The sequence below is a fragment of the Amborella trichopoda genome, chromosome 3 (assembly GCF_054954075.1).
Source record: "Amborella trichopoda isolate Santa Cruz 75 chromosome 3, AtrichopodaSantaCruz75HAP2 v2.0, whole genome shotgun sequence".
NCBI classification, from domain to species: domain Eukaryota; kingdom Viridiplantae; phylum Streptophyta; class Magnoliopsida; order Amborellales; family Amborellaceae; genus Amborella; species Amborella trichopoda.
In genome coordinates, this window is record NC_142338.1 from 22,550,805 (window position 1) to 22,614,513 (window position 63,709).

Sequence of the window (63,709 nt, forward strand, 5' to 3'; positions counted from 1 at the left end):
TCATACAAATTGGCATGACAAACTAAGAAAAGAGTTCCAACCTAAATCCCGGTAGATCCCATATCGTCCAACAATCTTTTTTATAATAACCAGATTCCATTATGACATTGGAAGACCCCATATTTTAACACATACTGATTCCAATTGTTTAAAAGAGGCATGATCCGAGGCCTTCCACAAATCTAACGAGAGGAGGCTACCTCGAACTCTGTAAAATCTATTAGCCAAAGCCTTATTTACTTCCTCCTTCGACCGTAGCTTAAAAACAAATTTATTGGGACTAATGATCTTAACATCAGGACGAAAAGACAAGTTTCATCCTCTCTGTGCCTAATCAGCCAATCCAAAAAAGTCCTTTACTAGAGGTGAAAACGAACCATACACGAAAAACTCCATTTTGATGTCAAGCTGCTCCCAAGCCTTTCAATCAAGTACTACCACATAAGAAAAACGATCTGAAGAATCAACCCCATCAACCCTGCCATTATCCGCTCTCCCTACCAAAACTTTCTTCCAATCCATCTTGCTTGTCTAATTCGCCATCAAAAGGCCATCCAATTTTATTTTTTTTAGGGCTTGATATCCTACTTTATTTTCACAACCATAATAGTCAAGGCTAGGATGATTGGTTTGAAAGTTTTTCAACACCAAATCTTCAAGGAGTTTTGAGGTGATGCTTTACTTATTGTGAGATGGTTTAATAATAGAAAGTTCATAACAATATGACCCAACCTCACAAATACATATACTTCACATACCTTTTTTTTTTTTTTAAGGATGAGATTTCTACGAGGCCTAAGCTTTATGAAAACAAATTCCTCACTGCCAATCCTCATTTGTAAAGCACTTTAAGCAACGGAAATCTCCACAATGACTCAAATCAATTTTCAGTACCGATAATGAAATTCGAAACTCATAAAATATATGAACACTTATTTTTAGGGTGAAATGGATAATCTAGATAATATGTTGCAATATAAACTATTTTCAGAGCTTGACCTCCTATTTTTTTTTCACAACTATAATGTTCAAGACAAGATGTTTTATAATACTTGAATTGCAATTTTCAATGAGTTGTAAGGTGAGGCTTTACTTGGTTTGATAGGATACAATCCTATCAAATCTTGTTTCCTTTTTTCAAAAGATGTATGCTCTTGCGGAAGATTTTACATGCACCCTTCTTTCTCTGTTAATGGTTGTGGTGTTGTGTTCATTTTTTTTCTCCTCTCTTTTGATCAGTGACTTGTGATTCGTTTGTTCATACACTGGAGAATTACATCAGAATAAAAAAAATTTGTACAATCACAATGTATGCACAGGAAGTGACCCGATGGAAAAATTAGTGACGAGTGGTTCTCAAATGTCCTTTATCCAATCAAATATAGGGGTGACCGTCTATGGAATTTATTTCATCTTCCTTGGCCTAGACAATCACATTTGCAAAATATCTTTCTATAATTAAGTCTTCAATCCCTTGACTGAGCAGATGAACCCCTTGGATCATAACTTTCGTGTCTGCCTCGTTAGATGAACACTTTAGCTAGAGCACAATGCAACATGATGGTTCCATTAGAATCCTTAAACCACCCCTCCATAGCAAGAAGCCCTTGGTTACTTATGGAGCTTCTGTTCAAGTTGAGTTTAATCATTCCCCTCTAGTTCGAAAGGTCGTGGTTCGCAGTCCATTGGCAACTTTGGATATTGATTCTCGGGCTTAGTTGAAACACCTCTTTTGTATTGAGAACAATGTTAGTTATTGAAATGCCAAAGCAATATTTGGTAACTAAGGCCCATTTAGTTGTTTTGACCCTGATAAGGACCATTACTTTTTATTGAGAGAATGACTGAGACAAAAAATAAGCCAAAAAATTAAAATATAAAAATAAAAGGCTGCAGATTATACCCTCTTGGGGGTACGTTTGTTTTTCTAAAAGATATCTTCTGGAAAGTTGAATGTTTTATTCTTGACGGTCTATATATGTTTTGGGTATTGTGTTTGATAACATGCAAGAATGTTAAAAAAGTTTTGGTACTGTGTTTTATAATATGTTTGGGTATTGTGTTTGATAACATGCTGGAATGTTAAGAAAGTTTTAGGTACTGTGTTTCATAATATATACATATATATATGAAAAATTCTTCACAATGGCTATAGGCGAAAATGAACAGTGATTTTGCCTATCCTCATTACAATCCAAAGTTCATCGCACAGTCCCGATTGTCTGATAGTGTTTCATTTTTCATTTTTTTTTAAAAATCGAAATGATCTGAAATTTAGAGCATGCGTATATCTTAGTGAGACACACTTAATAAAATAATAAAAAAAATAATTCGTGAAAATAAAATTAATCAAAATACCCCTAAAACTTTTCGAGACTATTTTGGTCAATTTATTTCATGTAAAATATTTTTTTGATATTTTTCGTTGATTCATCTATTTCAATATATATGGAAGATACCACAAAACACCTATAAGCGAAAATGAACAATGATTTCACCTATGAGACAATTTAGGATCTTAAAAGAAAACAAACTATAATACTGGAGCACCCCTTGCTTAGATTTAGTAGACTAAGTCATTTTTTTCGGATTGACTCAACAAGGCATATGCCCCACCCACATACTCTAGCAGGGGGCCCATGGTTGGCTCAACAAAACCAACTCGATAGATAGCTAGATCATGGATTTGTAGTGGATTGCAAAGACAACCCCAAGAACATGCACTCTATCAGATGCAAGGGCCCTCTTTCTTAGACTCTTATCGCATGTGCATAATCACTCAAGAAGATCTTGCCTTGAGAGAGTGGCCTCCCATTTACAACTGTTAGGTGGCTTGAGCTAAGGGACTTTAGCTTGTGTCCTCTCAAAGCGCAGCCTTCTCATACATGGTTCACAGAAATAGTAAAAAATATTCAAGCTCACAATTATACTCATAAATAAACAAAAATACTTTTCCCTGATTCACACGATATTGAACTTGACTAGAAGAAACCCATACGTGACCACAAACCAACACAACGTGCTAGAACCAAGACCTTGAATGGCTATAACTTCAATATGTTCATTCTTCATTAGGGAATTAAATTATGGACTTGAAATCAAGGCAGCCCTCTTCATTGAGGTTTTGAGGATCCCCAACCACAGGGAATTGGGTGAGAACATCTCAAATTGATTTCCATTTAATGGGTTTTGGCCCAATTTCTTCCTACGCCCCAAGATCATGTTGGGTGATCTTCCAGCATGGTTAGGAAGAAGACTCCTCGCATATGGACGATATGAAATATATGCAAATGTGCAGCAGATGAATGACAGTGAGGGAGTGTTCCTACGGAAAGTCCAGAGGAGAGGGGAGGGGATGCCGGTTATCACAAGCTGTGAGCTCGCACACAAAACGTAAGTGGTCAAATGGACACAGACACCAAGGGGAACAACCTACACCAACTTAAAAACATATTTTCTCAGAAAAAAAAAAAAAAACACACATTTATTTTTTCTCGAAACAACTTGAATGACCTTTTTTGTTGTTCATTTTGCCCAAGAGTATTCCAACGTTCACCATGAACCTTGAGCAAAGTTGAGATCATTGGAGATTAAGAACCTTGTTTCATGAAATTAAGGATAAGGTCTCGCTGGTTAATGCTGATCTTCGTTATGTTAATGAAGAAGTGGATTGTCCAGCCAAACGGGAAGTTTGAAGTTCCTCATTGGTCGCTAATCTTTATTTATTTTATGCTCTTATTGTACATCACATCTTGTAATTTGTTTTTCTGTTTAATGGAAAGCTTGGGTTAATGCTAAATAAATAAATAAGTAACTTGACCAAGGTTCTATATCCCCGGTCTACCAAATTTAAGGATTTGGCGTTTCACTACATCTCACCAACTAAAATCCAACCCAAATTTTGAGAAATTACCGAACCCAACAGAAGGCATCCAATAGAGAAATGCGCTCAAGGCTAGGTGATTAAAGTGGAATTGTAGCGTCTTATGTTCTATTCCCATCACTTATAGGAGACCTCTTTCCCAAACAAAACAATCCCCCCACACCACCCCACCCCACCCCACCCCACACCACACCACACCACACGCGAACAATGAAGAGAGCTTTTTTTGAGAGCTTTTTTTTCTTGATCATTTTTCAATAATCTAGGGGATTCAGAGATTTTTTTTCTTGATTTGATTTCAGTCATGCATTATAGGACCAAAAGAAGTTACATTTATACAATATAAACATTTTTACTAGATAGATACACATTCACACATATACACCGAGCATAACCATACCACATTATAAAGGCGACCTTGTCCGCGGGAAAGAAGATATGTACAGGAAGGTCTATACATAGAATCACTGTAACAAAAAGTAGAATGTCAGAGAAAAATGCACAAGGAATATATTAAAAGTTTGTATAAGGTTAGAGGAAAGGTGCATGCATCTCAAAAAATCCAACAGTGGAGAATGTTCCCACATAGGAAAATCAACTGATCATCTCAACCTTGAGATCAATGGACATGAACAAAAAAAAATTCCAAGTTCAAAAAATAACACATCTTGTAAAAAGTTATCTAGACCGTCTATTTTCAAGTGTTTATTGATCTACTCGATCTGTATCATTTTTAAAATTTTAAATTTTCTAACTGAAGATAAAAAGAGATTTTGAAGCCATCATAAGATTTTTCACGCCAAAACGATATCTCTAAGTAAATTTTATAAGTGCAACTGACCTCTACAATATAAAGAGCCAATCTTTTATATATATATATATATATATATATATATATATATATATATATATATATATATATATATATATATATATATATATATAGAAAAAATTCATATACGCCCATGTGCTTATCACTGCAGTAAACTCCTAATGGCCCAGATCGAATCTGGGCTGATCTGACAGTCATAGTTGTTTGAAAGTGTTTGAATTTTAATTTTTTTTTTCTACAAATCGGAATGATCTGAAATTTTGAGTGTGTGTACATCTTAGTGAAACGTACTTAATAAAAATATAAAAAAAAATAACTCGTAAAAAAATTGACCAAAATACCCCTGAAACTTTCCGAGGTATTTGATCAATTTAATTCATGTAAAATTATTTTTTTGACATTTTTCGAAGATTCGTCTATTTTTTATGAATACACACTCCAAATTTCAGATCATTCCGATTTGTAGAAAAAAAAAAAAAAAAAAACACTATCAAACATCCATGATCGTCAGATCGGTCTAGATTCGATCTGAGCCGTTAAGCGTTTATTGTAGCGGTATACGAATCATATAAGTTCACCTGACTTCTATAGTATAATGACGTAACCTTATACAAACCTCACCCATATATATATATATATATATATATATATATATATATATATATATATATATATATATATATATATATATCAGAGCTCGATAGGATTAAAAGAAGACTTAAACCACGTTCATTTCTTTCCAAAAATACCTTTAGAAGTGTTTCAGAATAAAAAGAAACACTCCAATCTACTTTAAAAGATCTGTAATTAATAAACCTGTAGAAAACCAAAACCGCAGACAATCCACCCACTTCTCTCTCCAGATAGCCCCCGGGATGTTTATACAAAACATCCCCCTCATACAATGTTGTACAACCCTCCCCTTCAATTAAAACACGCTATCAAATTTATAAAACCATCCACCCCTCCGAAACACATGAAGCTAATAGAGTGCACATTCTCAAAGGACAAATAAGGGGGTTTCGCAACCTCCATGTTTTTCCGGATGTTTGTGAGTTTTAATTGCTATTTCCTACTCTCATAAATAAATAAATTGGCAACTTCTCTATTTTCCAGGGAGAGTTGAGAGTTTGAATATATTATTGGGTACATTTATCCTCCATAGCTTCACTTGCTGGACGAAACGGAACTCCAACAACTGCCTGTACCTCCCCATGGCTTCACAAAATATCTAGAGCTGAACAGGCTAAAGTAATCATTTTACCCATAAAGTTTCGTAGCATCCCTTCTGGTAATTTCGGAGGCCATCTGATTTTAAATATATACCCAACTACATGCTAGAATATGGGCATTTACATGCTCACACTATAAAAATGGAAAAATAAATAAACGAGTATGATTTGTAAATTTAGATTAAAGCTACTGACAATTTTGAGAGAGAATTACCTGTAACTATATCCAATTCCTTTTCATGGACCTCAGTTGGGTCAGCTTGTCCCTCCATTGAGCTGAAAAATTAAACAAGAAAAATGTCATGAACTTTTTTTTTCCCCTTTTCCCATAGGAAAGTACAATATTTCACTACATAAAATTCAGTCATTAGGATTATTCAACAAAGAAGAAGTGAGGCCTGCTGGAACATGAGACATGTTGCCCATGGTGAAGCCCACTCCACCATTAAATCGTCGATTAGATGGCAATGACTCATGATTATGTATTTCCATGGTAATAACAATTATGTTCTTTTGATAATTAAAATTGTGAAGCATGAGTGACATCAATTAAAGTTAGAGCTGGTAGGTTCAACATGGTTCAGTTATAGCAAGCATGGGTGTACAAAGTATCAGGTTGCAAACAGTCTTCTTGCCACTATGATCTTGATTTTGAGAATCTCAGATTTTAGTGCCATGAGAAACCTAGAATTTTCATCCAAATAATCATGGGTATCTGCGATAGTTGGAAGCTAAGGGTTCACCGTTTATATCTCAAACCAGCATTCAATTGGATAACAAGAACAATAAGATATGCATTATCTACATATTGAATGTATATACAGCAAATTACCCAAAAAAGAATGTATATACAACAGCGCAAAAGCATCCATTCACCATACATACAGTTTAAGGCTTTCGCGAATACCAGTATGTAGCCGTGGGTAAACTATTCTTTTAAAAATCCATGATAATCCTATGAAAATTCAACTCACTTTTGCCTGTTAAAATAGAATAAGGAAAAGAGAAGCACGTGCGGTGTATATGTTTACACAGATGCATGCATACAAAAATAGATCTGCATATATACAAAGCAAGGCTGCATGAGTTCCCGCAAAACTGGCAAGCATACACAAATGAAACTGACACTATACATGGTCTTGGATGTACACATCCAACCCTGGACACCACATCCACAGATTCTTTTTTCGAATATGCACATCCACAGACTCTCACATGCATACTGATAACAATACATGCAGAAACCCAGTATCTATTAATGAATCCATGAACATACACACTTGTGAATACGTGAATAGACGCAAATGCATATGAACATAACGCCATATATGCATCAATGTACAAACATCCATCAAAGGCAAAGGATACCTGCATCTCTGTAGCGTTCTTCTACAGCAGCAATCAACATATTTCGCACCAAATTGAACTCTTTGGTCTCAACACAAGCCTTGCCATCCGGCCTGCCAAGTTCAGTGACGAAAATATCAGTTTTGTGGTCACTGAACAGAAATGGAAGACAAGACAACAAAATGAAAGAAATTTACAGGAGGTGACCTCTGTGCGTTTGTGTGTGTGTGTGTGAGAGAGAGAGGGTTGGTTAACAAGATGCTAAAGACAGGCCTCAACTATCTCACACACACACATATACGCACACATACACATACACACACGCACAAACACACGCACATACATGGGTTTGGGTTACTCAAAGGCCTGTGGGAGAGAAGTTACCTATCAAGTTCAGTGAATAGCAAGCCATCAGAAAGAGGGACCTCAACAGCTACCTTTGGTGGTTCGATAACCCTCATTCCATCGCTGTATGCAAGATGCTTGTTAACTTGTATGGGGACCTGCAAAAGAAAAAGATTCACATTCAAAGCATAGATAATCAACAGAAACACCATATGCATATTAACTTGGGCACTCAATGAATAATGACATATATTGGGTCCCTACAACTCAATTCACCCCCCCCCCAAAAAAAAAACAAAATGAGCCCCTTTTTGCTCCTCTTCTTCTTCCCCTCTAATCAAGCTACTTATGATATGGTATGGCAAGATAGCATGGAGCAATCTGCCTAACAAGTGCCCAATCTTAATTCTAAATGCAGCTGCTTGGTTGGCCAGTAGGCATGAGAAGAAATATGAGAAACACAATTGATGTGGTGAACAAGGATTGGGAATGCAGAATCTACTTAGGTGGACAATACAGCTCTTTCTCACTAGGTTTAGAAAATTTGCAAGTTTTATGAATGAGCCCTTTGCTAATTGAGACTCACTGAATTCCACTGGATCATCAAAAAATGTCAAAATGTTACGCTTAGAACACCAAAAGGCTCTATATTTAATAGGAAAACTACAAGTCCAGTAAATGGACAATTAGATATTACTCAGTCCAATAAATTTCATATCTCAATTCAAGGATTACAGCAAATTAAAAATGGGTCTCTTGGTGAATGGCGAAGTGGGCAGGATTTCTCTACTTGTAGAGATAGGGTAGAAACGCGCTTTAGTTTGGAAGTCTTTGGCTTGATTACTCTAAGCCAAGTGGAAAACGATACAATGATTTTTTCCAATCAGGCAGCAAATATTTCTCCTGCACATCTTGTTTTCTAACGTACTAGCCGCATGCAACAGAGGCACACATCCCAGGGTTGAAACCCACTGCCTACCCAACCCGACAAAAACCATTCCCATTGAGGCACTGCTGTCAGATGTTAGACTTTTATAAATAAGGTTGCCAACAGAGTAATTTCTATTATTCTATGTTAATACAGGGACTTCAAGACGAAGGCTCCAGGGTACAGGTAGACAAACACACCCACGTGCTTCATGCATCCCCAGAACCAAACAAACAAATCACACTAATCCCACATATATGCAGCAGTAAGTATGAAATGCACAATTCAATTAACGCATTACCATATTAATGTAATAATTCCCCATCACAAACATCTTCAATGATGATGCATATAAGGGTTATGAGAAAACATGTCTACATAAGGAGCATAAAACATACATACACCAACACATGATAGAATAGAGAGAAAGTCCCTAGCACAGGCATTTGCATCAGAGCAAAGCAAATTTGTATTGACCATCACAGAGAACATTGCCAAGTAACATGTGTGACATTTAAAAACACCGACCACGATACCCATTAGCCATACTTCTTGCATGGAACGTATTTAAGCTACAAATATCTAAAATGCACACAAAGTTACATTAAAAGTAAAAGAATACTAATCATCATCTCATAAAGGTAGGACAATGCAGCAATTCATGGCATATACTCCCAAGTTGTCAGCCTGAGTGAAACTGAAAATACCTGGCATCTCACTGCAATGTTGATAGCATCTGAAGGCCTAAGATCAAAGCTGAATTTCTCAGACTCATCACCAACCTGTACGTATACCAAAAAAACTTTTCAGCCAGAAGTTCATTGAATAGGGGCACCCCATTGCTGGCAGGTTTAGAGTTGCCCAGAAAGACAACACTTGTCATGACTCTACCTTAGTAAGGTATAACTGTGCAAAATATGCTTCGTGCACTCTTTTTGTAACACGAACAAGTTTCACCTGCAAATGTTGCGCGACATCAATAATATCATCATTATGATATTATGAGATTCAATTTCTACAACCAGACGCACCCTTCTTGAAATGAATAGACACATGCATGTCCACAAATGTACAAAGCAACTTGGTTTTTCATCCACATAAGCAGAAAAATCCTTCTTTATGGAAGAAAAGAATACTCAATTCATTTTATCTCCTAACTGCACTTCATGTCAATGCAATGTAAGATGATTTGTATTCACCAAGAAACCGATGGAAAACATCATATAGAAATATAACCATTTTCAGAAAAGTTTCCCTGAAACCATTCACATTTCCAATTAAGAACTCCATGGCAATTCAATAAATCCATTCTAGGGTTGGAAGGAGAAACATCATCTGTTTATCTTCTCCTTTTATGTGTGAGAAGCTATACAGACAATTTCGAGTCCTTTGGTCATTTGCCCATCAAGCTCATTCTTCAGTAGATTTCATTAGCAAGAGATGTCATCTCTCTCCCTCCCTCCCTCCCTCTGTGTGTGTGTGTGTGGGGGGTGGGGGGGGAAGGGGGGGGGCTTGGGGGTTGGGTGTGTGTGAGAGAGAGAGAGAGTGTAGCATTCTGTTAGGAAAAAAAACTCACGGCATATCCCATCATCTCAATCATTTCCTTCAATATCTGATACAATGAGAGTCCTACAAATTTAAAGTGTAGCATTCTGATGGGAAAAAAAAACTTACAGCATATCCCATCTTCTCAATCATTTCCTTCAATATCTGATACAATGTTGGCCGAGCCTGCACACAAGTCCCCAATTAACTTTTCACTCAGGAAAATCACTCAAGAATAATCCACATGGTGAAATTTTAAAGTGAATGGTGTTTTGGGGGGAGGTGGAGAGCGAGGGAGGGAGGGAGGGAGAGAGAGAGAGAGAGAGAGAGAGAGAGAGAGAGAGAGACGGGCATACAATTTGCACATTGCGAACTGCAGCCATTAGCAGCACACTTGGCATCTCCACTGCAACCAAAATTGGATATTCCCATACAAGAAACATGAGAGTTTTTAGAGAAACATACCTGATGGGATCTCAAGATAATTGATTGGATAGGAGTGTCCAAAATTTACCAAATTTAAGTCCAAAAGAACAACTAAGAATAAGCCTTGCTTTGTACTTACAAACAATAATGGGAAGCAAAAGATCACTTCCATCTTCCATTTTTAGTACAATAGCAGGATGAGGAGCATAATCGGGCAGATGACCTCCTTGAGGGTTGTTGTGCACACATCTTAAATGCCTCCCATCTCTCATTTTGATCATAAATCCCTCTGAACCACTTTTCACCTCAACTGCAAAAGAAAAATCATTTATTAGAGACCACATTTTCTTGGTTCAATAGAATTTAGAAAGGGAAGAAATAATACCAACAATGTGCACTAGAAAATCCAAACAACAGATAATCATCTAATGAATGCAGAATGGTCACCACCTCTCGTGTCTAGTTAAAAAATAAAGAAAAAACCAAACATATTCGCATAAAACAATTGCCACTGGAAAGAAACCCCATCTTGAACAAGGAGGTCATATTGATATGGAACGATATCAATAACAGCTTCTTTTTGCTGATAATCATCAGAATGACTAAGATTAAAAATTAAATTGTTGCACCTCCCGTGACAACAATCACGATGTATACAAGCTTATAGTGGGGCCTCTTTTTAATAATTGATATTTCTACTTTTTCAGTAAAAGTTCAGATTACAACATAAAATCATCCTTCCAACATAATACAAAACCATCTTCCATTGATTTCACAAAGACCTGACAAAAAATTAACATGCATGTTTTTAGATGGTTGACATAATTAACATGTATTTTATAAAATCCTCATATACAAGAAATTAGGAATGAAACCAGGGATAGTTATATGAGAGTCTAGGGAGACCCATTATAACAAATGGAAGTCATCTCCATATGCGAGATTATGCTGCCAAAGATTCCAAGCTTAAGAAAGAAATCACTGTGTGTGAATCCTGAAAATTTTCCTTACTACAAACAACAGCTAAAACAGAATCCACAACATATGCCACATCACATTTGGATTAAATACTCAATTCAAAACTCGAGCAAGTGAAATAAGTATTAGGTTGCTTCTTTTCCTTTTTCAAAATCAAGCAAAATATTTCGATTTCCCTACTTGAGACGAATAAGTGCACACAGAAAGATCAGGGTTTCTGAGACAGAAGCCCATAATAATGCGAACGCCAGAATACAACACAACTTTCTACAGTGATACTCTAAACCATAATGAAAGGAGGATCAGAATCTATCAATAAAAGAAGTAGGGCAAGGAGACAAGGCAAGCCATTAGCAGATGGGAAAATGAAATAATTATGTTACCAGCTTCAAGAACACTGGAGTTGACGTAATCTTCATCATTCTCATTGAAATTCTCAGCCATGCTTCCATTACCACGTGAGGATGAACTGGAAGTGCATTTAACGGTCATGCCCTCTCCATGAAATGGCCTCGTGACCAGCTTTATTCTACCTCTAAAGCTCCCTTTTTGTCCCCAAAACCCACCTTTCAAAACCTTAGATTTTATGAAAGGTCCAGTGGCTGTCAGTGTAGCAGCTCTTTCATGTTTTACACGAATGGCAGGGCAAATAACAGGTCCCTGCAATGCTCCCATATCTACCTCTTATCCTCTATACCTCCTTGCTAAAACCAAAACATTATATTAAAATTACATGAGTATACGGACACTAAATAAAAGTTTCAAAAGACCATAAACTTTCATGCACAGATGGGTAAACAACAATACTTGATAAAGATAGGACATTCAGACAATGTGATAATCTGGAACCACGCATCATCGTAACAGATATACACATGATTAATTCCATTTAATTTTCTAAACTAAAGGGATTCTCTAAAGCATAGGTTTTCTATGTCAACCTGAAAGGAAACCTCCAAGGATCAGAAATTATTTTATACACAATGATAACAAATAATTCAAAGATACCAGAAATGATGATGCCACAAGCTTCAAGATAATTTTCAATCACGAAGGAATAACTCAATCTAATTATATTGCAGATAAATATAATGTCATAATAAGTAGAACCTCTGAAATATGTTTTTGTAGTATTCATAGAAAAGCATTACAGAGAAGTACATTGCATCACCTGAGCTCAGAGATGCTAAATCTCATGCAACAATACTAAAAATTACCCAGAGCTACATAACCCATGTATGGCTCACTCTCTAGTAAACGTTGGTCTTCAGTAAGTTAGATTAAAAATTCAAAATTCCATAATTAAATGAGATTTGCAAGCACCATAACATAAACAGGCAAAGATAACATGGAAGCAACCGTACCAGAAGTCTTTCGCAAGCCCAGGCTCAGCTTATTACTCGATCTTTCAAACTGCAGTGAATCAGCAGATCATCAGGTTAAAAAAAACAGGCAAACAACCGATCCAATGGGCTGCTTTTCAATTTTACAAACAAAAATTAAAGGATTAATAGGTAATACAGTAGCACATTACCGGTAAAAATATTTTCTGGAGGACCATATCTGATGATCTTTCAAACTCCAGTAAAATTTTTAGTTTCCAAAAAGAAAAATAACATACTTTTTTTAAAAGAAAAAAAAAATTGGGCAATTCTATTCACAGAAATATTGCAGTAAACACCGACATCATTATCTGTCCCTTTTCTTTAACAATAACCTACATCTAAATTCTGCCAAATGTTTAATGCAACCAAGCATATAGTAGAAAATAGAAGAAAAAAAAACGAATCAATCCATGATCTTCAAAAACAAGAAACTCTAAAAACTTAGAAAATATCGAGAATTTTTAATAATGCCTAGAATTTAAATAGAAAGGTGTCAGAGCTCATGCTTTCGAAAGTTTTGAGCGTTAATAGCTAAACCCCACTTAATTGCTAAACCCCAATTAACTCAAAATTTTTCTGGATGTGGAAAGTGAAGCATCATACAAGCATATTCAAGGTGACTTCCCCAAAAAGAAAAAGAGGATCAATAAATAAAAGAAAATAAACAATAGCAAGCAGATTAGAACTTGAAATACCAGAGATAAGATACAGAATCATCATGTTACAATAATGTTGGAAAGGAATTACGGAAGATGTCAAATGAAAAGATTAAATAACTGAAAAGAACCAATAACCTAACAAAAAATGATGATGGCTCCCAAACCCATCAAATTTTCAAGGATATTTTGCAATGTTTTAGTCTGTATCAGGAGCAACTAATGAGTTGAGATTCAAGAAAAGACATTAATCCCTACTTCTTTCATTTTCACCGGACTTTGGCAGAAATTTTGAAATCTTAAACATATATTGCCACATATAGAAGCAAAAAAGAAACAGAGATACACCTAACCAAATATAATTAAAGAGGGTTCTAAGACATATATCCAAAGTTACCTTGAACAAGGGAAATTATCATAAATCAGTTCAAATGTATAGCCGACCCCAAATAGTTGGGACAAGGGTCGGATGGTGATGATGATGATCATCATAAATAAGTTCAAAAGAGGAAAATATGTGAAGAAATATCTGAAGCCAAGCTGTTTATTGATCAAAAAACAGATGTGGACCACATAGTACACATTTCTTCCTGGACATTTTAGCAAATATAAAGTATTGCAAAAGGAAGTCTAAAACTAAGCAATTTTAAGCTTTAGACACCAAATATAAAGAATATTTCTTAATGCTACAATTTTTTGTTAATGACTGCGATGATAACAATAACTGGAGATTTGTGTAACAGAACTTAAGAAAGACGAGGAATGAGATACAACACAATGGTGCATGTAGAGAAACACAATACAGCACAGCAAATTGCTTGCATATTGCAGCAGCACCTAAAGATCTTTTATAACCTGAAACTCCAGGAATCAATGTATTTATTGGAAATTCGCTGATCGTTGAATGCAGATATAGCATAACAAATAGCTAAAAACTGACTTAGCACAAAATATTGAGAGAGAGAGAGAGAGAGGAAGTTGATTTAACATAATAATTAAGGGAAATAAACAGTACTTCAAATTTTGGAGCGTGTAACACAAGGATAGAACAGAATCCTTTGATAATCGCCAGAAATTAGCAGAAGGTATTAAATTTCATCAAACCCTACAAAAAAAATGTACATAAGAGTAGATATGTGAAGTTAATCTGGCAAAAGATTCATGTTCATCATATTAATTCCTATTCAACCGAAATAAAATCCAAGCCAGGAAAGTGTCTAATACAACATAGGAAAGAGCAATAACTCTTTCCTATCTTGTAATACACACTTTCCTATTTTGGATTAAAGAATTCTTTCATATTACCAGTAGATATTAAGCTGAAACTGCAAGTGATCAACACAGTCCTCAGTGCTTCAATGGAGTGAAAAGGATTCAAAGTTTTAGAAAAGAGAGAAAGAGGCCACAAAATACACAAACAGCTGACAAACAGGGCGAGAGAAGCACCCAGCATAAAGAAAAGAGAGAATCAAATGCACCTTAGAGCACGGAAAATGCATATAAAGAATTAAAAAAAGAAACATATGTAAGATTAGAGAGAGACGGCATTAATATACTATTTTTACCTCAAAATCACTGCACCAATAATTTACAGAAGCCTAATGCTTAGATCTTCAGAAGAATTTGAAGATAATAATATTACAGAAGAATGTAAGAAGAGAGAGATATTGGTGCCGTATAATTATAGCAGGGAGAAGTGAAGATGAGGGTGCGAAGAAAAAAACCTCTTCTCGATGGACAAAAGAACCCTTTTATAGCTCCTAAAATATCCTTGACGACCCTTCAATTGGGGCAGTACCCGTAAGGCCCCTGACTTCATCCTAAATGACATATTATACCTTTAAGATTCTGTTTTTATCTTTTCTTCTTTTTTTAATTTTACGCCACCTCCAAACAAACGCACAAATATCGTAGGGATGGTATAGAATGTGATTATTTATTTTTAGAGTAGGGAAGTTACAGTTACTTACAACTATTCCGCTAAGAGAACTAGTTGATCTTATGGATCAATTAGAAGTTGGAATCATGTTGTGATGTATTGATTACTTTTAAACAATTCGAACATTGGAAGGGGTTGAGGTTGTGGTGGTAGCATTTCATACGTCAGTTTCATGTTGTAGTTTTCATTTTCACTGATACGTTGAAAAACTCACTAATTATTTAAAAAATGGGTTTATTTTCCACTGAATTACCTAAAAAAAAAAACATATTGGATAATGGATAATTAAGGAGACATCAAATAGATTAATTCAAATCAATCCCACTTCAAACCAAAATTAGGTAATGGGTCATTTTTCACTTATTGAAAAAATTTTATGCAAGATATCAAATTTATATTATTGAAGTAATTGTGCACTTCAAAAATATTGATCACTTCAAACTCGCAATGCATAAATATGAAAATAAAAAATAAAATAAAATAAAAAAGAATTTCTATGCTACATAGCCCGCACATGTAGAAATGTGGCCCTATTAGTAAATTTATTTTTCATATAGATTTTTTTACTTAATTTTTAAGTACATGGAGATCATGAATATGAAAAAATAAGTAAATTTTAAAAACTATAAATAATAATTCTAATAAACAAATATTTGGACAGTTGGTTTCATTATTTTTAGATGGAACACCTATTTGCATCTATCTTTAAAATGGATGATTTATACTTTTTGGATCACATATGTAGTCACGAGGCCCAACACACATGAAACATATGTTTTTTTTAAATTATAAGTTGGACCGCATATGTAATCATGCGGTCCAACCAACATGAAACAATTTTTTTAAAAAATTATAAATTGGACCGCATATGTAATCATGCGGCCCAACCTACATGAAACAACTTATTTTTTTTAATTATAAATTTCTTAACTAGTGATGAAAATAGATTTTTAACGATCGTGAACACCAGAATTACGAACTCTTGAAACGCGTTTGGAAGAAGGTACGATAGCCTTCCAATTTCCCAAAAGAATGGTGTGGTCACTTTACAATAGTTAAGGCCTTTATAGTCATTTTGAAGGAATTTTCAGCCTGCTTACCCCTACTAACCGTGGTCAATGAAATTGATGACGCCATCTTTTTCATTATCTGCCGATAGATGATGCCGCTGTCCTCATTGAACGGTTCGTAAAATTCCACGTGAACGCCGGAACGTAATCGTGAAGTGCCCCTTCTTTTCTTTACAATTCAACTACTCTAACCAATTCAAAATGTCCCCTATATTAAAAAATCACAAGAAGATACTTATTTATTATTTAAATAAATTATGTTTTGTTTAGTTATAGGGAGAGGGTAATGATGATATTAGACCCTCCCACGCGTACGTGTATAGGACCTTAAAGGATCACTATTGAATTTGGTATTGATCTCTATAAAAGTAATCATATGGGTGTATGACTTGATTTTTCTAGAGATCTGTGTCAAATTTAATGGTGATCTTCTAGAATCCAATACACATAAGTGTGGAAAGGTCTCATAGGATTATTACTCTTTCCCTATAATCAAACAAAATATAATTTATTTAAATAACAAATAAAGTATCTTTTCGTGATTTTTTAATATAAGGGACATTTTGCATTTGTTTTATATATAAAAATATGGATGAAGTTTTCTATAACGCCTGTGATTTATGAAAACCAAATAAATCTTCACCACAAATCCTCACTGAGAAGCACTTTCGGCAACGAGAATTTCCAAGACGGCTGCAAAATCAATTTTGAACACAAACAATAAAATTTTAAATTAAAAAAAATGTACAAATCTTAAGAATCTTTGAATATGCATTTTTAGGATGAAATGAAGGGTTTAGATAATTTGCTAATACACATTCTTTAAGAGCTTGAAATCCTAATTGTTTTTACAACTATAGTACTCAAGTCTAGATGATCGAAGTAAAGGTTTTTCAATGCTTGTATTATAATTTTCGATGAGTTATTAGGTGAGGCTTACTTATTTTCACCCCCATCAAACCATTCTCGATAGAAACTTGGGAAGAGAGACGATTAATGTTAAACTTCATGGACAAATGGGAGTAAAAGTAAATGAGAAGTGAATGAGAAACAATTTCTTTCTATTGTCAAATAAAAGAAGCAAATTGTTGGAAATAATGTTTTGAAACCAAGAATATGGCGTTGATGGCCCTCCACTGAATCAGTTTTCATTGTGAAGGCCGATTCTTTCTAAGGTCAAATACTAAGAGAATATTTAAAAATCAATAAAATTTGAATTAAGTGAGAATCACCTTATTCTTGGGTTGAATCGCCGATTCGATTTTATTGACGTAATTACCTAATTCCTTGGCAGGACTGTCAATTGCCTCCAAGTCAGAGAGACAATTGGTTCCATAAATGAATTCACTTATTGAATCCAATTTAGATCGTCGATTCTGATTCCGATAAACAATTTCTCACACACGAGTTTAAAATCGATTGCATCTCCAAAGGAAAGTCTAAATCTAAGAGTGGCTAATACATGGTGAATGCTCACATTAGCGTGTGAATCTCTATATAGATATATCTCTAGCATATATCTCGGCACAGTTTTTGAGGTGCGCCTTACTTTGATTATCTAAGGTTGATGCTTTATACAAACTAGATGCTAGATACATTAGCGTGTGAATCTCTATGTGAAGTTTGTATAAAGCATCAACCTTAGATAATCAAAGTAAGGCGCACCTCAAAAACTGTGCCGAGATACAATTTAAGTACTAGAAAGCCTTGTAATGACATAAAAATATATTATTGTTTTTAGTTATGAAATTTAAAGCTCCAAATATAGTGCAGTTGGAGTAGATCTATAAATAAAAAAAAATTGAAAATAGTCGGCCTAAGTAATATATTACAAGATGCACTATTTTCTTTTTGGAATCCTTTGCATCAAATAATCTTTTTCAATTTTTGATTTGTACATTACTTCAATAGCATAAAGTTCACACTTTATTTAAACTGTGTATCTAGTTATTTCTTCCATTTTTCTACTTTGAAGCAATGCCATCTAACCTAGCCCCACGTACCAAATGGGAGGCACTTTAATAAAACTAGGGCTAAAAAAGCGCCTTGTGGTCAACCCGATTAGCCTGACCCAAAATAACTAAGGTTTGGGCCACAAAATATACACCACATGCTTGGGCATGGCCACGATAGGACCGGCTTGGGCCAGCCCATTCTTTTCCCTTTCTTTTTTTTCTCTTTTTTTCTTTTATTGGGTCTATTAGGCATGGCCCAACACAGTCCAGATAGCTCCTGGACCTCCTCTCCCCCAGTTCGAGCTGGGCTAGGCTCGAGGCCCAGGATTGAGATAGTGAGAGGCTGGACCGGCCTAGATCTAGCCCACTACCATCCCTGAACAAATCGCACAAGGTTTACTAAGAAAGAAGATAGAGTTCATGAGAGGGGGAACCTTCACTTTCGATTGTTAGGTAGGGACACGTTGATAAATTAATGTTAGTGAGGTGTATTTCAGGAAACCGGAAAATCTACCGAGCATTATCTACAAGGAGAGGCCTAGAAACCACCCAATTCCATTAATTCCACCAAAAAATAAAATTCTTTTAATTTCCGTTTTTATTCTGAGGGTGCCACGTAGGCCAAGCCATGTGGGTGGAGCCGCAATCGGCCGGATAAGCCCTTTGAGTTCCTTGTTTTATACTTAAAATATCTCCATAAATATTCAAGGAAAAAGAAATAGCTACTTTTTTGGATGAACAAAAAAAGCATCTATCCGTATTCACCTTAGAATCCCAAAGGCGACGAAATGGTGAAACCACACAAGTGGATCAACATAATAGCTACTCTTCTAGGTGAAATAAAATAGCTATTTTCATTCAAAGTATCATCCCAACCCAAATCTTCAAGTACTTGTGTCATTCAAATTTGTACTTTTCAAAAAGCGTAAGTTTTTTTCTTTTTTCTTTTGATAATTTAGGGTCAAATAAGTGGTGTAATCTCAGGGGTAAAATACTTTTTCAAAAATATTTGCATGTGTAAATTGTTTTTCATATGATTGTTTAGCGTGCAATGCATATACAAATAAGCCCCATGATAAAAAAATTTACCATGAAATGGCCAATTTTGTGGTAAAACAAAACATCATCTCTTGAAGTTAGGGGTGGCAACGGGTTAGATCGGGTCCGGACCTGGACCTGAATACTATTGGGGTAGAGGTTTTGGACCCAAACCCGACCTTTTCAGGTAAAAAGTTTGACCCATACCTGGACTTGAAGTAAAGTCTACTCGTCAGGTCCTTGGTCTGATTAGGTACATTGCCACCCTAATGTTCATGTGAGACACATGAGCTTTGACTATGAGCTTCTTTTTTTTTTTTTTACTATTTTTTATATCATCTTATACCCATATTATTGGCAACATTTACAGTATTGCACAACATTTATATATACCCACATACACAAATATTATTCTGGTCACGTCCAGGTTGGGTCCACCTAGACGCGAACGCGAGTTCGGGTCTACCCATCAGGTCCTAGGTATGGTTGGGTCCATTGCCACCCTTACTTGAGGTGGGGAAATATTTCTCATGCTTTTATTTTCACACACTGACCCACTATTCATTATTTACAATACACTAAATATAATATTTTATTTATATATGAAATAAATTATATATTCATATATAAATTATATGTTAATAATATTTAATATATAATATATACATAACATTTTATATAAATAATCTATTAGTACTATTGTTATTATTATATTATATTATATTGTATTATATTATATTATATTGTATTATATTATATTGTATTATATTATATTATATTATATTATATGTATATTATTAATATATACATATATGTTTATTATATTATATGTAACATTTATATTATAATACAATATAATATATTGATGTAATATATAATTATATTTATATTATTAAAATATAAATATAACATATTTTGTTATATAATATATTTTATTTATGTAATAGATATTTACAATACAATATATATCATATAATATTTTATATTTACTATAAAAATAATTTTTAATATAAAATATTTTAATACTGTTTAAAAACTATATATTTATACTAATTATAGTGGATAATATATATTTATATAATATAATCATAATATATATTTTATTGTATAATATATAATATATTTTATTTATGTAATAGATATTTACAATACAATATATAATATATGATATTCTATATTTAATATAAAAATAATATTTCATATATAATATTTAAATAGTATTTAAATAAATATTACTATATATTTTAATTACAATATTTAAATAATGCATGTATAGATTTAATATATTTAGAAAATATATTTAAATACCAAACAAGTTACCAAGCAAAGTGTTTACATATGTAAATATTTTTTGTATGAAAATATTTACATACAAACCAAACGTGCCCTAAAATACAGTAGTTACCTTTGCTCGTTTGGCATTCCAAACACAAATACAGTTTCATGAAAAAACTAGGGGAATTTATCAAGGGTAAATGTAGTAAATATCATTAAAGTGCTAGAAGCATTTTATAAAATTATGGCTCAAAAAAGTCTATTTTCCATTGTAGGGTTTACAAGTTTCATTTCATAAAAGTTCATCTTCAAAAATTATCAAAATTTTACAAATTTATCTTTGTTCTGAGTTGGAATCCTGGACAATTAGAGGTATTTAGGTAATTGATCCACTCAATTAATTATTCAAGGTTTGGAAAATGAAACTATCAAATGAGCAAATATAGTAATGTACAACCAGGGTTATCTTCATCATTGAGTTCAAACTTTGATCAACAAAGCAATATTGATAATTACTTTTGAGCAACTCAGTAGGCTGACTTACCACAATATTCAAGGTTGTTCCCACCCTGGAAGGGGTAATTTGGGAGGAAAATTTTCTTTTGTACACAAAAAAAAAGGGCAAAACACGGAAAGGTCCATGTTTTCCCAGATATTATGTGCAGGTCCCATCCCCTCGCTTTTTTTTTTTTTTTTGTCCAATTTGCCCATCGGTTCAATGTTACTAACATAGGATCAATTTAAATTCTTTTTTCTTTTTTTTTTTGAATGAAGGGTTGTAACCTGTGTTTTAGGTCACTTTGTGACCAGTCAGATGTCTAGAATATCAGACTGCCTTAAAGTGGGTCGTCCAATGTTGGAGACATCGGAGAGGCTGAAACTTAATCTCGGTCCATTGTATCTGATATCGGATAGGTTTCTAATTTATCTTAACCTCCCAGTCCAATATTTCCTGACATTGGACTGGTCTGAATAATTTTTTTCAGTACTGGCATAGAACATTCCAAACATTGGATTGGTCTGAATAATTTTTTTTAGTACTGGCATAGAACATTCCAAACATTGGACTAATTGAAGGAGCCCCTAAACTTTGGGATAGTCTGATACATGCCCTACAAGGAAAACATAAATTTAATCTAGTCCTATTTCAGTAATATCGTATAGAGGGGTAAACTAGAAAAAATAAAAAAGCAAACAGAACGATCTACACGTAATATTTGGAAAAATATGAGCCTTATTGTATTCCCCCTTTGTTTTTATGTATAGATGTACAATTTCCAATTTTAAATGTAAATTTTTAGGGAGGTACCTTTGTGTAATGAAACTTAAAAATTAATCCCAAAAAATGATATTTTTTTAGCCCTTTATTTATTTTATAAGATAGTTCACGCTCACTTAGATAAAAGCTTATATAGAGCCGAGGCTCTAAACAATCAAATTTGAGCCTACCTCAAATATTTCACTAGAAGTAGTTGTTTTGATGCCCAAATATCTTCAAATTGATCATCTTGATATCAAGAAGCATGGACATGAGAAAAAAAATGGATTTCAAGTTTTGGAAATAGTGTATTTTGTAATGCATTTTTGGACTGTCAATTTTCAAGATTTTCAAGTTTTCATAGATCTGTAGATCTACATAATTTTTAAAGCTTTAAACTTTATAAATAAATATAAAAATATATTTTAAGGCTATCACAAATATTTTCAATAATAAAACCGCATTTCTCGACACTATTTGAAGGTTTTAGAGCCTTGGCTCCATACAAACTGCACCCTTATGATATTTCCTCTGTCTTTCTAGATTAAATAACTTAAACAAGCGAGGTATTTGTGCCATTTGGCACATTTTATAGCCCAGGCGACATCGTGATACTAACCCCGCTTGTTCTACGTTTCAAACTTGAAATATGCATCTTTTCACTAGAATGTCTTATCCCGTTTGTTCCATGTTTCAAGCTTGGAATAAGCAATTTTTTAAATTAGAATACAAGTTTGAATCCCTACAATAAGTAGCACAATTAGATAATGAGCTCGATTGTCAAAGCAATCCTGATCGTTCAAAACTCCAAACAAAAAGTAGAGGCATCATGGGTATTTCTAAGAATGTGATTGAGGAAACACCTATATGAAACCATAGTTTAGACTAACGGCATTTTAGTTATATTGATTGATTTACTCACGATTTTTCGAGATGGCTCGACTATTTTAACATAATATGTTCCTTGTTTATAAGGAATCAATAAGGCGACCAAGTTGCCCATCCAAAAATGGTGAATGGTGAGGAAGTGAGTGCTTTGATAAAACAAAATGATAAATGCTAAACAACTCTGTTGTCACATGCAAGGTTTGGCATCTAACTGAAAATCATCAATTTAAGCACGTATTAACTATTCTCAACATCATGATGGAGTCTCATGCCTGCCTTTCTCTCTAAGAGACAGGACAAAGGGAAAAGAGGTGAGAGGCCTCAGTGCTTCAATGCTTGTCTCTCAAGTTAGTTAAATTTCCCAAGGCCAAGAAAAGAAGCGTGGTCCCTAAGGTCAAATAAGCAAAAGGTAAAGCTAAGTACGGCATCGAAAGAGGGGTGAGGTTTGTACAAGGTGTCAACCTTGTAGCTTTAAAACTACGTCGAAAATGCAATTTCGGTACCACAAAGCCCTGCTATAATATGAAAATCTATTATATCCTCCCAGCTATGAAATTTAAAGTTCGAGAAATGGTGACAATCAAGCAAATCTATAAACACTTCAAAATCTTGAAAAATAGACGGTTCAGATAATATATTAGAAGATGAACTATTTTAGTACTAGAAATCCCCTTGTTTTTCATTTCTACAAATCTCAAGGTCGAGATGATCGATTTAAGGATTTTCTAGTATAAGAACAATCTTCACTAGTGGGTTTTTTAGGTGTACCTTACCATATAGTATAAGGTTGAGACCTTATATAAAATTTTCCTCAAAAGAAAAGCTATTAATAATTCATTTTCTCAAAGTAATTAGTTTTTTAATTCATTTAATTCGAATAAAATATTTCACTCTAGAACGCAAGGAACAGGGAGAGGAAATTTGAAATTTTACAAATTGCGTTGGAAGAAATGGGCAACTTAATGGCGTGGATTTTGTGCTTTTCAAAGAGCATGCTATCCATTTACTCCCTTGGTCAGCAAACCCACTTGGGAGGATATATTTTTTTTTTTCTGATATAAAAGTTTGGAAATTACCTAAGAATTACTAGACGATTCTTTTCAAAAGAGGAAAATCTGAATTTTGAGTTTTATAAACCTGATTCTCACCCTCAAAAAATTGAACATTTTCAGTTCAATCTTGGAATATTATAATTTTCCTAGTGCATTAAGAGTGAAATTTTCTTTTTGAGGTTAGCATACAACGCAAAAACTGGGATCCTAAAATTCCTCAAATATTAAGTGTTACCTGCGGGAGTAAATGCTCCATAAGAGTATACAGTCTTTTGGCCATTGAAATATGATTGTTTGCTGTAAGAGCTAGTCTAATTTTAGCCTCGCACACTAATCAGAGCACAAAGCCTTTCAAAACTCTCTCTCTCTCTCTCTCTTATTTGGTATTGAACCATGCCGAAAAGTTATTGAGGGACCGCTCGGATTTTTACCTATCACCTGTCTAGAAAACCAGGGCTTTACATTTAAATGGAAAAGGAAAACCACGGCTTCACATTCTAACTACGGCCTCAACTTAACAATCAAATGGAAAAGGAAAATCTTCATCACCAGGTAGCGGTAGCCCAAGACCTCTCTATTGAATTTGTTTGCATGAGAGGGAGCGTGCAAGAGAGAAAGAGAGAGCGAGCGTTTAAAAATAAAATGCTCTGAAATTTGAAATAATTCACTCCGAGAATGTGAATCCAACCCATCAAACTCAATCGAAAGTATACTATAATCCTCTTAACCAAATAGGATGTGGGTATGAAACGCCTCAATGAGGCCATAGTGGAGACCGTTGCGTCGAGGCTTTCACCCTTTTCACTGCCATCAAATCCATTGTGAGAACGGGACTGAGCCTCATGAGCACACACATGAAAGACATGACCACATATGAACCCCCAGTGCCGGGTGTGAGAAATAAAAAAAAACAATAAAAAATCCCCTCCCTATATGAAAACAAAGCAAAAAACAAAAAACAAAAAAATAGATTCATCTTAATCCTGGCATTAGGGGCAAATTTCCTACTTAAGAACTGATTTTCTTTTTTTCTGAATTATTTTCCTTGCTTTAGAGCATGTATGAGAGAGAGAGATGATTGGTTACAATGAACTGTACGAGAAAATTTCTTATTGAATTAGTTTTTGCAAAGATTCAAACCTCACAAATCAGCATGAATATCCTTTTGAAGAAGGATAAGTAAACTCCAGAGTTGATACCCTAGCCACAAACCTCTATTGCAAAAATGTGAAGTACCCACGGAGGGAAGTCTAGAGTTCATCCTGCGTGATGAAACAAAGAAAAACACAACAAAAAACAGAAAACGAATCTAGTCAACAGTTTGTTTTGTAACCTCAAATCTTTTTAGCAAACAAACAATAACAACAAAGAAACAAGACGTCTGTATCTTCACATGGTACCAAAACTTAAATATTCAAATTAAAACAAAAATGAGGTTAGATAAATGGTAAACTATAGAAAACAATACTCACATGTTTGCTGGAGTTGTCAGCATCATCTTCAGCCTCCTCAGCCTCAGTCTCTTCTGGTTCTTCTTCCTGTTGCCATATGCAAGGTTAGTCAATTCTAGATTCGAACAATAAATGGTAAGAGACTGCTCTTCAATAGAATAAAGTTTTGAAGAAGAAGAAAGGCAAAGCTGTCTATATGCTACAACACAAACTTGATACAAATTAAGTCCGAGATTTCAAAATATCTAAATAAATAATCCAAGAATATCTATTAAACAAATACAGCCAAAGTTAGGACCCCCAAAACACACACACACACACAAAAGAAAAAAGGAAAAAACAAGAAAGAAGGCACTTTCTAGAAGGCTGCAGCCTTCTCATTGAAGTAGGGCTGATCTGCACCAACCAATTATTTTGATGGTCAAGATTTGGCACAAGGAAACTGGTGAAATATGGTGCCCCAGTTTCCTTCCTGCCACATTTTTTCTTTCTCAAGCCTCTCTCTCTCTCTCTCTCTCTCAAATCACAAAGAAAAAACGAGACTGAAAAAACGCCATTTTCAGACATTATTTCAGGTTATCCTCCATCGTAACAGACACATAAAAAGAAGTTACGCCCACTGAAAAATTCAAGTTAACTCTCAGGTAAAGTTGATTTTGACATTTTTTTGGTGATTCCCTCAAGATTACCAGCAATTCCCCAAACCAAAGGAGCTCAAACACATCTTTGATCCCCAATTCCTCACCTCACCCCAAACATACTCGAGATCGAAAAAACTCCAGTTTCAGACATTTTTTCAGGTTATCCTCCATTGTAACAGCCACATAATAGCGGTTACTCTCGTTGAGAAATTCACCTAAACTCGCCGGTAAACTCGATTTTGACATTTTTTCTGGCTATTCCCTCGAGATTCTCGGCAATTCCCTAAACCAAAGGAGCTCAATCACATCTTTGATCACCAATTCCTCACCTCACCCCAAACACTTCCTCAAGTTTAATCTTTAATAAAAATATCAGCATGATTTTCTCTTCTAAAGGATGAAGTACCCATTGTGTGTTCTTTGATGAAATTCCTAGCTCAAACAAAGAACTCCTTAGAAGACAGCAGCAAAGAAAACAATAGAAGATCACAACAGTCTGTGCTCTTCTAAATGGAGGTCAAGGCTCGGGACGGGATTTACAAGGCGAAAGAGAAGAGAGAAAGAAAGTGACCATAGAAGAAGGTTAAGAAAGTGACCATAGAAGAAGGTTAAATCTTCAGGGCGGGGGGGGAGGGACAGAGAGAGGCACGGAAGAAGGCTATAGAGAGGATGAAAAAGTAATAAATGGGTAACCAGGGCTTCTCATGCCCCCATCTTTTGTCAAATAAAGTAAACAAATCTGTATTGTCAAAAATACATGGACATTGCAGGATGCTGCCTACCCCACTGTGCTAAGGATGAGGCCTTACAAAAACTTTTCTATATATGTGTGTGTGCACCAACACGTGTGTGCGCACCCAAAGAAGATATACTCCTGCAGGAGCATAACATACATTTACTTCCACTACTAAAATATTATCTAGGAGTGTTTTAGGACCCCAAATTTTTGGGACATAACCTCCTTAGCCCAAGTGACCAACCTAAAAAAGAAAAGAAATTCATATATCTGCCTGAAAAAAACAACTGTTAGTATTGAAGACCATCCAATTTTTAGACCATCAAATATATATATATATATATATAGTGAGCTTATAGTTGGGCCGTAAGAGGACATAAACCCCAAACCCTGACATGTGTAGCTTACTCATAGTGTGTGCACAAACAATCGTATTTTGGTAAGCCATTCTGATAAGGTAAGATCCACCTATCAAAACCGTGCACGCGTGCTAAGAGATGACCCCCACATTCGCAAGAGTGCATGTCCTAAGGGGGCACCTGTAATCCACTGAACAACCTTGGAGTCCATCCAACTATCAGTCAATTTTGATAGGCCCACTCATGTTCGGACTGAAGTTTGTGACACATAGGGGTCTATTGGGTTGGTCTGAGAAATTGGATTTGAGTTTTTGGGTCTAGCCCAGTGGAGTACCATACGACCCGACCACCTATGGAACTGGGTTTTTCCACCCTAGATTTATGAGAAGTGCCAAACCTTAATTTTTTGATAAGAAATAATTTATCATGATTTCAGTTGACTTTTGGGAATTTTATTTTCAAAGGAAAATGCTTTGATGAATTTATTGTGTACTAATTCCAATTAAGGTGTCCGCACATGTGGCGTGTGGCACACAAATGGCCAATGTGTGCCACATGTGCTTCCTATAGGGCAGCAATGTCATTGCCCAATAAGCATGACACGAACACCTTAAAACTTGACATGGGACCCTTGTTTGGATGTAATAGATAACATGGATAAGTGTAATGTGTTTTTGTGGCACATGTGTGAAGCACATGTATGAAAACATGAGTGAGTTCACATGTGGGAATGTAGAGATTCCATTTTTTTAAATCATTTTATCATCTAATTAGATTGGGTTATCCATTAGAAATCTAAAATAAAGAGCTCTCATTGGTGTGAAAGTGATAAGGGGACAAGTTATGACATGTCCCCCTCCTTTGAAAGGGACCTTTCTAAGGATTAAGTGAAGAGGAAGCTTCACATTTAATGAGCCATAAGGGTGGCATGCCACCCGCATTTAAACTCGATGACGAAGGTATCTTATTGATGGTGGAGATTTCATGTTTATAAAATCAATGGTTGAGATGGAATGATTTTTAAAAATTAAGGATAAAGGGCACAAATGATATTGTTGGAAGTGTGTGGAGGTAGTATGTGGGTATGATGATAAGGGTGTGATCATTAATCATCATCCATGTGATAGCCATCAATGGTGATTAGCTAGGCTAGGTATTTAACCTCTCTCAACCCTTGGATCACTCTATGCGTGATTGAGATCTAATCTAAGACGTAAACCCCACATGAAAAAACTATAAATAGAACCCCTTCCCTTTGGCTCATGGTTCATTAGTTCTTCATTTTGGAACTCATATCCCTTCTCCAAAAGGGCCTCATGCCCCACTCATTGAACTTTTCTCTAACCCACTTCAAAGATAATATTTTTTGTAGCCAAGCCCTTTGATTTTTGCTAAGTCTATGTTCATGATGAAGCCCTTGTGTCCTAAGCTTCATCACGCACCATCCATTATGTGATGGCTGCTGTTAAGCCAAGTTCTGGCTGCTGTTATGTCTAAGAAGTGTTGCTGGAAATTCTCATGACCCCCTTTGCAATACCATTTCTAAGATCCAAATAGAGTTTACCCTTTACATGCCTTTCACCCAAGATGAAGGTATGTTGTATGCAACCTCATCACGCAATTATCATTCAGTTGTGATTACTGTTTTGTGATAGATTGGCTGCTGTAATTTGTGAAAAACAGTGAGCATATTTCATTCATAAGTTTCCTTTTAAGTGGTTAAGTGTTAGAGTTATAAGGGCTTTTCAATTTGTGTTATGTAGATATAGTTTTTATGCTATTTTTGTGCAAATAGTTGAGACCTCTATGTTGTTGGAAATGCTAACATAGAAGCATAACAGTGAGCTCTCCCTTAGCTCCATGCACCGAAATTGGTCCTTTTGGTCCCATAGTGGTTAGGACCTTTGAGCTAAAACCTAGGGCCGAAACTATTGCGTTTCGAGCCTGTTTTAGGATTGAATTCCCACCTTTTGTTTCACATGGAACTATGCCCAATCTTGACATGTTTTTGGGATCCATATGAGTACTAGAACTACGTCATGTGGTGGTAAGATTTATTTGCTTCCCGATATTAGATCAAAACCGGACCCTTCTTGCAATATCGAGAGTGAGTGATAGTCAAGAGTTGTAATCATATCGTTGTGGTGTTCGCACAGTGGTTATAGTGAAATCGACTTCCCATTGGATACTTTAAGCTCATGCACATTGTTACTTTAGTCTTTATTTTGCTATATCTTATTTCATTCGAATTGTAAGAAACTATGCTCGAATTATGAGGGCATAGTTTTTGTTGAAGATTATTGTAATTTTTGTTGTTATAGTTTGTAGTAAGTGGGAGTTTCCCCAAGATGAAATGAAAGATTGTGTAAGTTTTTTGAAAATTTTTTATTGTGCATACCTTATTTAATTCCCTCGATATTACTTCAGTTTTGGCCTAGGATATAGGGGCCCCACACTTTATGAGCTCAAAGGGCCTTTGTTGAAGAAAGAGGTGGAATTAACAAATGACTACTTGAAGACCCACAAGGATGCTTGGGCAGATGTCATGTGACTATTATGACAGATTTGTAGACCGCTAGGAGGCGTAGGAGTGTTTTGAACTTATTAGTTAATTGCCCCATGGAAATCATTTTTTTGAAGTCCATTTACGAATCCAATAAGATTCATGATGTCGCTTTCATGTAGAGTGTTGTGGATCAGTGCATTGCAAAGGTGGGGGAGGCACATATTGTGTAGGTTGTCACAGATATGGCTCTGGCCAATCTGGCAGCTGGTAGAATGTTGGAGATTTCGAGGCCACACATTTTCTGGACGCCTCGTGTGGCTCATTGAATAGATCTCATGCTTGAAAAAATTGCCACAAAGAAAGTGGTGCGTAAGATATTAGAAAAAATAGAGCTATAATAGTTTTTATTTATAGCCACACATGTTTTGACGATGATGAGGAAGTTTACAAATGGGACTGACTTGGTGAGGCAAGGGATCACCAGGTTTGTCACTTCATTCTTGTCTTTGGATTCTTTGAATAAGCAAAGAGACAAGCCCCGAACCATGTTTGTCTCTGAAGATTGGAAGGGGAGCAAGTGGTCGCACCCAAGTTTTAGAGTGGGGTTCAGTTTTGCCTCCATATTTTTGAGCCACTTGTGAAAGTTATTCGCCTTGTTGATAGTGAAAAGGAACTGGAAATAGGGCATATTTTCAAAGCAATGGAGGTTGCAAGAGAAGAAATCAAGCAGAACTTGAAGCACGATGAAAAACGATATGGCCCCATCTTGAAAATTGTAGATGACAAGTGGATATGTAGTCGGAGAGACCCCTACACCTAGCAGGGTATTATCTCAACCCTGCTTATTTCTATTTTGATCTTGAGATAGACAGAAGGGATTCTATCATGAAAGCATTTAACAAGTGCAATGTGAGGCTCCAACCCGACTCAGATCAAGACAAAGTGTCTATGGAATTGGATTTATATCGTTACTCTATGATGACACTTGGGACAGACATTGCAGTAAGGCAAAGGGTGAAGATATATTCATGTAAGTTGAAGATGTATTTATCATTTAAATTTAACTTGATTCTGCGTTTCTAAACTCTAAATTTCCTTAGATATATGTACTCTATTATTTTTTATTTTTAAATGTATTATAGTCTCTGGTGGGCCAACCATTGCTCATCTGCCCCCAACTTGCAAAGGATGGCGCAGCGTGTTTTCAACTTGACTTGTACATCGTCTGGCTGCAAGTGCAACTTCAACACATTTGAGATGATGAATATTTTATTTACCCTCATCGCCTAGCAATTTATTACAATAACTTTCTCGATACTTTTTTTTGAGTAAAGAATTGTAATAAGGTAATGATGTACTATGAAACAGGTACATACAAAGAAGAGAAATAGACTTGAGCAGAAGAGACTGAACAACCTTGTTTTCGTTCAGTACAACACAAGGTTGAAGAAGCGCCATCTAGAGAGGTTTCAAATTGAAGACCCCACACTTGTGAAAGATTTAGATCCAACAAGCGAATAGTTGGTTGAGCATGATGCCAGGGGTAAGCCTATATTCAAGAGAGAGAGCTTGACATGGACCCAAGTACAAGAGGCAGCTGGTTTGGCATCGAGCACTATGAAAGCTACTAGATCCCAAACACAAAGAAAGGGGAAGGAAGTAACTCAGGAAAAGGGAAAGGGGAAGGGGAAGAAGAAGGTGCATATGATGAGGAGGACGATTTTGGAGGAGGATGCAGACTCAGAGGAGACAAGGGAATAAGGTTTTTCTGTGGAAGGGGAGGATGACCCTGATGATGATGGAACTCAACCTCATAATTGAGTTCATCATATTTGTGGGGTGAAAAAGACTACCTTTACAGTTTTGGCCTTTGATTGTCGGATGTGACTTTTTTTTTTGTGACTTATAAGTATCTGTTATGACTTGTAACTTGCGAGATTTAATGGACATCTCGAGTTGCTTTTATCTTTCAATGTCGCTTTTGAGTACTATTTCATTTACAGTCTAAAGTCGTGTATGTTTATGTTTTGATCTATACTTCCGACTTCTTACTAATATATTATATACAAAACTTACTTATTAAATAAAAAAATGTCAATTCGATATAATAAACAGGGGGGAGGTGTGGGGGGGTCCAACAATCTACAAGGATTTGCCCCTCTCCCCAATGCAGGCCGCCTTGGTGCCTAGGCGGCCCAGATCCCTGGTTGTCTAGGAGGCCATATCCGTCTTCTCAAACATTGCATAGCACTAGCTAATGGGTCTTTTTTTTTGCAAAACAAGTAAAGGAAAAATTCGATAACCCAAGGCAATTCTTCTACCAAGTTCTATTTTTCAAGAACAAGATTGGATAACCCAAGGCGATTCTTCTACCAAGTTCTATTTTTCAAAAACAATGACTACTAGGTATTGAATGACTATCTCTAATGTCAAAAAGAAAAATAGCTCGATCAGCAAGACCAAAGAGGAAAATCATATATGAAGCCACTAACAGTTACAACAACCTCCAAGGACAAAGCAACCCATATCCCTCAAATCTGACACCCCTTAAATTCAAATCATCAAAAAGGAAAACAAATTTCTACAAAGAGAGGTTGCATCTAAAGCCATTGAAAATACATTAACGAGTCTTAGCTCAAACAAGTTGCTTGGACACAATGGTTTTGCTACCCAATTTCCTAAGTATTGGCAAATAATGGTGCTGAAATCACTCAAGCTATAAGACACCTTTCATAGATAATGCAATCCCTTAACTTTATCACTCTAACCCCAAATAAGAACGGTGTTCTTTCCATGACCAAATTGAGGACTATATGTCTTTGCAATGTGATCTATAAGGTCACTTAGTAAAATCATTGCTTAGGGGCTCAGAGCAATGCCAAACCATATCATTAGGCCTAAAATGGTGCATTTCCACAAAACTGAAGTATTTTCAAGCATATCTTAATTGCTTTTAAACTTATCCATAGTATACCAAGAAAGCATGGGAAAAAAAAACTTTCGTTTAACAATTGACCTTCATAAAACTTTCAACAAAGGAAATTGGGAATGTTTAAATTTAATAAATGAACTTGAAAATACGGGTTTGGATATATATTCATGTATTGAATTAAAATGTGTATCAACCTAAATGCTCCATCCTCCTCAAAGACACCCCTTTTGACTATTTTAAGGGAAAAACGGGCTTACACAAGGGGATCCCTTATCCTTGCACATTTTTTCCAAGCTTATCAAAAAAGAAAAAGAGCGCAAGAAGTTCCAACCAGCTAGGATCCCGAGCTGAAACTACACCCTCCCCCCTCCTTTATGCGGATGATCTATCTCATCTTCGGTAGTGGGAACAAACACTTACGGCACTCTCTTAAAAGCGTTCCCTTTTCTGCATCCAATCCTACATCAGTCTTAAAAATCCTCATAATAAACAAATAAAAAACACAAACTTTTTCAATTCCACCACCTTTGAAACCCGATAAATAGTTTCTTAAAATGCAAACTTTATACTCTTATATTAACTTTTCCACTATTTTAAGGTAGACTTACCCTCAAACTTTGCTGAGTGTCAACTCATTATTGAGAAAAAGATATCCAGATGTAAAGGATCGAAACTTGAAATACTTCGTCCACTACAAGACTCACTTTGCTCACCCCATGCCTCACCCAAATCCCAAATCTTCAGGTTCCTGTCTTCAAACTACCACCCACCATCATTGACACACTAGAGAAACACGAGATTAACTTCCTTTGTAACCCAAAATCAAAAATATCAAAATCTTTTTAGATGTAACACCATTTGCAAAATCCCTAAAGGTGGTATGAAACACATAAGAGGCATCAGCAGGTCCCCATTGGCAAGACTTGGATGAAAATGGGAAAGTAAAAGCTAATCTATGTGGGGACAGTAAATGGGAAGGAAGTATTTTTGGAGAAATTCCATACGGAATTCTAGAATAGTTGGTAGTGAATCTTGGGCTGGGAATGAATACATGATCATTAATAAAGGAAAATAGCAAATGGCTCATAAGAGATGGTTAAAATATTAATTCTTGGTTTGATCCTTGGCTAATTGAGAACTCCTTGTATTTGGGGAACAAATTCTAATAGGATTTGGGGCTTAGAAGTTCCGTCACCATCTTCCAATATTGGGATGGGAACTCATGGAGACCTCCTCTAACTAGTATTACCCCAACATTCCATATAGAGGCTGGTATAACGTGTCGACACTTGCATGCATGTTGACTCTTAGAGACATGGCCCCAATGCGTGACCATACGTGTCTGCTGACATCATTTTCCAAGTACAATATTGGCACTTTAATATAAGTTTTGGGCAATGTTTGACATATAATACTAAAACTCAACATGGTAGAGCTTGTGTTTGGTCTTTGTCAAGTTCATAGTTTGATTCCCAGGGCCTGCAAATTTTTTCTTCTCGTTTCGTTTTTCTCTATTCTTAACAATAAAAAGGTAAGTTTATGCTCATGACCTTTCCAACTTTTGCATGCTGTCACATCCTTTCATTTCACCATAATTTGTTTAATGTAGTGAAAGGGACTATCAAATTACATATATTTTACTTAACATAATATATTTTATTAATTGTAAAAAATAAGCTCACAATCTCAAACTCACCACCTTGCATTAAACACTTGAGGTCATATGGGATAAACCAATATACCTTAAGGCCTCGTGGTTCACATGGATAGACCATCAATAAAAGGCTTTTGGCTATTGATAGGGCTTAAATGTCGGGTTTCATGCATGCAGCGAGTCCCTCCTCCAGAAGGCCAACATTGAAGAATACAATCGTCTCTTTCATAGCATGTGCCTTTGTTGGAGAGGTTTGGCAAGAACTTATCTAGATTAGTGATTCAAAAGGCGGCCCGCCAAGTGCCTAGGTAGAGGGGCATGGGCGCATCACCCAGGCCTAGGCTGCCCTTCTGGGCGAGGGCCCTTGGACGGACCCTAAGGGCCCGCCTAGGCGAGGGCCTAGGGACTAAATTCTTCTCATGGAGGGACATTTTCATCTTTTTCTCCCCTAAATAAGGGGGAAGGTGAGGGGCTAGGTTCTTGTGTGACCTAAACCCCTTTATTTATCTTTTGGAGTGGAATTTAAAAAAAAAAAAAATCACTTTCTTGTATTTCTATGAGATCGATCGAGTATCTTAGAGTTTACAAAAAGCGATCCAAACGTCGTCATTTTGGTTTGGATTTGATTTTGTAGATTTTGAAGCTTCTTAGTGGGTTTTTGGGAAGTATTTGTGATTGGGAAACATCTCAAACATTGAAGATTGAAGATCGAGCAGAACGGTTAGTTAAAAATCTTCATATTTGAGATTTTATTTGTTATTTCAATGTCTTCTTCAGATTATCCTAAACGTGATGATCTGGGTTAAAAGTATGGTTATAACTGAAATCCAAATGGTTAAAAGTATGGTTATAACTGAAATCCAAATGACAAATTAATATAAGATGTAATTATTGCAAAAAAGATACTAACGGGGGTACAAACCGGTTCAAAAAATACCTTGCCGGTATTAGGGGGAATGTTGCCCCTAGTAAAAACATTTTTGAAGCTATCAAAGAAGAGAATAAGTAATATATGAGTTCGGTAAAACACAAAAAGAAACAAAAGGAACCTTGTCATTTGGATAAGTCTTATTCTGGTTCTTCTAAAAGTGGTGATCCGGGTTGGAAGTATGGTTATAACTCAAATCCAAACGATAAAAATTGTATCAAGTGTAATTTTTGCGAAAGATACCAATTATTAACCGATTCAAGAAATATCTTGTCGGTATTAAAGGGTATGTTGCTTCTTATAAAAAGATTCCTGTAGGGATGAGATAGACAATATTTGAATTTGGTAAAACCAGAAAGGAAGAAAAGGAGCCTTGTTATATGGAAATATCTTCTCCAGGTTCTTCTAAAAGTGGTAATCCGGGTTGCAAGTGTGGCCATAACCCAAATCCAAATGAGAAAAATTGTATAAGGTATAATTATTGTGGAAATGATACTAATGGGGGTATTTACTAGTTCAAGAAATACTTTGCCAATATTAAGGGGATGTTGCCCCTTGTAAAAATGTTCCTGAGGCTACCACAATGGAGATCAAGCAATATTTGAGTTTAATAAAGCACAAAAGTAAGAAAAGGGTGAAGAGGCACCAGGTAGAGCAGCCAACATTCCCAAGGTAAAAGGTGGTAGAAGAACAGGTGCAAGAGGCAAATTCAGAAGAAATAGAGGACAAGCATCATGTTGAAGAGGGAGATGACTGATGACGGACTCGACTCCGATTAATATGATGAGGCTTACCCCACTTCTTCTAATGATGACTGAAGACTCTTGACTCTTAAGGTCTTAGACGGTATATTTTCTTTTCTTTTTATTTTCTACTCTTATGTGTATATCTGTATGGTTGTGTCATTATAAGAGCTACATATTATGAAATGGTATGGACTATGGCGCATGGAGTATGGATTATGGATTGTGCATGTATTACTAATTTATTATTATATTTTATTTTTGGTTGTGCTAGTAATCTATTACAAGTTTACAATAGTTCGGAACTTTGGATTATGGAATTTTTAATATTTTATGATGCATACTCATATTCCCCTGCCCGTCTTCTTCAACCTAGGCCTTAGGCCACCAAGAAATCTGGGCGCCCACCTAGGTGCGGTGTGACCAGGACCCCCATGACTGCCTAGGTGCCGCCCGGCATTTTTTGGCACACTGTTTAGAATTCAATGTCAGAGCCATAATTGATTCAAACATTCAGTCTCTTAACCAATTGGTTCCAAAAGAAGTTCCATATCAAATCCGCAAACAAGCTTTAAAGAGCTTCTCACTCTACTCTAATTTCGATCATATGATAAGAAAGAAACCAACACTGAAAGGAAGATCATCACCATACCATTCAAGGGGCACAGTGGAAGATGATGTGGAATATTTGAAAAAGTCTCCCACAAGGCAATACACCCGAGAAATGAATGAGAAAGCAATATATAAAATATACTGTGAAATTACAGAGCGTCATATGAATATACTCATATGGAAGATACGGGGCTCGGGTGACCCCATCAAAAGGAGCTCAATGAGCTCCCATGCACATTAGTATCATCCCAATATCCTTGTTCTTTCATAAACCAAAAAAGATGCATTTGACTATAACTTCCTTGTTGATCTTGGAGGAAGACCTTTTACTTGGTCGGCTTTGGAACCTGTGATTAACCCCAATTGACACCATAATTGGTTCTTTCTCAATATTAATCTAGTTTGAATGCTGCTCAGGACATTCTTTGGCTTTTCTCGACTGTCTATCACCCAAAACCAAAGCACCCCAACCTCTGCAGCCTTTTCTGGCATGAATTAGACAAAGCTTTTCCTTGCTTTCCTCTTCCATGGTTTGTAGAAGGGGATTTCAACAACACCTGCTAGTCGGTTAAAAAATAGAGGTGGAAGGTTCATGGCTAGCATGGTTGAGTTTAGGGAATTCATGCACCAACATTCTGCTGTAGATCTTCCTTTTGTAGGGACTACTTTAACTTTGTCTAACAACCCATCCTCTCGGACTCTGTCTAAATTGGATAAACTCTTAATTTGTCCAAACTAGCAGAGTCCCAACCTTTTGCAGGGTCTCTCCCTCTTCAACCTAGGCTGGGTGATCTCACTCATTATCAAAGGAGCTTCTCTTAATGTTGTCTTTTGGACAAGTGAATCAGCACTCTTTTTAGGGGTTAGACAGCATCTTAGAAACACATTTCTCCAAAAGAAAGTCTTCGAAGAAATTTTCTACTTATGCCAAGGCCTTTTGGCAACCATACAGCATACATGGCGTGAAGCCAACTCTGAGGTAATTTTGCTTGCTTTGCAATCTCCTTACCTACCTCATTGTCCCAACCTTGACAAAGTGTACATTTTGATAACTTGAAACAATAACAGTTATCAAAAAATATATGAGCTAGGAAATACAAATTCCCAACTGACCTTGAGTATGATAGAGCATACTAGTGATGTTTTCATGTATATACATATATGGATGAATGAATGAATGTATATATGTATGTATGTACGTATGTGCGCGCGCGTGTGTATATATATATATATATATATAGCGAGAGAGAGAGGGAAACTTGTACACGAGGATCTTTGTAAATATTGTACCACACAAGTATTACTCCACACTTATAGATTTTCATCCATCTTTAAACAACAGGAATTGCCCACAAACCAACCTGCAACATATCGAAAAAAAGAATATGGTGGTTTTCTATGAGAGTGAATAATTTATGGCTTTGTTGGTCACTCCATGCTACAAGGGAATCTCACCCTTGGCACATACAACAATTGTTGACTCTAGTTTCACACAGATATCATATCTGGATACAATGACATCAGTGGTTGAGTCTATAAGTTCTATGAAATGTTTTCTGAAGCAGTCATGATTTCACATAAAATAGAGGGCCTAACAAAAGACATCTAGTTCACATAATTATGTTTAATGCCCTTTCAAACTTGGAAAGCATGGTTTCCAGCCAAATCAAAGCTGTGTAGAGCCTATACTTTGATTCATTTATTGTGAAATTTGGAAAAGAAACCTATTTTTTTAGAAAGGCAAAAAGAATAGAGCTAAATTTCAGGTCAAATATTGGATGGGTACCTCATTTTCTTCCTAGGTCCCTTAGACATCACTGGGACCAATCCAAATCTCTAAGTCTCATTGTTTCTTGTAAATGTAATTTTTCTCACCTTCAGCCTTTTAAGTGAAACAATCTTTTGACGGTTCTAGATAAATTGTAATGATAAAATATTTGAAATGACAATGGGACACAGAAAAAGAAATCAAGGTAAATATTATTTCCACGACACTGGGATGAGCTTAGGTGGGAATAGAGGATGTTGTCAAGAAGATGAAGATTTTGGAAGTAGGTAAATTCCAATACATGGGATATAAGAAAGTTAGGAAAAGCTCTCCTATTTGGACACTGGACTTAACTTTGTAGGGAGCTTGAATGCTGATGGGGACATCTTAGGGAAGCATTGAAAATTTGGGCCGTTTCTTCCATGCTAACCACTATCTCTGTTATGTAACCATGAACTATTTCTAATACTCATTTTAAGATACTTTCAATTTATAAAAGAGATACAATTTTTTAAAAACTTACATCTGACTCTTCCGCATCACTCTTTTCAGCCTCCTCCTGTCACGGAGAAAATAAAAAATCCCAAGAAATGAAAAAATAAATATTTTTATGAAATATTAATAAACAACCAAGTTATGTATTTATACAATGGAAACTTCCAATAAAATACCTCAGCCTGTTTCTTTTTCTCAGCTTCATCAAACGCTGCCTTCTCAGCCTGTGAAAGACAAAATGCCATTCTTGAGATGTTATACCAATTCCCATACAAGCAATGTCCTATTTTGGCTTTCCTATAAAAAGAAGTTTATTTTATTTTTCTAATAAATAGAAACCATTACTAATCAAGAGAAAATATTTGAAGTTCCCAATGAGATAAGCATAAGCAACATACATCCTTGTATTTTCCCCAAGTTTCTTCAGCAAACTTCCTTGCGTATTCAGGGTCGTCACAAATTAGAATGTTGTCGAACAGAGTTCCTGATTTGACCTGATTATTTACATGAATATTTAAATGAATGTAATAAAATAACTAACAGATTGTACAAATCTAAATAAACACAAACAGAAAAAGCCTCTCAAAATTTACCTGCCACAACTCAATGGCCACGTATTTCAAATTGGGGAAAACATAAAGATCTGGATCATCCTTGAAATCTGAATAACATTTTATGTTGGTAAGTGGACGACAATAGAGTAGCTAAGAAACTCTTTGAGTAAACCTTAATCCCCAAATTACATAGCCAAAGAAGATGAAGAGGAAGAATATCTACTAATCATAAGAACATATGACAAGCAATCAATGTAACCATTATAATACCTGGGTTGTCCATCATTGGTGCCTTCCATTTTCCCTTGTAAGAGGGGTTCTTGATTTTCTGTTTATCAACAGAAAATAGGTCAGCATCATCTTGATACTTAAATTCATAAACATTGGATCCTTGACTTAAAAAGTAATGAATAACATGGGAGAAAAGGTTGATTTCATTGCATGACGACTGATTTACAATTAGGAAAGAATGGGATGATGCTAGAACACCTCAGATGGGAAAAAACAACATGGAAAAGCCATGAAATATCTACTGGTATCGTGAAGTATTACTACTACCATCAAAATATCAGCTTCAGAATATTACAAAACTGCCACAGTTTTGAGCTTAACCAAGTTCTCCAAAGTTTGAGAAACATAAAAAATTTACCAATTTTTGAAGGATTGTAAATATCAGATTCCCCGTTCGGACATATATACAAACATATATACACACATATGTGTGTGTGATGACAACACTCTTGACACATACATGTGTGCGTGTGGGTGTGCACATATACATACATATATACATACATATGTGTCACACTCTTGACACATACATGTGTGTGTGTTTGTTGTGGACTTGTTTTCTCTAAGATTCACTGTCTGAAATATGGACAGTTTGTGTTCACTCGTGGAGCTGGTTTTAGGCACATCTGACTTGTGTAATAATGATTTATTTATTTATTTTGTGAACTTGAGCACTAGGACAAGTAGAGATTATCCCCAAAGTTTGGGGTGCAAAGGATTCCCTTCAGCTGTGGTTTTGAGCAAGAGCAGACTGTAAGGCAGTCTGACTACATGTGTCTACCCTTCCCCAGCTTGCAGGTATCACAGGCATTTGTTTCATCCCAAACATTGCACAAACATCCTGTTGGCCCAGATGAAAAAGCCCATACAAAAAAATTCTAAAAATAAAATAAAAAAGTTAGAAATGGTTTTATGGAACTTTATAAGTGCAGGTGATCCATGTCATTGCAACTAGATCCAACACTTTAAGAACTCAATTTGTTTTTTTTTAACTGTTAATCTGGTAATAATGACATAAATATACATAATATGTGGTTGAGCAAACCCCTTCAGCCTCAAAATGAAAGGCCCCCATATTTTTCCTTTCTTAAAATGAAAGGCACCCATATTCATCGCATTTTATCTCTGCTCAAAAGAACCATATTTTGTTTCTTTTTTCATTATTTTTTTTAATTAATTTTATTTATTTATTATATAATATTTTACAATCTTCTTCAGAGAGAAACAAATGACCCAGATTTGCACATGAATATTATTAGGATTTTAAGAAAAGTAGGAGTCTAATGGATCCCAAATTTTGCACGAATGTAGGTCCCACCTAGGAGGTCAAAATTATAAAAACAAGAAAAGAAAAAGAACTTGCATAAAACATTCGAGGCAAAATGAGTCTGTCGTTCTCAGCTGTCCTCCCCTTTAATCTGAACCATCTGGCCTATACTATGCTATAGGCCAATCAGCTTTACAGAATCATTTTTCACACATATATGCTTTATATATATATATATATGCACACAAACATATACATATATATACATATGCATATATATATATACACAGACATATATGTGTGTGTGAAGAGAGAGAGAGAGAGAGAGAGAGACCAAAAAGATAAGTGTCTTTCTCTATCTCTGCAAGGGGGTAAACTAGGACAAGCTTGATACCTGTTGTTGACTGCAGATATGTGTGTGTGCACACGAGTGCTTGTCGAAAGAAAACAAGAGGGAAAGAAGGGGGGGGGGGGGGGGAGAGAGAGAGATGTGTTGGCAGGGAAATTTTACTATGTTTTCTCCAAAACCGGTAGCTGTATGTTCTGGTATTTGTAGTTCTCTTAATATTCTGGTCTTATTGTTGTCTCACCATAGAACACCAAATACCAATAACCCAGGAACACAAGAACAAAAAATATAAATAAGACAATGTTGTTTACAATTTACAAACCTTGGGCTTCCATGGACCCTTGTATTCAGGATTTGGAATGGTAGGAGCAGTCCACTCACCATCTTCCTCGTCATCCCAATCTTCCGGCTGATTGACAGTGCATCCACACATTCAAGTGATATAAAACAGTTTCCATACATTCAAATGAGATAATTCAGAAACAAAGTTCAACAAAGCATTCATTAGTTTCATAAATGTAACTTGCATAGAGACAAGCACAATCACATCAAAGGCCTATAAATGAAAGTACCTTTTTGGCCTCAGGGTCTGGAATCTCCTTTGGAATGTCATCATACCCCTACATAAGTGCAGGTAGTGAAGGTCAGTTGATTAAAAAGTTCATAAAAAGAAGGGAACTAAGTAAATATGAATTGTGTGATGAACCCAAGCATAGCATCAAATTGGCCAGTGATTCGCCGTAAAACAGTGGGTATAGGTCATACAGCATACATCAAGGAAAGGACAAGAAACTCAAAGAATGATGACAGTGTTTCAATCAGCCATCATCTTATGCTAAAAGGATATTAAGAAAATAGAACATAACCTAATTGGTCACCTATACGTTCAGAGATAAATTAGCATATGACATAAATATCAAAAAAGAAAAAATCAACATTTGAATACAAATGGATTTCAGCAAATTAGTGAACTCAATATTTGCAATTCAAAGAACTGTATTATTAATGTTTTATTAATTAATATTGTATACTGATGAAACTTAGGAGGAGAGCAATCTTTGCCTTTAGAAGGGAAAGCCTTCAAAGGGTTCAGAGTTTGGACTGCTTCTATTTTTCAAAAGAAAAATTTTAGAATGTTACTCTATATATATATATATATATATATAGGGAATGGATGCTGTCAGCCCATGGGTTGACTGCTACAGTTTCAACCAGTAGCCCAGATTGAATCTGGGCCAATTTGACGGTCACGACCTTATTTTGTATTTTAATTTTAATTTTTTTTGTACACATCCAAAACATTTGAAAATTTAGGCATACTTTCTAATCATCAAAGCGCACTTAATAAAAATATAAAAAAATAATTCACAAAATATAAATTGACCAAAATACCCCAAGTTTCGGGGGTATTTTGGTCAAAATAGAAAAGTTTCTTATATTTTTCGAATTATAAGAAATAGAAAAGTTTCTTATTTTGGTCAAAATAAAAAAGTTTCGGGGGTATTTTGGTCAAAATAGAAAATTTTCAAGGGTATTTTGGTCAAAATAGAAAACTTTCTTATATTTTTCAAATTGACCAAAACAGAAAAGTTTTGGGGGTATTTTGGTCAATTTATATTTTTTGAATTATGTTTTTTATATTTTTATTAGATTCTAATATTTTGTAAAAATAGATGTTAAAAATTTCAAGTGATTTAGATTTGTATAAAAAAAATGAAAATTCAAAATACGAAATGAGGTCGTGACCATTGGATTGGGCCTAGATTCAATCTGGGCTGTTGGTTGACACTGTAGTTTTCAGCCCGTGGGCTGACAGGATATATATATATATGAAACTGGAAAGTGATACATAGGCATCCTAGGCATATACATTAGCAAGGTCATAATTCACAATGCAAAATGAACCTACCTCAGGCTTCTTGTCTTCAGGGTCAGGAATGTATTCTTTTTCATCCCAATCTTCTGGCTGCAAAATGAAATTTGCTTGCATATGAGCAACATTCATGCATCTATAGGAATTAAACAAAGGAAAGTAATTCAGTTTTATTCATTGTACCTTTTTGGCTTCAGGATCCTTTATTTGCTTTGGAGGTTGCAAATCCCAGTCTGTATAAAGGCTCCCAGTTTCTTTCTCTTGGTTATCGATAAGAATGCTATAGGTAGCATCAGGACGAATGATGAAGGTATAGACATGAGTAAGCTGGTCTGTCTCACAGGGCACATCCTTCTTTATCAAGTGGTTTTTCCCATCTCGGCTGAGGATAGCATGGACCTTTTTTGTGCTATAGCCACAGATATCTGGTCCAAACATAATGCTGGAAAGTAGAAAGTTGAAGGCAAGGTCAGATGAATTCGCATCAATTAATACATGAGAAGAAAGTTAAAAATAGTGCTCAAGAGAAAGAGTAAAAGACATTATGTAAATAACCACAACCATTTCAGTTGCAGGACTATGACGACCAAGCTAATGGATTATGACTTGCCAAATAATACAAGTGATACCTAATATATACAGAGACTCACCACATCAAGGCTACAATGATACAAAAAGGATCAAAACACCAAATCTAAAAATACAATGCATGTAAAACTCGAAATACCATTGATATCGGTCTAAATCTACCACCATTGACACAGAACAATGAAACTCTGAATTAAATATTTCTATATGATTCTCCATTCTTGGAAAGTTTGATATGGTAACACTTATGATGAATACCTATATGGTGTCTCCCCACCAAATTTCTTTTGATCAACATCATCACTCAGCAACTTCATATACCCACCACCGCAGTCAAGCTTCTGTTCATGCTTTACAGAAAACTGGAAGACCAATGTCTTGCCCTTATTGCTGAACACAGGAAACTGTGAAGAGATGGCAAAGAACCTGTAATCAGGAGAAGTCTGAATCCCTGCAACCAGAACGCAGATCACACAAATGAAACATGTAGACGTTCATGTTTATCAATGTATATCCACACACACACACAAACAGACACACACACATATAGACATATATATTGACAATGTGTTTATATATATATAAACACATACATGCATATATATGTATATGTATATATAAATATATATAGAAAGAGAGAGAGATCAGAGGAGAAGAGTCCTTGAAAAGCGCACACACACACACACACAGAGATATATATATATATATATATATATATATATATATATATAGAGAGAGAGAGAGAGAGAGAGAGAGAGAGAGAGAGATCAAAGGAGAAGAGTCCTTGAAAAAAAAAGAAAAAGGGTGATAATTCGCTATTGGAAATAAAATCACAAATAGGCTTCTTGCATAAAACATACACCTGCCAATTGACCTTTAGGACCCATCCAACTCCAATTAAAAGCCAGATTCATAAAATTCAGTGTGCAAAACATCTGATAAGACATCTCTAAAGCATACAGCTGTAGGGACAAGAAGTACCTTTGTCATTAGGATCTCCACTCCAATTTCCAGAAGTATGTATCCAATCCCCTGCCATGTTTTCATCTTTCTTCCAATCTGATTTTACCCAACGACTTTCCCAGCCATCTTCAATATATTCTGAAGAATAAAGAAAACAGCAAATCACAGAAAAGATTAAATTCAAACTTAGTCGATTAAATTCAAACTTAGTCAAACATATAGTAAGACTACCATTGTCCACAGACCCTCTAATAGTTTGGAGTCAACATTTTTGATATCACAGTTATCTATAATCACTATTCTGAAATGTAATTTTTTTACCAAATGACTCAATAGGCCAATGAAATTCCCAGCATAAATGTATGCTACAGGGTGAATTGCACATTGGAATAAATACAGAAGGAATGGAAGGTGCTAAAAAATATGAATGCCTTGAAAATTTTTTGAAGTAACATCCAACAACAGATTGACATAGAAATAGAGATCCTGGATATTGAATCCAGAGTGCACACTCCAAGACAACATTTTTGGGTGAAATACTCCAAGAAGATGTTCAAACGTATATGCACATTTTGCTTATACATACCATTCCAATGACATCAGATGATGATTATACCAAAGATTCACTATATTTATTTCAAGCTTATTGTTTTTCTTTATTCCTATGGAGTCTTAATTCAAGCTTATTGTTGATTCCATGGTATCCTTGGCATCCAGTGTCCTATTTTAGGGGAAGCACTCTACAAACTCCAGGAATGGACCAAAAGAAATAGAATAGGAAAAAAGATTCGGATAATCAATAGCTTTAGGGTTCACATACAATACTATGTGAATAGCTATCTGGTTGCTGTGTATCCCGTTATCTGGTGCAATTGTGGGATGTATGATGGTTACTCACTATCTTGCCGAGATTTCTAACTGCCAACCGATATTTGTTTTCAAATGACACCAGTCAATCATTTAGTTATAACAAGTAAGAAATTCAGAAAGTTTACTGAGAAATATAACAGAAAATAAATGAAACACACTGACATCTAAGATATGAGATATATCTACATCTTAAAAGCATTCATCAAGGATTCACCATAAATTGACAAAGTCACCACTCAATCATCATCAGCAGGATATCCAATATTCTGTTTCATTTCTAGCAAAAATATCACTATTTTAACTTTGTACTTTCAAGGATTTCCAAGCCAAATGCTGAGCAGGTCAAGAAACAACATTCAGTTGTATATGACAGCAACAAAAGTGAACTGAAGCAGTGTAAAAGAACTCGTCAAGTTCAGCTCAGACTCGGCCGAGTCACTTAACAAACCCCCCCTCTTTTTCTTGCTTAGGTGGGTACTGCAGCTTCGCTCACCTGAATTACTGCAGTAACTCAGGCAAGTTGTTAGAGACTCGGCAAGTCTCCGAGCCAAGTCTCTTTACAGGCTCACTGAGTCTATCACAACTCACCGAGTCCAATCATTTTTCCCTTTAAGAGGGGCTTTTATATTTTTGAAGTGGGATTTGGCTGAAGTTTGAAAGCTCGCAATTTCTTTGCAACTCCAGCTCAATCTGGGTCAAAATTTGTTACCTAAGCCTATTTTTAAGCTCTTTATCAAACCATAGGCTTGTTTTTTACCATCGAAATTAGATTTGAGGTATCTGAGGACTCTTTGGCAAAGATTGGAGGCACTGGTTCCCACTGACTGCAAAGATTGGAGGATTGGTTTCAACATTTTTGGTGAGTTTCAGTTTTGAATTTAAATTCATATGAATAATTTTTTGGAATCATATCACTAGATCTAGTAATATTTTAGTCATTATTGTATTTTGTGGCATTCTCTTAATAAAAAAATGAAAGAGTATAACGCACTTTTTTCCATATTTCATTATCGAGCTAGACTTATTACATGCATATTTTATGTATAGAGTGTAAGCCAACAAAATCAAATTTTATGATTTTTTATTTTTATTTTATCAAAAATATTTTTTCATCATTTTCTATTTTGTATTCATGTTTTATGAATTTTTTATTTTTCTTACTTTTTCTATTTTCCCCAATTGAGTTTTGTTGGGAAACTCGTCTAGGTCTAGAAAAACTCATAGAGGCCACTTGGGACTCACTGAGCTAACATGCTCCTAGGCCATGGTGAGACCCAAAGAGAGTCTAGCTAATTGAAAACCATCCTGGCATTTTCAGCCTGTTATCGAATAATATTATATCTCACAGACAACTTTTGTATTCATTACAGCGAGGATAGGATTGTAAGAGTATCAGAAATGTGGTGCTTGAGGGCACACACACGCACACACACACGCACACGCACATGCACACGCACACGCACACGCACACGCACATGCACACGCACACGCACACGCACATGCACACGCACACGCACACGCACACGCACAAGCACACGCACACGCACATGGGCACGCACACACTCATGATCACATACACGAGTTTTCTTTCTCAATCTCTTAAATGCAATAGTGAAACAATCCAAAAAATCATATTATTGAAGGGCAGCATATTTAAACCTAGTTCTTCAAAGAGTTTTGATGGATTAATGGTTCACAGAAAAAGAAAACATATCTAGGAGGCCATTAAGGTGATCCAATTTATAGAAACATCTGAAATTGTTTGATTAAAAAATTAGTAATTTCAAATATTGTAGCCAAAGATAGGGGAATCAGAAAAATAAACCTTTGTGAAAATTAAAGTACTTGCATCTTTCAAATATTATCAGGAAGAGAGGCATGAAGGTCTACAAACAAAAAAAGAAAGCTGTTTTGAGGATTATCAGAAAACTTTGGGAGTCTTTCATTTTCCTCTTCAACCAGTTTTTACCCCACCTTTTTAGAGATTAAGAATACTAAAATTTTTTGAGGGTCTTTAGTCAAAGAACACATAAACAGTGCCTGATGCCTAGATCTAACACTTAATTCCCTATATCCAAAGAAACAAACACAAAGAAATTTGTAAGGAATTGCAATTATTGTCATTCAACCTTCTCAAAGTGTAAAATTTAGTATGTTATCAAATATTTCTTAAAGCTCACAGCAAGATATCCACTAAAGAGAAATCAATAGAATATTGATTCACATATCCAATAAGTAAAATTCTAAATCGATTAAGAAATTGGAAATGACAGACATATATTATGGATCAAATACTTCCGTAGCATAGCATTCTTTTATTAACAGATACTAAAATGCACATCATTCCCTGGATCAATCACACTATACGGAACACGTTATAAGTAATATAATTAATATATAAAGCAGCATTATCCACTAAACACTGAAAACCACAAAATGGGACTGTGTAACTACGAATAATGGGACTGTGTAACTACGAATAAAGAACAATCAAACTTATCGTTGCCATCCGTTTCAAACGCTGAAGCAAGCTATATTTGAGTGATAACAAATGTGAGTCGTGAGACTTTGCTCACCTAATCAGCAAATGCATTAATGAGAACTTACAAAATAAGTCACTTATTTTACTCAAGAAAAAAGAAATTAAAAAATTAAGCTAGCATATTAAGTAAAAAATCGATGCGATGGTTAACATGAAATAAGAACCACTGATAAAAGAAGAAAATCAATACATCAAAGTAAATAAACACAAATAATTCAACATATGGCTGATCTGATCAATATACGAAATGAAACGACATTTGAGCAGCAATAGTGTTTAAACTTCCATCAAAATCGTAGCAAACACTAAAATTAACAGCAAATCAAAGCAGTTCATGAAGGAAAAAGCATAATCAGCCAAAACCAGTAAAAGAAAAAAAAAATGAAATGAAGACGCAGGCACCTTCAAATCGTTCTTCAATATGAACTTCTGATGAAATAACAGAAAATAACGAAGAGAAAATGATGGGAACAAACAAAAAATTCTTCAATTTCGCCATTTTTCTTTTACAGAAACGGGAGAGAAGCACTGAAAGTGCGGTAGGTCATTTGGAGAGAGTCACGTTTTATAGCGGTGGGAACCATCAAGAAAATAGAGCCAAAATTAACGGAATCGAAATCAGCCTTGGTAATGTAAGTGGATTCTTTTTTTTTCTTTTTTTCTTCCTAATTATTATTGGGATGGTAGGGTACGAGATCATTTATTTTATGAAAAATTATAGTTTATGTTATTACGAGATCATTTATTTTAGGAAAATTTACGTACATATCCGTTTTAGTTTACGTTATTACGGTTACATCAAATCGTTTTTGTTATTATGGAAGTGTCCGCCTTTTATCTTCCATAACGTCATTTTTTAAAAAAGATAAGTTTGTCCTTTTTCGGATGTTCAACATCCGAAAATATTAGAAATTCGGATGTTGAACATCGGAAATTAGCCGCAGCTCCAACAATGTTTTTTCTCATTTTCGGATGTACAACATCCGATTTTTTGAGATTTTCGAATGTTGAATATCCGAAATTTTTCGTGTCAAGTTTTTCCGCTTATTGGAGGAAAGTTATTTATTTTCTTTTTATAAAGTTGGGAAAAACACATCATACCCCCTTTACTATCCCCTAATACTGTCAACTAATACAGTAATCCACAAAGTTGAAGAGATTGACTCACTATTTAGACGTTATTGGTACTTTATTATCGGTTATTTTATAGGATATTATATTTTTTATTAATATTTGTTGTGTATTTTTTATTAATAAATGAAATTTGTTTTATATTGATGAAGTTGTTTGTTTTATATAATTATTTGTTGTTTGTATCATGTTGATACATTGTATTCCTTGTTTTAGCTAAATAATTGTTAAATTTGTTTGTTTGCATTAAAATTTATTGTTTATTTTGTGTTTATGTGTGTATTTGTTGTTTTATTTTGTTTAATGTTTATTAGTTACAATTTTAGTAGTATACTATTTCAATCTATTATGTAATACTCAGATTTTATGAACCCTAAAGTACTTATAAATAACCCAATTTTTGGTACTTTTTTTGTATTGATTTTTTATAACAGAAATTTTGCTATTCATTTAATACAGTAGTATTGACGATGGCTACTGAGGGAGTGCAACTGGTATTTCGATATGGGAGGTCATTTGAGACGAATGCAGATGACAGATGTGTTATTTATAAAGGAGGAAAATTGAAGGTCACCAAGTATAATGAGAATAGTTCATTGGAGGAACTAAAAAGTTATTTTGGAAATGACGGATATGGTATTTATAAAAGAGGAAAATTTAAGGTCACCAAGTATAATGGGAATAGTTCATTGGAAGAACTAAAAAATCATTTTGGAAATTTAACCAAGTGTGCCCATCTTCAAAGAATAGATATATCTACGATTTATTTTTTTACCTGTAAATTATTTTATTTTAATCGTATATGTGCAAAAATTATTGCTTCATCTCACACTTTGTCTTTTGTCAACAGTCGATGTAACGCTTTACCTGAGCAAGATCAAAACATTCAAGTGGCACCCAAACCTGAGCTCATACCAGAGCGTGATATGGCGGATATTGAACCACTAGAGAGTCCATGTAGAGGAGTTGGTAACGAGGTTCAATTGAATGTTGGGCAATTTTTTGAAAATGTTAATGAATGTCGGCGTTATCTAGTTGAGTTTGCAATCTATAACAATTTTGTTTTAAAGTCTGACAAAAGTGAATTAGGATAGGTGTGGGCAACTTGTAAGGCAGATGGATGCACATGGCAAGTGCGGTGCTTACGAGTTGACAGTACCTCATACTTTAAAGTGAAGTCTATGGTTAAAGAGCACACATATAGTGGTCCAATGAGGAGGGTCCATCATCCTCTAGCTCGTAGTGATTGGGTGGCAAAAAAGATTAAAGGCTGCCTTCTTGACCAACCAAAAATTAAAGCAAAAGGCATTATAAAGGATGTTTAACGTGATCACATGGTTAGGCTTTCCTAAATGCAAGCTTGGCGGGAAAAAGAGGTTGCTAGAGAGATGATAGATGGATCACAAGAAGAACAATACCATGACCTCTCCCTGTATATTGAGAAGATCCGAAGAACCAACCCCATAACCGAAGTTCGCATCCATACAGATGAAGACAGGTTCAAACGACTATTTATTACTTATCGTCCATGCATTATGGATTTTATTAATGGATGCAGGCCACTAATTGGTATTGATGAGACATTCCTAAAAGGAAAATATTAAAGCATATTATTGTGTGCCATCACTTTCCATTGGCAATTGCAGTGGTTGAGAAGGAGAACTCTAAAGTTGGAATTGATTCTTAAGTATATTGAGTGAGCTATTGAATGTGTATCCTAATCTGCCTGCCTTAACCAATATATCAGATCGACAGAAAACCCTGACAGAAGCAATAGAAAAATGCTTTCCCACTTATTTTCCATCATTCTGCATGTGACATATGGGAGAGAACTTCAAGGGCTTTATGAAGAAGTCAGCAAATACTGAAGTATTACTGATGCTGTTTTGGAAAGCAAACCGTAAAGTGACCATTGGTGAGTTTAAAAAAATAATGTTTGATATACAGTGTGCCGACCCAGAAGCATATGAGTGGATTAAGAATATTCCCCCAAAATTTTGGGCAGATGCCTATTTTCTAGGGTCTAGATGCAGTCATCTTACCTCAAACATAACCGAGTCTTTCAATGCTTGGATTTTATCTGCTCGAGAGAAGCCGATCATTACAATGTGTGAAGAAATAAGGGTATAGTTGATGACCAGGTTTGAAGAGAAGAGGGAGTTAGGTAATACTTTGAGCGGCATGCTAGTATCAAAGGCCCAAGTATTACTTGACCTGCGGAAGATGAAGGCTCAATTTTTACACACAGTTATATCCACCACGAACACGCAGTTTGAGATTCACTATCTTGGGAAGAAGAACATTGTCGATTTAACACATTCGACATGTGTTGTAGAAAATGGAAACTCAATAGTATTCCGTGTGCCCATGCCATTGCGGCCATTAACCATATGCATTTGGATCCCATTATGTACTACCTTAAGTATTTCACAGTGGAATACTTTAAAAGAGCATTTGAAACTCCCTTTGTGCCTGGCCCTGATGATATTGAGTTGACAGGTATTTACAATAGGACAATGTTGCCACAAATGACTACACGCCTTCCCTGTAGGCCAAAAAAGCAACGAAGAATATCTGAGACGGAACATCCGATCACCAAGTTTTTGAAGTGCAAACGATGCAGTGCAGATAGTCATACTAGGAGGGCATGCAGAGAACCGATAGAGTGAATTACTTGATATTAATATTATTAATATTGTATTGCTGTACTTATTGTACTTCTGTGTTGCCATAAATCTTGAAATGGAGACTTTGAAGTCCCTATTGAAAGCTATTTTAGATTGCAAATAGGCTATGTTAATTTGTAAAGGCTTTGTTCAAAAATAAAATAGTTGCATATAGATGACAATTGCAATTGTGCATTAGCTTCATCTTTTCACAATTTGAGTTAATAGCATAATTGATTGATATTAATAACATAATTGATAGTTCACATGCTACTAATAAGTTGATAAAACAATAAGTTGATAGACCAGTGACATATAGGTGATCACATGCTACTAAATATCAATTGATAGTTCATATTTTGGGATGTTGAACATCCCAAAATATCAAGTGTTAGGATGTTGAACTCATTGGGAATATCCAGGGAATCTCTGGATGTTTACAGTGACATTTTCGGATGTACAACATCCGAAAATATCAAATTTTCGGATGTTGGACATCCAAAAATAATTTCGGATATCCAACATCCGAAATTGTGATGTTTTCGGATGGTGTACATCTGAAAATATCACTGCGAACATCCAGAGACTCCTTGGATGTTCACAACGACATTTTCCGACGTATAACATCTGAAAATGTCAAAATTTCGGATGTATAACATCTCAAAACGTCACAATTTCGGATGTTGTAATGTCATTGTGAACATCCAAGGAGTCTCTAGATATTCGTAGTGACATTTTCGGATGTACAGCATCCGAAAACATCATAATTTTAGATGTTGGACATCCGAAAATAATTTCGGATGTCTAACATCCGAAATTGAGATTTTTTCGGATGTTGTACATCCGAAAATGTCACTGATCACTTATACATGTGAAGGATCAGTTGGTCTCAATGCTCATTATGAAGTTTTGGTCTCAATGTCATTGGTCACTAATACATGTGAAGTATCAGTTGGTCTCAGTTTGGTCTCACTGGTCACTTAACCATACCTTTTTAAATCATTGACTTTAGACTCAAGCAAGTAGCAGAGAGATTAATTTAGCAGCAAATTTTAGTGAGAACTAGGGAGGACCATCACTAGGATGGCCATTAATTTTGAACCAATACGCAAATTAGTGACTCAACCAATAGCCGCTAATTCATATTTTACAAGTTCGACATGTTAAACATCGTTACTGTTTCTCTCTTTAAACAATTTTACAACATAAGCACCTCACATAATATCATTTGAACTTCACAAGTAAGAAAATAGATAGACGTAACGAAATTGTACTTAACAAAATTCATTGAACAAATTGGGTGAGTCAAAATGACCAATACATTACATCGCTCAAAATGAATAAAATTACAATGGTCAAGACCCTATTACAATGATCGCCTTCTCTTTAGTTGATACTGTTTCTTTCGTGTGTTATATCTTCTGTGTTCCTCAACTGCTGGTTATGTGGATGGAGCTAGGTCATCTATAGCCCTGCTACTTTCACCCACTCCATGATGTTTGCCCTCATCAAGTACACCTTCGTCATGATATTCACATTGTAAATTTTCCATCCTGGCTTTTATGTCATCCATATCTACAAGCACAAACTTAGACAATGTTTCAAACACTTTGTTAACGTGATTATACACTTCAGGATTCCACTTCTGTCTAAGTGTAAGTGCCTATGCTAACATGACTATAGATGCCTGAACTGCACTAACCTGCACAAACAAGATTACCTAATTAATATATTTAAACAATTTCATGAAATTAATAGGTAAGTACAAGACTATAAGAATTTGTAGGTCAATAAAAACATACCAACTCGTCCTCATAACTTCGAGGTCTCATTATATACTGTGGTTCATGAGCAGGAACCACATCTTCATCTTCCTGGTTATGAGGTTGCAATATCTCTTTGGGTGGGTTAACGACATTATGTACTAGAGGATGGGACACTAGGTTGTATTAGGCCTTGTACTCCTTTAAGGGTAACCCATTGTCAGTATCTTCTTCAATTTTAGGCATCATGCGGTCATGACGAGTTTCCTAGTGTTGGATTATGTCTGCATTCACAGTTCACCAATCTCGTTGTCCACCTTGTCTGCTAGCCCTCTTACCAACAGCCAAGGGATTTCTAGGAATGCCCTGTTTAGCTCCAAATTGTCGGCGTACTCGATCTGGCATGCATGGCTCGACAATATTGTCAAGTATGAGCGTGGTTATGCTACGAGCGTTGTTATGCACATTGAAATTTCATATGCCTGCTGCCTATCTTCTGAAATGACCTCATCGGACTTGAAATATGGAATCCATATTACTTGTGATAAGATATGCAATTATTCAATAAAAATAATTACAAATACTTAAATACATTTGAAAGTAATAAATATCAAATTATACACTAACCTCATTTGGTTGGAGGTTATCAAATTCCTGTCTGATGGGAGGCATTAGGTTATGTGGATTGCCATGATATTTTTTTGGTGGCTCTCATCTTTTGGCCCTAGGTATATTTGGAGAGATACTATGCGGTATGGGCCTCATATGTATAATATGCTCATACGGCCAACACTGCAATAAATTAAGATATGATAAATATTAAATATTTTAGGAAAGCAGTCTAAACTATTGTGTTTATGTCATATACCAAAAAAAAAGGTTAGATGCATGAGAGTGGCTGAACCACTAAAATGTCTTCGCTTGAAAGTACAAGCTTTTCCAAATGAGCGATAGAGGAATACAAGGGCTGCAGCACCCCAAGCATATCTGCTGGCTCCTTCAATATCTTCATAAAACTGCAAGTACCTTGTTGGCACTATTGAAACTGATGCATCAGCGAATATGGTGACACTGATGAGGAAGAGCAGATATGCTCGAGTATATTTATAAACTTGAACATGGGTTGCATCAGGTGGCAATTCCCTAAAATTCACCTTCAATCATGTATGCCTCAGGCTTATTATGTTGCAATCAGGGACAATATCCAAATTGTCTTCTATATACTGTTGCAGGTCACTGATAGGACGACATGTAACTGGCTCACCATCCACAGCCAGTCTTAATATCTCATATACATAAAAGAGCGTTGGTGTCATCTTACTAATATGAATGTTGTGATGGAATGTATTGGTCTCAGAATGCCACCTCTCTACAATAGTAGAGACCAAAGGATGATCAATTCGACATGGCCGAATAATAGATAGTGCACCCAACCCAAACGTGTTTACTAATTGAACTTGCTCTTATGTTAGCTGCCATTCATTTAATTGATAACTCTTCTCATCAATTCTAATTTATTGTTTCTCCTGAAATACAAAAAATAGACAACATATTAGTCCCAATACATATACATGTACTTCTTATAGGATGTTTGAGCCTGACTACAATTTATTGAAAAATAACAAATTAATAGAATGGGCAGATAAATATATGCATGTACATGTCCTTCCCATATGAAATATGATGCATGTTCTAGATGAAGTTGCAGTAAACTAGGGTCTTAAGTACCTCCTGGATATCCTCCATCGGGATGTCGACGATTCATATTCACTGAAATCCCATATGGTCACCATGTTAATCATAAGGTTACATATAAATTTAATAGGATAACAAAAAAATCATAATGACATCCTATTGATGAAGAAGAACAGTGCTACAATCCACTGATGAAAGAAGAATTCAAATAGTTCTTCCAAAACCACTAAACAACTTCCATAATTAGCTAAAATGAAGAAGCAGTCCCCTATCAAGTTCTTAAATCCAATTTAATATCTCTACTTAAAGAACTAGTACATAGACCCCATAATTAACCAGATATGCACAATCCTCATCCACTTCTTTTATCAGTAACAAATTCAAAACCACATGAAACACTGCACTGAGTCCAATTCAATGGACCTCAGCTAAACAATAACCAAACCCTAGATGGATAAACAAATAAAAATACAGTAGTCCCCTTCCAAGTAACCATCCTCGTCTAAAAATTAAAGAATTCAATTTTAATGAGTAACTAAATCATTTCAACATAATTCGACATTGATAAGCAACTCGTCATTTCATTGTAAAGATAAGAATCCAACTTTCATAGGCAACTAAATTATCCCATCAATAAAAAAGAATTCATGTTAGTTCAGTAACCAAACCATTAAAAAACCAAGCAGTTCAATCAAAAACTGAATAATTCGATTAATAGATAGACGAACGACTGTATCAAAAAAAAAAATTCAATTTAATTTCAAGCAATAACAGAGAACAATGCTACTTATAATATAAACAACAGATTAAATCCAATGATATGGTCACCTATCATGCTACCTATAAACAGGAGCAAAAACCCTAAATTATAACAGAAAACACAAGCAAAACTACAATCGGCAAGAAACACACATAATAAGTATAGACCCAATTATTTTTTGCTGTTATGAGTATAAACCCCCAAATTTTAAAAATATTTACAGTTCTACAGATCAATAATATCAAGTTTACCAAAAAAGATTAGGAGCCACAATAATATCAAGTTTAGCAAGGAATCTAGAATCAAAAGACCAAAAAACAAAAAATCAAAAAAACAAAATAGAATATGTAGTGCATGTCATATAAGGTATTCTAGTTGACTCTAACCTCTTACAAAACCTTTGTTTTAACATTAGTACTAAAAGTAGAAGAAAAAAGAAGATAAAAAGCAAAATGTTAATTACAAAATTCTAAATACAATTAACATTGTTTCATTTGAGGAAGAATCAAAATAAAATCAATCAAGTTTGAAAGTAACCATAAGATACATGGAGAGAGGGAGACGAGTTTTAGCACAATTATTGCTTGGGAAACAGATGGGGAGTTTATACTAAATTCACAAAAAATAACTAATATGCTTGAGTATAAGCCCTAACCAAAAATCAGGTGGCAATCTAATATAAAAAAGTGACCCACATACCTTCACTCTATGAAATGGTTGCAAAATCCAAGAAACGCTGTTTGTCAAAGACGTACACTGTTGAAAAGCAAAATCTATGAACTATTTACTAATGTTTACCAATGAGATATAAAATAAGTGCACAAAAGAACTCACAGATTAAGAACATTGAGCCAATGTTCAAATATGCAGAAAACAGACTGGCCGAAGTTAAAATTTACAGTCGCATGATTTTCGAATGCTCTACATCCGAAAATCCCAAAAATTCGGATGTTGAACATCCGAAAATAGGAAAAAACATTGTTTTAGTTGTGGCTAATTTCGAATGTTCAACATAATGTTCATAAATTTGGATGTTGAACATCCGAAAAAGGGCAACTTGTCTTTTTTTAAAAATGGTGTTACGGAAGATAAAAAATGGACACTTTTGTAATAACATAAACTATTTGGTGTAACCGTAATAACGAAAACTATAACGGACATGTACATAATTTTCTCTTTATTTTATACGCAAAGAGGTCACAGTTATTTTTAACTATTAAATGTAAAATTCTATAGAAAAAAGTACATCATAATATTCCAAAATTTTTATTTTGGGTTTTCTGCCCAAAAGTGATACATGGTCAACTACATGATTTGAAATCTAATAGTCAATGATGATTGCGACATTCTTATATTAAAAATAAATAGTCTCATTATATACTTTTTATTAAAAATAAAATTTAAAAATAAGTAAAATAATGACCAAACTACCCTCAAACTCCTAGGTAAGATGAAGATCGAGATGCTTTAACTTCCCTAATACTTTTTAATCCACATCACTAACCCTAATAGTTTTATTGTTTTCAACTTCTCCCTTTATAAAGAAAATGGATGTTTTAGGATGAAAATGCCCCCATATATTTATGATAGTTTCTCTTTCTTACATTTGAAATTTTGTAAATTTTAGAGAGAGAGAAACTATCTCAAAACTTTTAGAGATAAACTCCTTCATATTTCAAAGTTTTAGAGAGAAACTATCTCAAAATTTTTACAGAGAGAAATGATCTTAAGTTTCAAGTTTAGTGAGAGAAACCTTCTCAACCATTTAGAGAGAAAATATTATTTAAATAGGCAATAAATAAATGCCTTGAAATTTGAAATAAATTCTTTTTAAAACTTGAAATTTGAGATAGTTTTTCTCTTTAAAAATTTTGAGATAGTTTATCTCTAAAAAATTTGAAATTTGAAATATATTTCAAATATCAAGTTTTACTAGAGAGGATATATCTTAAATAAGTGGGTTTTTTTTCTTTTTCTAAAGAAACCACGTTTTTATTTAGGGGGTCGATGCAAAAATAAAAAATAGTGAGATTGGTATTGTAGTTGAAAAAGTATTGAGATGGGGCATGTGCTTAGACAATGTGGTTAAGGGGCGAAGCTATAATTTTCCCTTCAAATTTAGGTGCTCCTTGGGATGAATCAGGAGTATTCCCATTAACTCAACGCTTTTTGGCTACTTTAGTTCATAATATTGGAACTTTTTGTTTAACAATGTTTTAAGTAATTAATTAAAGGATAAATTAGAGACTAATAAAAATACATAATTGGGAACTCTTTATGTACATAAAACTATTTTCTAAATAGATGTCACCCATGTAAAATCATATACATGGATGTGACATCACTCGTGTCAATTGGTTTAACTAAATGATTTATTTCATAAAAATACTCTACATCTTGATTTATTCAACCTCTTGGTAAAGAGTTTTTGCATTAGGGGCAGTTTGGATCTTGACTCTACCTCTTGATGATAGAAAATGCTCTTGCTCAGGAGTTTCTACATTATGAGTAGTTCAAATCCCCAAGATGTATGGACATAAGAAAAAATTGATTTCCAATCTTAGAACTATTGCATCTTGTAATGCTTTTTTTTTTACCGTTAGCTTTCAAGACTATCAAGTGTTTATAGATATGCTTGTTCTTTTTCTTTTTTTGAAGTATTACGCATTTTTCATTAAGGTAATGAAGAGGCTAGATCTGCTTTATCTATACTATTTTTGAAGCTTTAAATTTCATAATTAGATATGAAAATAAATTTCTAGGCCATCACAAAGATTTTTAGTACTAAAATAACTCTTTTTGATACCTTTTAAGGCACCTTACTTGATTGTTTAGAGCCTCAGCCATATTCAAACAATAACCATAGTTAAATCATACAACTTTTTTCTCCCAAAAACATACATTGTACACGACTATGTAGAAGCAAACTTCTATTCACTTGAGACAAGTAATAACTTATTGATAACTCCATCATGGCAGTCCCAAGCCCAAGTAAAGGAGGAGGGTTGTGTTTTAGGTTGGCAACCAACATAAAACTTTGCAACATCTTTTTATGAATCCTAAATGGTCGATATTCCAGGAAAATCAGGAGATTGAGGAAAATGTTGCGCATAGAATTAGGGTATGGTGCGCAATATGATCGTTGTGTACTAATGAAACTAAAGGGGAAGATTTATAGGTCAGTTATGAGACCAATCATGCTTAATGGGATAGAATGTTGGGTAGTCAAGAAACAACATATCCATAAGATGAATATAGATGAGATGATGATATTGAGATTGATGAGTGACAAGACAAAAAAATATAGAATTAAGAATGAATACATTCGAGGAAACTTAGGGGTGGCTTAAATAGGCGATAAGATGAGGGAAAGGGGACTTGGGTGTATTATATATCATTTTTGACATACTTGTATCCTCGAGGCAAATAAAGAGAGAGCCAGTAGTAACATGGTCCTGTCAGTGCCCAAGAAGCCGCCAGACCACTGGAACACTTCAGCAATAAGCCTAAAACTGGGTGACCTCTGAAGAAGTGTTAGAACACTTCAACACGTTTTGATATGATCAGGATGAAACTTGGTTTTCAAATCTAGTTCATAACATGCTGAAAGTAGCTCATATAACTACAACCCTATTTTATGGGTCTCAAAATAGTACCAAACAAACTGGCATTAGATCTGGAATGTTGAAAAACCCCCAGGTATGAAATTTCTGCTCAATCAGACCCTTTGGAACCATTTTGGACTTAACTTACCATAAAAGGGTGGGTTTTACACTATTGTGGTGCAGCCTCGGTGAACCAATTTCCATTTAGGGAAACTGTATTTTCTCATTTTGAGATGATTTTCAAATGCTCATAACTTGCTCGTTTTAAGTCCAATCAAGCTCAAATTTGGAAACAAGCTAGATCTCGATAACTCGCTCATCTTGACATATGGCACGCATCATGGCGTGGCCTGAAATGAGAGAATTTTTAGAGAAAAGATGAGCTCGAAAGCATGAAAATTCAAATTTTATACAAGAGAACGTCAAATGTTTTGAGAGACCATAGCTCAAGATCCCAATGTCGGATTGTCGCAAGTATGGGTCTGTTGCGACCGTGCTTCGAAGAGGTACAGTTTGGTATAATTTTTATATATGATTGGATGATATGAATTTTATGGTCGAAATGACATACTTTTTCGGTTGCCAGAATCCCATTTTCCGGCGACTTTCCAAATTTGGAATATGCTCAATCGGAGACCAAATTGGATGAAATTTATTGCAAAATGATCGTGATAGTGTCCCCTTCGATTTGTGACAAAATGAAGGCTAGGAACATCATAAATCATGTCAGATTGGTGGTCGAAGAATTGCAAAGTTTATGAATTTGTTTGGATTTTGGGTTCTTCCGTAAAAATCCGTTTCAAAACGATTAAAGGGTATTAAAACATATGCAAAAGTTCAAGCATCAATTTGATGATGATTGATAGCCTGAATTACCATCGTAGACTTCCGAAAAAGCTCTCGAGGCCTAGCAATGGTAAGAGGCCCTTTATGGACGGATGGTTTTGTCATTTGTTGAAAAGTGGTTAGGGGTATTTTGGTCATTTGGTCCCAAAACAGGATTAATATTAATTTATTAAAATATTTATTTTTTGACAATTTTGGGTACTTTTGAGCATTCCAGCCTTGTTTAGTGGTTGCTCTATATAAGGAAACATAGGTTGCTTTATATAAGGAAACGTACCTCATTTGTAATAACTCTTACTTAGGGCTTGAATATTGGAACATTTGAAGTGAGCTTTTGCTTATTCTTTTGCTTTGGTTGCAAGTTCAAGGTTCAATATGAGAGAAGAGAAACATTTTGTAGAGAGATAAAATACCCTTACACCATACACCATACACCATATATCATAGAGCACCATACACCTTAGCCTATCCCCTACACTTCACCCTATTTTATACACCATAGTCCCCCATGGACCTTAGCCTACCCTATACTCTTTAAGTTCCCATACACCCCACCTCAACCCAACCTACCTAACCATACACCAAAGCCTAGACACTAACCTTGACCCATTAAGCCTAAGCTTCTCTATCTCTCTAATGTGCATACAAGAGAACCGATGGATATACACCTAGGCTCAAGCTCATATTAGCTATACTCTCTCTCCTCTCTTCTCTCACTCTTTATTCTTTTTTTCTCTCTCTCTTCTTTCCTTTCTTTCTCTCTATTTTATCTCTCTTCTTTCCTTTCTTTCTCTCTATTTTATCTCTCTCTCTATTTTATCTCTCTCTTTCTCTCTCCTCTCTCTTTCTCTCTCCTCTCTTTCTCTCTCTTTCTCTCTTCTCTCTCTCCCTCTCCCCTACTCAGACTCAAGGCGGGTCCAAGCACTTCTTACTCTCTTTCTCTCTCTCACCTCACTCACTCCCTCTCTCTCGTTTAAAATCACCAAAGCTTAGACACTAACCTTTACCCATTAAGCCTAAGCATCTCTTTCTTTCTCTAATATGCATGCAAGAGGACCGATGGATATGCACTTAGGCTCAAGCTCATCCTTGGTCTACTCTCTCTCCTCTTTTCTCACTCTTTATTCTCTCTTACTCTTTCTTCTTTCCTTTCTTTCTCTCTATTTTATCTCTCTTTCTCTCTCCCCTACTCAGACTCAGGGAGGGTCTAAGCACTTCTTGCTCTCTTTCTCTCTCTCACCTCACTCACTCCCTCTCTCTCGTCTATAATCACAGACCCGTGTATAGGCGCAGGCTTGACTTCCTCCCTTTTCCACTTTCCTCTCGCCTGACTCGTTCCCTCTCTCTCGTCTAAAATCATAGACCTGCATCTAAGTGCGGGCCTGGCTTCCTCCCCTTTCCTCTTTGCTCTCGCCTCACTCGCTCTCTCTTTCTCATCTAAAATCACTGGCCCGCATCTAGGCATGGACCCTGCTTCCCTCTTCGTCTTTTCTCTCGTCACGCTCACTCTCCCTCTCATCAAGTGACTGACCCGTGCCTTAGGCGGGTATGCCCAACTCTCACCCCTTCTCACGGTCACATCTCAACTCGCCCTCTCTTGTCACTATCTCTATCCGCCCTTAGAACTCTCTTATCTCCCCACTCATCATTTATGCTCGCGCCTCACTCGTTATCCTCGTCCGCGCTTAACACTTACACTCTCTCACCCGCACCTTTAGCCATCCAACAACGTGCCTAACTCACCTCGCACACCTCTACTTATGCCTAACCCATCGCACACGTCCTCATCCGCACTCACTTGCCTAGCCTCCCATCCGCCTTATCTTTCAACCACTCCATCTGCCCTTAACAACCTATCTCCTATCCATGCTATCATCCCCTCCTAGTTCCCATCCGCGCCTTCATCTACCTTAACTCTACAGGCGCCTATCACACATCAACTCGCATCCACCTCAAGCACATCATTGCTCCCATCTGCACCTACATCCACCTTCGCCCTTACACACCCCTACACGCCCCAATACCCTCTCTAACTCCTATTCACTGTTACACCCCATAACCTCTATTCGGCCGTACCTTCCTATTGCCTCTGACTGCTCCTTATCCATTACACTGGCACCCACATTCTTCATTCTCTTCTCTCTAAACCACACTCCTTTAACAATTCAGTTATTTCATTTTATTTTATATTGTCATCTTTCTATCTCTCTCTCTCTCTCTCTCTCTCTCTCTTTGCTGGTTGCTTCTTTTACTGCTTAAACACTCAACTTGGGGTCATCCTGAGATAGTATCTTAGTGTCTTAATTTTAGGATTTCTACTCTAATCACCCTCTCGTACAGTGAATTTGGGTCATATGAGACGTTGATTCTCTTGCACTCAGTCACTCGGGTCACGGTCATCCTGAGTCAGCTTTCTTTAAAATTCTGACCCTCTCGCTACACTAACCACCAAGTCACATAGTGCTTGGGTTGAGAGGGGCTTCCTTCTCTCTCATTTTCTTTTCTCATTTGACTAATTTTATGGGGCTGTTCGGTTTAGGTGCATAGTTATAGGCTCAGTTTTGTAACTCCACGTTCCGAACCCTTCGGGTACCAAGGCTTCGAGCCTGATGCTTCATGGTCTCCAATCATACCTCTTGGGAGAAGTTACGTTAAGAGGCTATCCGATTCTCTTCGGGTCATCTCTTCACTTCATTTGTCTTCTTCTTCTTCTTCTCCTTCTTATCTCTTCTAAACCTCATTCATTCATTCTTATTATTTCCTCTCTTCTCTCTCTTTCTTATCTCCTTAATCACTATAACCCCAAAATTAGAGCCACTCACCCATTAAAAGGTACATTTGAGAGGAGTATATTCTATTCGGATTCGATCAACAGTCCTTATGTGAGATTTTGAGATGACGTGTTGAGTTTAGAGAGGGGGCCATATCCAAACCACGCTATTATACAACCGGAGGGCTTTCGTTCACTGATCTAAGGGGGCAATAGTCTGGGCTTATCCCATGAACTTACAACTGTGGTGAGGTAGGTGCTCGAGTCCATCTCCTTCATCGCATTAAAATCCTCTCATAGTTGGACATACTTATCTGCA

The 63,709-nt window shown here is 35.5% G+C and overlaps 2 protein-coding genes across 12 annotated transcripts; both read right to left on the reverse strand.

Moving 5' to 3' along the window:
* Positions 1–4,265: 4,265 nt before the first annotated feature.
* LOC18437266 (bifunctional nuclease 1) lies at positions 4,266–15,209 on the reverse strand. Of its 6 annotated transcripts, none has more exons than XM_088860346.1 (14): positions 15,123–15,209; positions 14,863–14,910; positions 14,573–14,662; positions 12,881–12,929; positions 11,900–12,216; positions 10,678–10,848; positions 10,469–10,518; positions 10,242–10,298; positions 9,459–9,524; positions 9,275–9,349; positions 7,679–7,797; positions 7,316–7,407; positions 6,162–6,223; positions 4,266–4,350 (listed from the first exon to the last, which is right to left on the reverse strand). In XM_088860346.1, exons 5-13 carry the CDS (start codon positions 12,189–12,191, stop codon positions 6,168–6,170), a joined length of 978 nt encoding a protein of 325 aa, XP_088716472.1. In that variant the 5' UTR covers positions 12,192–12,216; positions 12,881–12,929; positions 14,573–14,662; positions 14,863–14,910; positions 15,123–15,209; the 3' UTR covers positions 4,266–4,350; positions 6,162–6,167. The 6 variants fall into 6 exon arrangements, with proteins under 6 accessions (XP_088716472.1, XP_088716470.1, XP_088716471.1 ...); XM_088860344.1 differs by having other exon boundaries at positions 11,900–12,220; XM_088860345.1 differs by lacking the exon at positions 14,863–14,910.
* A 9,382-nt stretch (positions 15,210–24,591) lies between these two features.
* LOC18437267 (calreticulin) lies at positions 24,592–48,692 on the reverse strand. 6 transcript variants are annotated; one of them, XR_966770.3, is made up of 15 exons: positions 48,557–48,692; positions 44,761–44,880; positions 44,038–44,230; positions 43,375–43,633; positions 43,228–43,284; positions 41,891–41,938; positions 41,641–41,727; positions 39,682–39,739; positions 39,451–39,518; positions 39,256–39,351; positions 39,034–39,081; positions 38,886–38,921; positions 25,505–25,570; positions 25,173–25,294; positions 24,592–24,836 (listed from the first exon to the last, which is right to left on the reverse strand). XR_966770.3 is itself a non-coding variant. In XM_020669121.2 (15 exons), the coding sequence occupies exons 1-14, from the start codon at positions 48,651–48,653 to the stop codon at positions 25,283–25,285; spliced, it is 1,245 nt and encodes a 414-aa protein (XP_020524780.1). In that variant the 5' UTR covers positions 48,654–48,692; the 3' UTR covers positions 24,592–24,836; positions 25,245–25,282. The 6 variants fall into 6 exon arrangements, 4 of the variants coding, with proteins under 4 accessions (XP_020524780.1, XP_088716475.1, XP_006847544.2 ...); XM_020669121.2 differs by having other exon boundaries at positions 25,245–25,294; XR_002281506.2 differs by lacking the exon at positions 38,886–38,921.
* Positions 48,693–63,709: the final 15,017 nt, after the last annotated feature.

Coding starts and splice junctions, on each gene's coding strand:
- LOC18437266 (XM_088860347.1), bottom strand. CDS start 12,191: ATGGGAGCATTGCAGGGACCTGTTATTTGCCCTGCCATTCGTGTAAAA. Junction 10,299..10,468: donor CAGTTCGCAATGTGCAAATT/GTATGCCCGTCT, acceptor ACTTGTGTGCAG/GCTCGGCCAACATTGTATCA. Junction 6,224..7,315: donor AGAACGCTACAGAGATGCAG/GTATCCTTTGCC, acceptor TTAATTTTTCAG/CTCAATGGAGGGACAAGCTG.
- LOC18437267 (XM_020669121.2), bottom strand. CDS start 48,653: ATGGCGAAATTGAAGAATTTTTTGTTTGTTCCCATCATTTTCTCTTCG. Junction 39,740..41,640: donor AGGGTCCATGGAAGCCCAAG/GTTTGTAAATTG, acceptor GTTGATAAACAG/AAAATCAAGAACCCCTCTTA. Junction 39,352..39,450: donor TGGCCATTGAGTTGTGGCAG/GTAAATTTTGAG, acceptor GTAAATAATCAG/GTCAAATCAGGAACTCTGTT.